At 33.1% G+C, this 72,089-nt stretch overlaps 8 protein-coding genes across 8 annotated transcripts; 2 read left to right on the top strand and 6 right to left on the bottom strand.

The window, feature by feature from the left end:
* Positions 1–319: 319 nt before the first annotated feature.
* Positions 320–5,494, bottom strand: HELRODRAFT_96495 (hypothetical protein). Its single transcript, XM_009033099.1, has 3 exons — positions 4,500–5,494; positions 2,274–2,657; positions 320–1,678 (listed from the first exon to the last, which is right to left on the bottom strand). The coding sequence occupies exons 1-3, from the start codon at positions 4,791–4,793 to the stop codon at positions 1,121–1,123; spliced, it is 1,236 nt and encodes a 411-aa protein (XP_009031347.1). The 5' UTR covers positions 4,794–5,494; the 3' UTR covers positions 320–1,120.
* Positions 5,495–17,766: 12,272 nt separating this feature from the next.
* Positions 17,767–18,210, top strand: HELRODRAFT_70990 (hypothetical protein; the record flags this gene model as incomplete). Its single annotated transcript, XM_009032953.1, has 1 exon — positions 17,767–18,210. The coding sequence occupies one exon, from the start codon at positions 17,767–17,769 to the stop codon at positions 18,208–18,210; it is 444 nt and encodes a 147-aa protein (XP_009031201.1).
* Positions 18,211–21,153: 2,943 nt separating this feature from the next.
* On the bottom strand, positions 21,154–26,194 carry HELRODRAFT_186608 (hypothetical protein). Its single transcript, XM_009033098.1, has 12 exons — positions 26,155–26,194; positions 25,935–26,054; positions 25,678–25,832; positions 25,254–25,377; positions 24,068–24,229; positions 23,718–23,811; positions 23,396–23,472; positions 23,071–23,205; positions 22,450–22,575; positions 22,190–22,344; positions 21,952–22,087; positions 21,154–21,656 (listed from the first exon to the last, which is right to left on the bottom strand). The coding sequence occupies exons 1-12, from the start codon at positions 26,182–26,184 to the stop codon at positions 21,588–21,590; spliced, it is 1,383 nt and encodes a 460-aa protein (XP_009031346.1). The 5' UTR covers positions 26,185–26,194; the 3' UTR covers positions 21,154–21,587.
* A 7,294-nt stretch (positions 26,195–33,488) lies between these two features.
* HELRODRAFT_166066 (hypothetical protein) lies at positions 33,489–37,401 on the bottom strand (the record flags this gene model as incomplete). Its single annotated transcript, XM_009033097.1, has 4 exons — positions 33,489–33,619; positions 34,836–34,886; positions 35,437–36,528; positions 37,044–37,401. 4 exons carry the CDS (start codon positions 37,399–37,401, stop codon positions 33,489–33,491), a joined length of 1,632 nt encoding a protein of 543 aa, XP_009031345.1.
* A 3,822-nt stretch (positions 37,402–41,223) lies between these two features.
* Positions 41,224–44,278, bottom strand: HELRODRAFT_166065 (hypothetical protein; the record flags this gene model as incomplete). Its single annotated transcript, XM_009033096.1, has 3 exons — positions 41,224–41,439; positions 41,784–41,881; positions 44,149–44,278. The coding sequence occupies 3 exons, from the start codon at positions 44,276–44,278 to the stop codon at positions 41,224–41,226; spliced, it is 444 nt and encodes a 147-aa protein (XP_009031344.1).
* Positions 44,279–46,560: 2,282 nt separating this feature from the next.
* HELRODRAFT_166064 (hypothetical protein) lies at positions 46,561–49,609 on the bottom strand (the record flags this gene model as incomplete). The annotated part of the gene is made up of 8 exons (XM_009033095.1): positions 46,561–46,625; positions 46,925–47,100; positions 47,247–47,355; positions 47,583–47,852; positions 48,201–48,311; positions 48,457–48,630; positions 48,937–49,085; positions 49,431–49,609. The coding sequence occupies 8 exons, from the start codon at positions 49,607–49,609 to the stop codon at positions 46,561–46,563; spliced, it is 1,233 nt and encodes a 410-aa protein (XP_009031343.1).
* A 10,335-nt stretch (positions 49,610–59,944) lies between these two features.
* HELRODRAFT_166063 (hypothetical protein) lies at positions 59,945–61,839 on the bottom strand (the record flags this gene model as incomplete). Its single annotated transcript, XM_009033094.1, has 4 exons — positions 59,945–60,063; positions 60,144–60,310; positions 61,525–61,639; positions 61,770–61,839. The coding sequence occupies 4 exons, from the start codon at positions 61,837–61,839 to the stop codon at positions 59,945–59,947; spliced, it is 471 nt and encodes a 156-aa protein (XP_009031342.1).
* Positions 61,840–63,960: 2,121 nt separating this feature from the next.
* On the top strand, positions 63,961–67,345 carry HELRODRAFT_166062 (hypothetical protein; the record flags this gene model as incomplete). Its single annotated transcript, XM_009033093.1, has 4 exons — positions 63,961–64,064; positions 64,799–64,852; positions 65,725–65,919; positions 67,234–67,345. 4 exons carry the CDS (start codon positions 63,961–63,963, stop codon positions 67,343–67,345), a joined length of 465 nt encoding a protein of 154 aa, XP_009031341.1.
* Positions 67,346–72,089: the final 4,744 nt, after the last annotated feature.

Genomic DNA, 72,089 nt, shown 5'->3' with positions numbered 1-72,089 from the left:
AAAATGTTATTAAATATTTTTTGTGTTATAAAATGTTTTATGAATGTTTGTGAGTGAAGCAAGTATTTTTCACAAAGGTCTCTATAGCCCAAAACATCAAAAGTGTCTGAGATACGTTTTTCAATCATATTGTTATTAAAATGTAACAACGGTTCAAATAAAATAATTTTATAGGAAGTTCAAAACTCGTTCTAACAACACGATAGCAGATCATTTACGTATCTTTAACATTATTATTGCTTGCTTTTGAAAGTGAATTCATGATAAAAAAAAATCGGCCATCTAATTTATATTCTGCATGCAAAAATTATGCGAGAAGAAGATTTTGTAAACTTTATTGACAAGTCAATATCACAAAAAATGAACGTTCTAAATTAAATTAGAAATTAACTGGAAAATTCGTTGAACACTACAATCTAAACCTATTCATTCACATCTCACGAAAGAAGTTACAGAAAGAAATATTAATATCGGTCTTTTAAAAAGGCTCTTCAATTTATGCATCTTCATTTTATTGATAATTGAAATAATCTCTATGACGTAAATGAAAATTTTAATTTCAATAAATGATTTACAAGTAGTGGAATAGATTTGTAATACTTCTACATGAACAACGGTTGAAATTCTATGGAAGGCATGTTAAGACAATGAAATAAAATTGAAATATGATTTCTGGAGTGAAATGATAATTCGATGAATGAATTATGTATCTACTGCATGAAACAAAAGTCTGTGAATAAAAATAATTGTCACGAGTTTGAGAAATTAACAACATTACATTTGACTAACTAGCTGGAGAATGTGATGAAAAGAAAAAATTGAAAAGTTGCATGCAATTGAGAAATTACACTTCTTGTTCAACTATACAGCACAATTAAGGGAAATGTTGAAAAGATTCAAATTTGAAAAATTAAACTGAAAACTGAAAATTAGCAGGAATGCATTGCGTTAAAAAATCAATAATTTAGAAGAATTTGAAACAAACGTTTTTTTCTTTCACTCCGAGAGAAGATTAACTGCCTTCTCTTGTGAACACACACAATCATTCTCTCGTCTGGCTAAATTTTACGTTCAAGGAACCAAATACAAAGACAACGAACTAAAATTATTTCAGATTATTTCAGATGTCTATTTTCTTTCCTCCGGTTCCTCGACTTTTGTCCATGTGGCGTCGACCAGGTTTTTCAGCAAGGATGCGTTTTTCAGGGTTGTAGTTGTTCCAGAGGCCGCACAAAGCCTCCCCTGACACCACCTCTCCCATGTTCTGGCTGATGAGTCGCAGGATGAACATCCCGTCTCTACGCAAATAATTTTCCGTAAATTTCGCCAAGACGTTAGAATCTCGATGGGCGATATCGAAGGCTCTCAACCTCTGCCGAACATACTGCACCTGGCCGGGCCAGTACAACGATCGGAAAAGCCATTTTAACAAATTGATCGATGTTACAATAATGACAAAAACAAACCAGAACCAAACAAATACAAATATTTTCTCGTTGAAGAGATTGATGGTTAGGGCACACTGAACAACGTAATTGATGATTCGTGACTGGTAGCGAAGGTCAAATTCACACAAGGTCACACGTGGAAAACGTTCGGATGGCTCCCATTCTTGTCCTTTTATTAGCTTATCGATGACGTACGTGCCGTACCAATGGTACTCAATGCCCAGGAACACCTGTCGTTGGGTTGGTTGGCAATTTCTTAATAATTGTTAAATGGAAGGAAGACTTTTACAAAAGTGAGCAATTAAATCTCAAACATCATTCGTGAAATGCTCAATTTGAGTGAAGGGCCGTTTCGAAAATAGATGGAGTTTAAATTTCTTCAAAAATTTGGATCGTTAGGTGTTCAGTTTTTAATATTTTTCTTAATTTTTACAATTTTACATTTTTAAAACACTTTTTTAAAATATGCCAATAAATTAAAAAGAAATTTTTTTTGCCATGTTAGGGTCAAGTTAGGTTAAATCGAAAATCCGTCTTGGTTGTACAAATTAATTAAAATACGACTCTCATTAAAATGATATGAAAAATGTTGGGCCATGATCCAAACAAGTGCATCTAACCACCAAGATTAGCCTCTGATTTTGCCGCCAAGCCGTGTTAGTTACAGAAATGTTATGGAAAGGGTGCCAAAAAAATTGTTTTTTCGTGTTGCGTATTATCTGAACGGCCCTTATGGTTTTATTTCTACAACTTATATCATTAAAATTTTGCAATGCAATATAAAAATATAAACAAGAAGTTTCGTAATATCATTTAACAACTCACTTCCATGAGCATGAGTTGCACAATAGCAACAACGATGTAGAGCATCTTAATGCAGAGATATGCTGTTATGAGATAATTGCCATAGAGTCTGCCCCCTATCAAACAGCAGACCTTCGCTACGAAATGTTTGATTCGCACCAAGCAACCCGTCCTGAACTCTCGCTGGCTGAGGAGGTAGCGATCCATGTGGTTGACGATGTAGCGGACAGCTTTCTCCCTCACTTCGAGGTACGATGCTTCCGAACAAACGTGCGCTGCGTCCATGATCGTGCAGAGGTTCACTCCAGACCTCTGGTTGAGGAAACGCCAGAGTTGGCAGGGGATGAAGGATAAAACGGCTTGAAATATAAGAATCAGTGGTACCCATTGGTAGTAACAGATCACCTGGAATGAGTGTTAACAAATTTTTAATTGATTAATGTGTGATAGAACTGTGCCAAAGTACAAATTTTTTTAAAAATAATGTAGCCATGCATCAATTTTATCATTAAGATTTGCTTGCATGGAGAGTATAATTTTTTAGCTTGTGAAAATTTTGTTTAAAAATATAAATAATTGTTAATTTGAATTTAAAAGTGTTCTAAACAATAAATAAACTTTATCATTAATTCAAATTTAAAGACAATTTTGTTCATTTCAAAAAGAAATACATAAGTGGTCTATAAATTGACTGTTTATATTAATCCGTATTTTTGTAGCGAAAACTCTCGCTTATTGCACCAGTTGATCATGGGCGCCCTGACGACCACGATTAACACGATCAAACATACTTTTTCACTGGAAATGGCGTGGAAATGAAATTGAATACAATGAAAGTCCTGAAGAACGAGATCCTAAAAGGCGGACAGTCCAGAGTAACGGATAGGCTCGGTACGGAACTCTTTTGCATATTAAATCATACGTGCCAAATATTTGGATTCTTAAAAGCGGGGCAAATGTGTGTGTGTGTGTATATATATATGCATGTGTATATAAATATACAATTATTTATAAATTCTAACGAATGCCAACAATTCATAGAATTCATACCAACAGTATCAAAAAATGGTCTCCTTCCAACATAATATATATATATATATATATAAATACAGTTGTCTCAGTGCTTTGATGTTTTTGTACAATCATAATCATCATCGATATTTCGATCAAATTACATTAAATAAACAGTCGGCGTTTTCCTTTGTTGTTTTATTAGAATCATAATCATTACCGAAATAGCAACTAAACTAAGAAATATTTCTTTGATGTAACTCGTTATTAACATAACAATCACTGACGTTGCATTGGAGTTAAAGAATTGTTTCATTGATGTATTTGTGCTAGAAACATAATAAAATGGCGGTTATGGCTATTTTAAATTTGTTAATAAATTGCATTGTTGATATGCAATTTATTAACTTTATTTATTTATTTGTTAATATAATTGTGAATTGTATTTATAAATTGTTAATAAATTAATTAGCTATTTGTTTTGATTTCGCAAAAAGCGAGACAAATATGCGTCCCGCGGGACATGGAGGGCAAAATTCGGGACTGTCCTGCTTAATTCGGGACGGTTGGCAATGATGGTTAAATTTCCTCTTAAGAGCGGACTTTTTGAAGTAACGACATACGGATAGGCTTTTTGGTACAACAAAATGACTTAAAGTCTTGAAGATTTTTTTAAAATTAAAAACTGATGTTTTTAAATAATAGTTTTTTTAACTGTTTTTGAAGCCAGCAAGTTTTTTCACCAGAAGATGTTTTACAAGTTTCTATAATCATAATCGTTTTCAATATGGAATGATCTGCTCTTGGTATTGTTGTTCAAAATAGCTGTTTCAAGTATATCAAAGATAGTTCTTGAGCACGTCACACGTTAGTGATGAGACTAAAAAAATTCTTTCTCATGAATCTTTTTTATTACGTCGGTAAGTAGAATACAGATTCGCAGAAGTTATAAAATGTAGATGTGACGATCCATATGAACACACACAGCGCTCACTTTTTTTAAGCCGCTTGAAATCTCTCGCACCCGAGAATTGTATTCTGGTATACGATGTTTTTGTGTTTTAGCACGAAGTATATAAAAAACTTTATAAAAAGCATAGAGCTTAGGCTTATACTATCGTAAACCCTTTACCACCAATAACATACATACACATTAAAACACAATATACTTTTAATGATGAGTCATATAATTTTTAACCAAAACGAAATCAATAAGCTTCAAACTTCAAACGACACCTGTTTTTTTGATTGCATAGAAAATTTGTCTCTGGGAATGATCTCATTGACAGGTAGGTAGTAAGTGTTGCTGACCCAACAGATGGTGTCCGTGTAGTCCCGATGACTGGGCTTGAACTCGGGTGGGCACCAGCAGCTCATGGGAACGCCAACAAACTGCTTGGTGCTTGCGATGAAAGCAAATCCAACGAGAATGATGACCGTAACTCGGTGACTCAACCTGTCCACGTAGTCATCGTCCACGTGGAGTTTGAACTCGCGAACGCTGAGGACCGACTTGAAGAGTCTTTCCATCCTTCAAGGTCCTATGAAATGCTGGCTAATACGTGCAGAAATTAAGAAGAGATTTCATTTATTATTATAGAACATTTAGGACAGACTTATATTTTATATTACAGATTGAGATCTCTTAAGAACTGCTGCGTGCTGATATGATTGGTCTTGCTTTGGTTCTGAGTCAAAACTTTTGACGTTCATTCATGCAGGCGTGTGTATTGTTTCATTTGTTTATTTGTTGGCAAATTATAACTATTTTGTTCCAAAATAACATATCTCTATTAAGAATGGTTAATTAAATATTCGTTGACAAAAGATGAAATGTTCGTAACTAAACAGTCAGGCGTCAAAGTAATTGCTTGCTAGCAGAATATTTGTGATTTCGAGAAACGTCCAATATAAATGTGTAACTCGTCATTTGTTATGTTGATGCTACAAATTTATAAACGATGTTCATTTTTTTAATCCGTTAACTGATATAATTCAAAAATTATTTTGCTATAAAGTCTGAAATATATTTTAATGATATCTTTCATTGTTGTGACTTTCAACATGCAACTACTAACCACAAACTATAGTCCAAACAGTTTTTTTAATATCCATTCTGAAAATTCAAAAGCAAATTTAACAAAATTAATTTTCCTAGCCTGCAAATTGAAGCACCAACAACACAACAAGAAGCATTTGACGCTGGCATGACTAATTAAGTCCGAACGAATGTATGCGTCCCAGAAAAAAATAAAAGTACACAATTTATATACATGATATAAATGTATAGGTACATAACACACACGTACATACATTCCTACGGACCTACTTCATACATGTGCAGGCTTATCATATAACAACGTAAATATACTAAAGTATACGTACAAATATATACAGAACATTAGTCTGACGTTTGCAATTTGAAATAATATTTGTCATAATATAAGTTATAGGTTATATGGCACGCCTACCTCTTGGAGCGTATCTAAGCATTACAACACGAGCAACATGGGCTTACATTCTGCTGTACGTACAGTACGTAATACAGGAGGAATTTATTGACACTTATGATGCACATATCAGCAGCAGTACAAAGATTGTATGGCTTGCGTACCATTATACGTGTGTACGAGTGCATATATTTGTATGTACGTTACGTATGTACAATGCTTTTACTCGTTTGTTATGTACAACGCGTGAATGTGTGTTGCACAACTCGTGTATGTACGTGTTGTTTGTACAGTACAACGCATGTTGGTGTATGTGTGTACAACGCATGTACGTGTGTGTAGTTGTATAACGCGTGTGTGTGAGAATGTATATGCAAAACAAAGCATACACAGCACACAAGTGGCGTGAGTTAGATGTGTAAGCTAATTTAACGCTTCGATGTCATGTCCTTCCTAGCTCAGGGTTCATCAGTTGTAAATAATTCTACTATTATTATATTCCGATTATTTTTTATCTTTTTCTTAATTTTTAACAACAAATAAGTACGATTAAAAATAAATAAAACACTAAAACAGCGTTTAATTAAACTTAATGTGCGCTTACGTTCAAATATTTGCACCCATAGATTTATGAACTCAGATGCAAAAAGCATTTAACTAAAAAAATTTCCTAAACTTGTCATTATCAGTTTCATATGCACTTGGGTGGTTTGTGTACAAGCACTATGTACAAGCACTAACACAGTGAAGTAACCATCAGCCAAGAAACTATACTTGGCTCGTTTCCAGAATGTACATGAACTGCATGAATGTGCAATTTGCCATGCTGTGATGACGATGTCACATGATATTGTTTGTAGTGATGATGTGGTGACGTTGAGATCATTATGTTCATATTCGCCAGTCATTGTTCACCTTCAATATAAACTATATTTACTAATGATACCTGTTCAATAATAGTTATCATTAGTAAATACCACCACCCGATATACAAGCAATGTACAGTACACACATATTTGGTATTGTTGACGAATAAGAAATATATCCAATACTCAATTAAAAAATACTCATTAGCAAAATATTAAAACTAGTATGAAAATCTCAATCCTAGTTTTGTATAAAATTGTATTTTAATGGTGGATCTGGATGTATCAAAAAGTACATTCTACGGTATTTATTGATATCACATGTGCAACAGACCTTCATTCATATGATACATTCATTCAATGCATACCTAACCCATGCACACAGAGGGAGATATTAATGCATGCATGCACAGAACATGGAGCATGGAAGGGTTGGGCCATCACGGATGTTTGTTTATCTGTCTCGTTTCTAAGGTACAAATCCCTGAGAGGTTAAAATGGAAATGTTGGAATATGGTGCAGGGCATGACAATGATGGGAATGAGGATGATGATGGGAATGAGAATGATGACGACAACGAGAATGATGAGGAGGATGTTGGTTACGAGATCTACAAACTGCAATGAAGATGGTGAAGGCGATGATAATGGTCAGTGTTGTAAGTTTTGATGATAATAATAATGATGATGATGTTGATGATAATAATAATGATGGTGATGGTTAATATTGTAACTAAAGATAACAATGATGATGATGGTGAGGATGACTACGACGATGATGATGATGACGACTGTGATGGCTGTGGTCAATGCAGCAGATGATGATGATGATGATAGGAAAAGTATTTATGGAGGTTTAATAATGATTAGGATAATGATGAAAATGATAATAATGATGATGGTGGTCATGATGATGATGGCCATGATGATGGTCATGATAATGGTCATGATGATGATGATGATGATGATGATGATGACGATGACGATGAAGACGATGATGATGATGATGACGATGACGATGAAGACGATGATGATGATGATGACGATGACGATGAAGACGATGATGATGATGATGATGATTATGATGACGACGATGATGATTATGATAATGTATGTATAACGTTTGACGCGCTAAGCCTTCGCAAAATTTGCTGATGGAAAAATTATCTACGAGGTTTTGTCGATGACGTCTGCGATGATGATGACGTCAGTGGAAGAAAATGTTGATGCTGATGAAAAAATAGTATTGACGATGACGATATCTTGAATGATGGCGATGATACGAAAGATGAAAACGATGAGGATGATGATGATGATGAATCAGATATCTCCCAAGACAAAACATTGATGATGACGACGACGACGACTATGACGAAGACGTTAGTGCCAATGATGATATTAATGATGATACAAATGATGATGGTGATGTTGTTAATGATGGTGGTGATGATATTAATGATGGTGGTAATGATATTAATGATGACGACAATTAACGATGTTTATGATGTCATTGAGGAAAATGTTGTTTTTGCTCCATCTTTCACGTCTGCTGATTTACGAAGTTTTAACATTAAGTCGGCGATGTCGTTGTCGACTGGTAATAAACTTGGTGGCGTGTTGCGATGGTGGCCGTAAATTTGGTGGCAACGGTAGCCGCTTCTTACGACTTTTCGAGAGAGGTGCTACAGAAAATTCAGATATAGATACAAATAGCGTTGAAGATGATGATGATAAGAATGTGAGTTATGATGATAATTAGGATGAAGACGCCACGGTAGAAACAATTTTTGTAGAAATATTGACGATAATTAAAAATTGATTAATTATAAAGAAAATGATGATGACAATGTCGAATGCCCTCTGCAACACTTTATGGCGATGATGTGATGAAGTCTTTACTATGATGTGGTTATCTATTATATGATTCACTATGATTTGATTCACTATAAAATGATGATATTTATAAAGATGATACAGGATGTTTTCTTGTTGCTATTGTTCTTTGCAATCGTGAATCTAATGACAATTCTCATGTGGGTGTGATGTTGCCGATGAAATGATGAATCTTTCGGAAAACTTGTTGATTGGGAGGACATTTATGCAACTGATGTTGATTAGATGGACGATAGCGATAATGATAACGATGCAATTGTAATCAATAATGATAATATGGTGATGATGTTTTTGCCTTCGAAGTCGACAATGATGACGACGATATTTTTAAGGTCAGTTTGTTCGTGATAATAATGTTGATGAAAATGTTGATTAATGTATTGTTTATGTTCGTTGTGTGAAGCTGCAGTTGAAGCTGCAGTGGCTTCTGGCTGCAGTGGTTTCTGCTTCATAGTCATCGTCATCAATTTCATCATCACCATCATTGTCATCATAATTATTCATCAATTTTGTTCTTGTCATCACCATCATTAAATACATCACTATCATCATCATCTTCATCATAATCATAATTACAATCATATTTTTACAAGTAAATTTGTTATCATTAATTTTCTACGTTTAATGTTATCCTTCCATAATCTTGTATCTAAATAACGCAATCAAGATTAAGCAGTCTCAATGAATAACCTTATTACTATAATTAGCACCATCAACATCACACACACACACAAACAAACACACACCTACACACACTTTTCACCGTCATGCATAATGTAATACGTCCACTGGATGGTTGGTTGGCTGGCTGGCTGGCTGGTTGGCTGCTTCTTTTTTTGTCTATGCACTTTAAAATGCTGGCAGAACAAAAGAGTTTTGCAAGCATGGAAAAATGTACATTAATTATTTAATGTTTTATTTAAAATGAGGGAAGCAAAAGGAAAGGAGAGAAAGAGAAAGAGAGAGAGAGAAAAAAAGAAAGAGAGAGAGAAATATAAAGAAAAAGAGAGAATGAGAGAAAGAGAAAAAGAGAAAGAAAGAGAAATCCACATTCATAATATTCTGTGAATTTTTTTTCATCAATTAATTCTATCAATTGACTTATAGTTGCAAGTTTTACTTTTTCATTTACAATCCTCTGCGGTACTAAAAAGATTGAATGTTACAATTATTCATGATTTGTTGCAATCTCTTTTCAACAGTTTCGTTTCAATCGACGACAAATTTGGTCAATTTTTTATTCCCTCTTGTCAACTTTTAAATTATTAGTTTTATTAATTTGGTGGAATCAATACTACAAAGTGGTGTACCTATTTTTTATAAGGTACGTTCAAGAAATGTGATTAGTCCCAATAGCGGTTGATAGCAATTTTAGTGGAGTAGTTTTTCAGATGAAACAACAACAACAACAACGACAATGAATCTCAGGACGCCGTCCATACCTTATGTGTTAGAAAACAACACCGCATATATTTGAACCTGGGTGATTATCATTATTGTATGTTTTGCTCAAAAAAAATTTCAAAATATTATTTACAGAAAATATATACATTTTTTTTATTCCATTGCAAACAGAAGCAGACAGATTGTAAACACGCAGAAGACATGTAGGGTCCCCCTCTGCATGCCAGCACGTTCCACGCAGAGTGAAACACCCCATCAAAAATTTAGATGCAGTTAACTTGTTGTTTAGTAATGCTCTTAGTCCATTAATTGATCGTTCAATGGAATATCATTTATTTGATATTAATGTTGTTGTCATAATTTTAGGCCAGGTTTTTGATAAATTGCAAAAATAACATCAAATTTTTATTGATTAAAATTTTAGTCGTTATAAAAAAACTACGTTCAATGCCTCTTTGTAAAAGATTGGTTTGACGTTTTGATCATGTCACAAGATTCGTTGTCTTTTAACGAAATACATTCAACTAAAACTACACAACACAACGTTGCACTTGTTACGGATGAAATTAACAGCCTGCTGGTGCGTTACATCCGCTCGTACGACATGCCACCAGGTACCATGCATGCGTTGTAACGGGTGTAAGGTGGGCGTTCCTCTTAACATGCACACGACTTGTTCGTGGAATTGTTGATTTCCTGCTTCACATCACAAGCCCACAATGCATTTTTTTCAAAAAATAGTTTGTACATTTTTGAGTGTTGGTCACAAACCCGAACTTTTTTTCGAAGAATATTGATAATATATAACATAATAAATAATCATTTACATACAATATTTTGTATTTATCTCCATAAACTTATAAAAAAAATGCCCTAAGACAACTTTGAGTGAATAAAAACGCAAATTAAGGCTTCATCTAAATGTGGAAAATCGGAGTAGATGCAGAGCGGAATAGTTTTTACTTCGAAATCGAAGAATTGCGTATTGTTTCAACGGTCATCATCACACATACACACACAAACACACACACACACCCATTTATATATATATACATCAATATGTAATATTTTTATATAAAGTAAATATTTTTTTTCTTGTATACATGGGCAAACACATCCTACGCAAATATTCCCAACTTCAACTAAACATGTTTTTATACGCCAGTATATAAATAGCAGGCCTCAATTGTAACGTTTTTGTTGGCAGTATACTTTAAAACTGTTTTTCAAATGCTCAAATTGCATTGTTAAGGTTTTATTGGTGGAATAAAATGCCACAAAGTTGAAAAAATTTTTATTTGAATTTTTTTTTATAAAATATTTTGTCTTAGAGTTTTATGCAATTCATTAATTGGTACATAAATTATATAGAAGTGTATGATTGACAGCTAATGTCATTTTAATATTCTAATATTTATAAGGTTACAAAGTTAAAATATGTTTTTCAAGCAACAAATTCACAACATAAAAATTTTTGTTTCCAATAAAACATTCAACATATTTTGAAGCTGAGCGAAATATTTTAACGAAGTTTTGTCTCAGACATCTTCATTGACAAGGCAAACATCGTCAGTTGTGTGCTGAATAATTAGTAAATAAAGCATTTGTCTCTCAACTCAGTTACTGCCCTCAACTTGAAATTTGCTCCAACATTTTTGAAGACATTTTTTTTTACAATAGTTAGAATAATTTTAAAATGGCTTTACAAATAACCCAGTGTGTTTCATGATTGCTTTTTTTATAATAAATGCTAAAGATGAGAAGACGTTTTGCATAGGCTTGCATTCTATTTTTTGAAGCATTCATAACTACTTTTAGCATCATTTTTTACTTCATCAAGGTTTAGAAATGTTTTCAAAAGGAAGTTCGTAAAAAAATCATTATTCACAATAAAATTGTTTTATTTATTTGTCTGGAACGATGAAAATTATAAAATAATAAATGTTAGCCGATTTTCATTTTTTGACTTGGTGGCTTCAGAATTTACAACAGCATTTTGTTTCATGGTTAAATAAGGAATGTGGATACTTTTTGTAAATCGCTTCAAACCAGACTTACAGAAAATAATCTAAACAAACTAAACATGTTCTTCTTCATTTCCAAAAAAAATTTGATATTTCCAATTTACAAGGGACGTTAATTTCCGTATCTAAGTGTCTCAGCCTGTCAAACTTTAAACACTCAACACTTGTATTTTGCTTTCAAAAAAATTTCAAAAATTTTTTTCTCTTTTTTATACTAGATAAAAATTTGGCTTTAGTAAATTTTTCCCAAAACAATGACTAGAAAGTTAATCAAAAAACGAGGACAACCATCTAGTTACATGGCTCGTAACGTACATTTTGAAACATTTTATTCATCATTTCACGATGTAACTTTGTAAAAACTAATAAAATATGAAATAAATAGACAAAAAAGATTAACGAATAATACACACTAACACATAACAGTTTCCATTACGATATAAGAGAAAGAAAACCAGTAAGCCGCTGTATGAAAGGTACAGGGGCTCGCACAATCGGACACAAAGACAGCGTAGAATACAAGAATTCGAACGTATCGCAGAATATAAAATTGACCAAGTGACATAAAAAACATAGTTACAAATGCAAAAAGATATATATATATATACATATCTATAAGATATACAAAAAGAGGCATGAAAAAATTTACAGACAGACATTCTAAAGATACATGCATACAGTTATATAAACATACGATGAAAATATCAAAATAATATCAAACAGACTTGTATAAACATACGAGCGAACTTGTAAACAAACATCACATGTGACTTATATACAAACACATATACATAATATACAAAAATACATATAAACAAGCAAACGAAATATACAAATTATATTATACAAACGCCATACAAAATATAAAAACAGACACAAAGGACACCAACACAGTCATAGATACACAGACTTCCAAAATATACAAACACAAACAGACATACAAGATATACACAAGATGTACAAACACAAACAGATATACAAGATATACAAACACAAAAAGACATACAATATACACAAACAGACATACAAGATACACAAGCAGACATGCGAGACATACAGACAGGCCTGCACGTACGTACATGCATGGACCAATCAATATAAACCAATTTGAATGAATCATACTCGTGTGGGATTGTCGTCATGGCAGTATGGATGGATGCCTGCAAATGTATACAATTTAATTATTTTTTTCATTTTCACAAAAATTGTTTTAACAACGTTATTTTATTAATGATCCATTGATCAATTCATTCTTTCAATAATTGAAAATATGCTTTGCTTAATCTATTGATACGTATGAACTGAATTCAAATGAAAATAGGCCGCATTTATTTATTTTATTTGAATATGGGTTTTTTAATACTTCAAAAAAATTATAACGGCTAAAAATCTAAATATAAAAAAAGATAATCTTTTAAAAATGCTTAAATCACAAAGGGTCTTCGTTTGTGTATCGTTTCTATGCACACACAAAACCAACGAATACAGTCAATTAACATAACTTCGGTATTTGGAACAAATCTCATAAATAAAATATTGAAAATATACCGGCACACGTTTTCCGTTCATCAAATATTAACATTGAGCATCAATGTTCGTTCGTTTGTTTGTTCGTTCATTTTTTTGTCTGGTATGTTGATATAATATAACAAACCATGTTACCATTTAAAACTATCACATTTTTATTTCCATTATCTTAAATGATCATTTACTTATCCATTTATTTAAATTCGTACCATTTTATCCTTTAAAATATAAAATTAGCAAATCAATCTTATATAAAAACATTTAATTTCTATACATTAACAAAACCAAATTTTACTAAAAATCATATTTACTCGTTCACTCCAATTCAATTCGCATTGTGCTATTTGTAATAGCAGGATGCATGTATATTAGAATGCTAGAGAAAGACAGAGACGCGTCGAACCTTTGGCATTAGCCGATAATAGCAACCATCACTGGTTTTAATTTTTCTGACCTTCATAGCTGGTTAAAACATTTGAATTTGAACAAAAGATTGAATATTAACTCGATAAAAACTTATTGAAGATACATGTTGTTTTCAATGGCTTTTTTCCATTTAAAAAAAAATTTAGATTTTTACAAAATGTAAATTAGAATTAGAATGCTAATTATAAGTTTTATATTAATCGGCCTTCGGCTCCGGCTGAATAGTGGATCAACTATTTGGCTACTCGATGCTGTCTTGATATAATGATGACGACAGTGTTTAACACATCGCGTTTGCTATGTGCACGTATCAATACGTATACATCGGACAACCAACGCGCCCTTTTAGTTCATTTAATTAATAAATTGTTTTACCAAAATAATGTGACCATTGACCAGCAAGAGAGGTGCTGCCGTACAAACATAGGAATGAAACGGACAAGAACGCATGTGCGCGCATGAATTATATATGTAAATTATTCATAAACGTGCGCAATTTATTAATACTCACGTTCGCGAGAACCTTGGCATGTTGGTCCGCAGTGGCAACACGGAAGATTTTACTTCTTATAAAGATGTTTTCAGATATTCATTCAAACATATTCATATAATACAACAAAAAACTAGAGACATTGCATAATTTCTTTTAAGCTCGCGATTTTGGATACATTTTATTGAAAAAGTGCAAATTTGAAGCTCAGATCCCTAATTGTTGTTGTATGGTTAAAAACGGTTGTTAGTACATGCAACGTGCACATTTGTTAATAGGTTTATTTTATTTTATTTATTTATTTATTTAATCAATTTGCTCCTAACCAGTTCTTGGAGCATAACTAACGTAAAATACAAAATCCATCCAGTCCAAACAATTGCTACGTATCTTAATGACATCAAACAGCATACACACACGAAACAGTTGATAAAAGAAAAGAAAAGAAAACGTGTGCGTTCGTTGATATTCATACAAAACGTGCACATTTGATGTTCACGTTCATGCAAACGCGCACGCTGACATGGCTCACTGATGCTGCTGAAACTACCATTGCTGGATCAATGGATAACAAAAAACAATGCGGACATAACTTATACATATACATGTGCGTACGTTTGTACATATAAGCAAAAGTATCTGTCGTCAATAGTGATTCGGATTCCATGTTACGAAATGTAACAAAATTTTATGATAAAAACTCTGGAATGCAGGCATCTATTGCCCACAAAGCCACTGCAGGTATTACATGTACATACACGATGATGGTGTGATGTGGCAGCAATGTAACTTCTACACTCTCCCTTATCAGTTGATTGTGGTAGGCAGCGTTATGAATCTATAGAGGAATTCTTTTTTAGTCAATCAATTGCGTCCAACCGTGCTGAGGCGTGGAGATAAAAACTGATTAGTCATTCACGTCATTCGCTTATGTTGTTCTTATTTTTGTTCTATTTACTTCAATTGATTTCAAATTATTAAAAAATTATATTGTTATAATATAACTCAATGAAAAACTTTACGTTAGTAACAATATCATATCGTTATGTCACATCGTCCATTGTTTATATTATAATTAGATCAACCGCTGTGTCATGTGGTGAGTGAATGATTGAATATTTTGTCTGAATATTTAATTAAATATAACAGGAAATGGAATATAAATAACACATTAATTTATTTATTGGATAGATTGTAAATCTATCAAAACTGACAGTCGGGTTTTTCTACTTTTCATTCATTCAATCAATCATCCATTCATTTATTTATTCGTTTGTTCATTCGTTCGTTTTGTTTATTTATTAATTTCATTCATTCGTTCGTTCGTTCATTCAGTCAGTTTGCAATTTCATCATTCCATGCCTCCATGCGTTACACGACAGGCCATGAATAATGAAATTCCATCTGTCTCTCCGTAACACAAATCATGATATATATGTTTCTTCGGTATCCAGGGTCAGTAGTTTTTTGGGGCCCGGATTTGGCCTCCATTTTAGCCACATAATTTTATTTTATACTGATATTTGAAATCAAAATTAAACGGCCTTGAAATTTTTTTTCGGCCTCATTTGCGCAATGTAATGTAGCTTTCTTCACCATCATATAGGATACGTTGCTGAGGTTTTCTAACTTAAGCCATTAAAAAAGCATGCTTCAAAGCCAAATGAAGGCCAATGTTGGCGAGTAACAAGACCAGCCTTGGCCGTTGTCAAGTCCAACTCATCTTATTCCTGGAACTTGCCGCTTTTGTATTCACCTTCATAAAACGGGATGACAAAGCCTCTTAAGAAGAAAAACAAGAGCAAATGTTTCATGACCTATGACACTAAATTGTAGTAATTCGTCAACTATTAATTTGATAAATAGGTTTTAAAACAATTTTGTAAAAGCACGTGAAAAGCTAACAAAACAAGTTTTATGAAAAGTTGTCAGAAAAATATATTATGACGTAATTAAAAGGGAACAGCAAATGAAATTTAGCCGTATGCCACAACAAATTACGAAAGTGACATCGAAGATCAAGAGATGGAAAATGTTTCTGTTGAAATGTCTCTGGTTCAATCTCCTCCACAAAAAAAGGCCCCAAACCAAAATAAATACGTTTGAATTGTAAACTCGTTACAAAATGTAAAATATATCAGAACTGGAGGTTAATAAATTTCTCCAGGCATTTATTTCAAATTTCGAAATTTTAAAAGAATATAATTAGGACAAAACGTGGGAAAATCATTGTATCTTTTTGTTTGTTTTTATGTTGCTAAGGCAGTATGATTCTATCATACGCCAACACAGAACAAACAACTAGTCAAGATGAATTGTTCTGGTTTATTTAACGTTAATAGCTTTGTTAGCAAAAGTATTAAAATATATGGAAAATTGGTAGGAATTATATTTCATTTTTGACAAAATTTTCATTATTTTATTTTCAATCGTGATTGGAATTTACAACTGTTATAAACTTATTTCACATAAAATGTGTTCTGTCAACTTTTATAAATATATTTTTACAAATTTAATCAACTGATTTCATTTATGGACCTTGAATTGTCATCGAATGTTCTCTGTTTTACTACAGAATGCTTGAAACTTAGTAATCCTATGCATATTTTGATGGCTCAAATAATATTTTGTAGAACAAATTTGTTGCAATTTTTTTAATTCAGTTTTTATAATTTGTATTTTACAAATGTGAATTGCAAAGATATAAATGTGGCCATATGGGCATGAATTCAGATAATTTTGCTCCAGGGCCGCCTAGAGATGGCAAAGAGTCAGATTACCAGGGGGTACAAAGATTTGGGAACCACAAAGATCGTGGAGCCACAAAGATCGTGAGGCCACAAAGATCGTGGGGCCACAAAGATGGAGCGGCCGGCCCCGCCACTTAAAACAATAGCATAAGTTTAGAGTAAAATGTTCAAAAAAACAAATATTTTGGTATTGACTGTCACTCATTAACGCATAGCAAAGCAAGCACATAATAAACATAATAATATTCTTACTCTTGCATTTTAAGATAAAAAACATCAGTGAATCACATTGTTAAAACTCAATTCGTCTGTCATGAATGTACTATATATAATGATAAAACTTGTTTTGTTTTTTGTAGTTTTTTTATACTAATCCATAAATTAATCATTAACATAAATTTGTATGAATATTATTATTTCATTATAAAACTGGCAAGTAGAAGTGGATGTGAGATCGTCACAAGTGACATATAAAGGTGCCTGGTAATTAGTTGAGGCCTGTTATACTTTAAGTTCGTTTTTTGTATTTAAACAAACATTCGGAGCTGCCCACATAAATTAGTAAGGACGCCTTACAATCTTTATTTTCACCCTTTGTTATTCATATTACTAAATCTTGCTTTTGCTAATCTGGTCATTTTTTTGAAAAAGTCAGTTTATTTAGTTGGTGGAAAATGGCTAGCATAAATGAGGATGATTTTTGCTCAGAGATGCGTAACAATACACAAAAAATTCACGACGAAAGCGACAAACTCATCAATTTGAAAATTGTGGCCGCACTAACAGACGTGAAAGTTTGGAGTCAGGCCATCGCGGATTTTTACTTCGTTTTCCGTCAGATTGAAATTGCCCTGGAAAAGCTGAAAAGTGATGCGAGATTGAATGTTCTGCATTTCTGTGCTGAGCCAGAATTCAGAAGAACTGAGCTGTTTCAAAAAGATCTGCAGTACTACATGGGAGATGATTGGATGACCACAGCCAAGCCGTCTGAGGTTGCTGTCAATTATTGTGCTAGAATTGAAGAAGTGTCAAACACAAAGCCTGTACTTATTATCGCGTTTGTTAATTTTTCATTTATATTTTTAAGACTTTTTTTTAAGAGTTTCCTCAGGTATTAATTATTACATTTCAAATTTTGTCAAGTTATTTACATTTGTTTTGTCTTTTTATAAAATTTTTATCTCTAAAATAAAAACAAACGTTAATTTTCTATAAGCTAAAATAAAATAAAGTTACACAAATCTTATTGGCTTAAAATCAAAATGAACTTTAAACCTTCTGTTACTATGTTGATCAGCTAAAAATTTAGGAAGAAATCATATTTATTTATTACTAATTTATTACTTATTTATAACTAATTTATTACTACCAATATGATTGATTTGAATACAAATAATGATTTGGACATATTAAAACATGCAGTTACGTTCACTCCATGTATCTGGCCCTGTTAGCTGGTGGAGCAATGTTGAGGAGGATTGTAAAGAAAACACTTGGCCTTTCAGGACAAGAAGGACTGGCTCTGTTCAGTTTTGGCAGTGAGTCAGTCAACAAAGCAGAGTTGAGAAGTAGAATAAAAGATACAATAAATGCCATCAACCTCACAAGAGAAGAAAAAGATGAAATCTTAAAAGAGAAAACAATAATTTTTCAAATGAATAATTCCATAGCAAACAGTCTGCCTGTGTCATTCTCAAGTTACAGAAGATTCATGGCTTTTGCATCCAGTGCTGTTATTGTGTTGGCTTTAATGGCTGGTTTTATTGTATCTGGATTTGGGTTTTGGCAAGGTAATAAAGTCTGACACAAATTTTCCCTCAACTGTAAATTTATTTTTATTTCAATTTATTTTTTTCTCTTACTATTTTCAGCAACATTATTAATATCTATTCAAAAATTGATACATTCAAATTTTGGCCTCCTATGGCATTTTAGTGGTTTGTGATTAATCGCTAAAGTTCTGTTTTTAATTATATAAAATTTTACAAACAACTTCTTCATGAACAGTTTCAAAACCTTCTGCAAATTCTTTATATCAATTTGAACCTTGTTTATCTTTTGTAAATAGTTAATTGAAGGGAAGCACTAAATAGCGAATTTGGCTGAAAGCCAAATAGCTGAATAGTTGATCCACTTATTTGGATCAAAAAAACCCAAAATTTAGTAAAGCATTCATGTCTCCTTTACAATTTTTTGTCGAGATGATTTTAATCTCTTGTTAAAATTCACATGCTTTAAAATTTAACAGCCATGACGGCCAAAATAACATTTTTGCTAATAAACAATTATTAGAATCCAAAGGGTGATGCCTTAAACGAAAGCTAGCAAGGTAATGCATACTGCATCTTCACCAAAAACTACACAACACAACTACTTGTTGCTTAATGATCTTTAGTATTATCACTATTGTTTTTTCTTAATTAGTTTTTTCTAGTTCACGTACTGAAATTTATTTTAAAATACAAAAAAAAGGAAAATTATTTGCGTGGCCTAATCGAAAATTTAGATAACAAACATGTTTTACAGAAATATTGTTTTATTTCAACTTAAATATCTATCTACAGCGTGACCAGCAAGTGATCATAAATATTTTCAATAAAACAGTAAACATTAAAAAGATTATTATAAATTAAGTGAAAAAATAATATTAAATCCAAATTTTGATAAGTTGTTTGAAGGAGCAAATTCAAAGAGCAAATTGCTTGAAATGAATAAATTCTTACGCTACAAACAAATGTACACACGCACACACAAACGTGATTATTGACAACAAAACATGACATGAGCATCTGCCGTTTATTTCTTTGTTCATCGATGTTGCATGAAATTGCCAAAATTTTAATAAATTAAAAATTATATTTGAAATAAGTTTACGTCGTTTGAAGCATTTTCTGAAAAATAAAACGTTGGATTTTCCACGTAACTCAGAGCAGCATGTTCAATTATCTATCTAACTAACAATAATTTTTGAATAAATGAATGAATATATTCATATATATATATATATATATATATATATACATATGTATATATATACATATATATATATAATAAATATATATATAATGAATATATATATGTATATATAACTAAAATTAACGCCGATAAATTAGCACGATAAATGATAACGAACTCAAACAAACCCGTTAAATGTGGCCGATATATCAGACAACGAACGTGTTGATCTGTCTCAGGCGACTGACATTAGTGAGCAGAATTTACGACGCCATTATCTTAATTAATTCTAAATTTCATTTTTAATTGAGGTTTAAGTTATCTAATTAAATATATCAAACGTAGTGACGCGGCATTCACTTATAGATGGATGATGAAATAGTTTAAAAGTTGAGCTTGAAATGAGAAATAAATTCAATCTTCGACATATTGTAAACATGATAAAATATTCTATTGAACAGAACTATGTTATTGTAAATAACTTGAGTACAAATAATATCGATGAAGTATCGGTAGTTAAATAAAACCAAAATGTACCTATGTCACTGACAAACGACTATGTTGTACAATTAACATTTGTCGGTATTTATTTAAGTATAATTGAATGATAATTTGAAAAAAAACTATAATAATAATTTTGGCAAAACATAACCGAAAGTAATAAATAAATAGTTAAATAAAAATAATTTAAACGCGCATGTCCGTGTCATTAATTTACAAATGCAAGCATTCATGTATTTTTAATTAATATAGGACTACATGATTTATACGGGTATGTAAGTTTAAATAATTGAAAAGAAAACACAAACATACATATAACACGTGCATACATGTATATATATATATATGAATATGTATATATGTTTGTGTATGTGTTCATGTGGTTCCTCTATATAGTGATCATAGTAGGTAATAATCAATAACAAAGCAACAGTCTTTTGGAGAGAACAACTAATTTACCTTAATCTCGCCATGGAAAGTTTTGATGATGAAATTGATTACAGTGGTACTATTGATGATGGAAATGAAAAAAATAACAAAAATGTCGACGGTGAGGACAATGATGATTGTATTAATAGCTAATAACAACTGAACGATCTAATTATAAGCTACGCATATTTATCAACTGAAAGCAAATTTAGTAAAATTTGGTTGACGAATGTGATAAACTGACAACATTTTAAACCTTCTAACTGCAAACATTAAAATCTTTCATCAAAATAATTTGAAATTATTTTTTACACAGATCTTAAGTAATGTTTATATAAATATTAATATATAAACATATAATTAATAAAATTCAATATTGACAGGGGCTAACATAGTATCAATTGATTAATTATAACTTAATGTTGGTATATAAGTTTTTAAAATAACTCTGAAAATAAATGGTGAACTAAATTGATTTTAAAAATTGAATCATTTTTAAAATTTCGTCTCGTGAGCTACAAAAATATCTCCTTGCTACTTCAATAGCATGACCTCAAGCACGCACTTTCCATCCTCAATTGGTCTATGTCAAGTTATGTGATGCGGAGGTTCAATTTGCGTAATGGTCAAAGGATCCTAAATATTCAAGAGCCGATCTGTAGCAGAATGCATATTGCTCCTGCGTAAAAGTAATTAATAGTTTTTTTGATCTTGTTGCTCACAATTGTCAGCTGCACTTTTACAGTTGATATAAAATAGCAAAAGTTTAAACTATAACAATTTAAGAGTTGAAATAAATATTATTCATCATAAAAAAATTGACGAAATATAAATTAACATTTAAAACTTGATTTAAAATACAAAAATGTTTAAAGTAATAAAAATTTCATTGGCCCAATGCTGGGAATTTTTTCAACATTAAATTCGCCATTAAAATTTGATGAACCAGTTATTTTCTTTTAAACAGAACTAACCACTGATTGAATGATGACAGGCCTCTGCATCCAGAGCATCTTGACTGTTTGAAACATGTCTACGATGCCTTCGTATCTCATCCTCTCCAGCAGAATGCTCAACGTCACAAACACACCTGACCTGCCAACACCGGAACTTTTGAAAAAAAAAAGAGTTTCAAATGTTTGCCTCCCAATAATGTATTTAAATAATAGTCAGTTATGCTGTTGCATATGAAGATGAAACAGTGGAACGAACCTGCAGTGAACAGTGATAGGACCATCCTGGCCAAACTGCTCTTTCGTTTTGTGTACCTGGCCAATGAAATCGATGAAACCTTCGCCAGACTTGGGCACCCCTTGCTCAGGCCATTCAGTGAAGTGGAACTGACGAATCGTTCTCGACTGCCCATCCTAATGTTCACCAAATTATTAGCCACAACGTTCTGCTACGTATAACTCTTAAATAAACTTATCAAACATTATTTTAAATTATAAACTATTGAAAAAAAAACTAACCCTGGCATCAGTGACTTTAAACTCTCTCAATATGTACTGTGGCATGTTGTACTCGGCCATGGGATCCACCACAAAGTACTGGTACCTGGCTGATCTCTCACTCGGCCAGTACTGATGACACTTGTCCTGTTGGTGTGCGTGGTGGTGCTAGTGCGCGAGCTCATTTTAAACAAATTATAATTATTTTTCAAAACTATTTTTTAATATTTACCAAAAATCATAAAAATTCTTGTTAGTGTTGACATTTTTTAATGCATACATGATCATCTAGCTAGAACACCACGTACTAACAATAACAAAAGAACGTACTTACATTTATTTTGCTCAGCTTGAATATGAAATACAAAAATTTGCTCATGCTAATGATGGAAATTGGTCATTAAGTCACTTACTTGTGTAATTTGCATAAGGAAGTTGCAAAATTTTAATATGCAGTCAACACTTTTAAAACAAAATTTAATCAACGGACAATCAGCATTATGAATAAGTTCAAAATATTCGCCTAACTCAACAAAGTCAAGAAAATCACAAAAAACCACGGATATAACCAAAAAAGAATTACGGAAATGAAGCTACTATTTGAAAACACGTGCACTCTGCATGCACACGTGAGTTACATACTCTGCCGGATTCTCTCAGCTTCGTCAGCATGACGACGATCGTTGAGTTGTGTTCCCACAACATTCGCCAGAAATCTTCCGTGGTTTCAGGCAGTGGACCTTGGGTCACTATGTAGGCTCTCCTGTAACGGTAACCCTACGTTGAAAAGAAATTTTGATTTCATCTTCGAGCTTAAAATTTATATTTTAAAATTTTCAATTTTTACAAATGCCGTTTGAATAAATTTAAAATTAAAACATTGAACCAGCGAATTTATACGGAAATTTTAATGCTGAGAGATTGCGGATGTGACTTTAAAGCTGAATCAGAACGTGCTGAAACTCACGTCAACAAAGCTTGCATTGATGTAATCAGACCCCTCCACTCCGCGTATGGGCTGCAGGCACACCCTCGTCGACTCGTCTGCCGTTCGTTCATTCAATTTTTTTGTAAACATTATAAAGCTTTGACTTTTTCGTAATTTTTCAATTTTTTCAATATTTTGTTAATACCAATTTTTGTTTAATTGTATAATTTTTTGTGTAATTTTTAAATATTTTGAAATTTGTAAGTTGCTGGTTTTTTAATTAAAATTGCAATTTTTATTTAAATCATTTTTTTTATTAAAGTTTATACTTTATAAATAAAAAGAACAAATCAAAACAAACATGGTAGAATGTTGACCAATCTGTTCTTCAGTTTGTTAACTGGCAGGCTGGCACTGGCGAACCGTGAAGGGTTTATCTTAATGCTTGAAAGTTTCTGTGTGATTTATTATTTATATAACTTTTGAATCAAGTGTTGTTTTTAGCAGTTTATTGGTTTCGACATTTTCTACGAGCATCAAAATATAAGACTTTAGAGTAAAAATATTCCGTCATTTTTCAATAACTGTAATAATTTTCAAATACATTCTAAGTTAATGTTGATAGATTTGCATTTGTCCAATGGTCGTCATACGTCATACCAGCAGCTTGATGGCGACCAACGTACCAATCAATCACCAGACAAAACAAACTTTAAACTCCAACTCCATTCCAGTCTCCGTATCTCCTGGATCAACTTGGTTAAGTTTCTGAATGTGAGCTAGCAGATTCCTGGCCGACACCTCCGTGTTTCCTGACTGGATGGCTTCTAATAATGCATCGTGGATGAAAACGTACTGATCTTCTGTTTGAACCTGCATGCAAGAAGCGTTGAAAAGAATGTAAAGGAACAAAGATTATGGTTGATAGTGGCACAATCAGTGTTATTCAACCGAGTAAGTCAAAGTTAAGTAAAGTTGAAAGATTTGGTTCAAGTATTAATGTTTGGTAAAAACATTTTTATCAATAAAATTAAAGTAAAATGAATTTTCTATGTAAAGGCAAAGAAGAAGAGTTTTGTTTAAAAATTGTTTTTCATTTGAAAATGTACAGCCAGTGGTAAATCGATGGGTGGATCGAGGGGTGGATGCGAAATGCACCCCAACAGACCATGAAAGATGGAATTATTGAGATTCTCTGTAATTAAAAAAGGTTATCAACTTAACATTATGAAAGTTATCGAATGGGGATTAGCGCCATAACTGCAAAATTCTGTATACAGCGCTATAAAAATGAATTTCAGCATAAAATGAATTTATTTATTGAGAAAATTAATCAAATCGGATTTGATAGTGATCAGATGTTTTTGAATATTAAAAAACGAAAAGAGTCGGATTGAATGGCTGACACTAGCTGCCTTAAAATTTGTTAGGAATTTGTCAGTGCTGTCAAAATGGGGAAAAGTTAGTTACAATAGTTAGCATACAGGTGACAACAACTCTTGGTTATATTTGACAGTTTTTTGATGTTATCAAAACTGTAATTAATTGATTTTTAGGATTAATTTGTTTGGATGAATTGCTGAAAACCAGAAAAGCTGTTTATATGCATATTATGTTAAAATTGATCTGAATAGCATTTGTGTTTAGTGATTGTTGATATGAAAAAATAATATTGAGAGTAAATTAAAAGTAAAATTTACAAAAATTTCTATATGAAAAAGAAAAAAGGTAAGTTAAAAAAGTATGAAACTCCTAAGTAAAGTAAAATAATTCTACTTAAGAGAAAGCAGAAAATTTTGAATTTAAAACATCACTGGATGCGATTCAAAGCAAGTTCAAATGAAATAATTGATACAAGTGTGATAAGAAACAATGAATAGTTTTCAACTCCACAGACCATGTAATTGCGTTGGGCCCTCAAGCAAGTGACATGCCCGTAAATGTCAACAGTTTTCTCGTGTTTGATTCGTTCCAGCATGGAGTCGATGACGATGAACGCTCCAGTTCTGCCAACTCCCGCGCTGATGCAACCAAATACGTGTTTGTAATTTGAGCAAGTCTCAATTTCCGTAATTCATTTTATTTGAAACATTTGTTCATAAAAGAGGAATGAATAGATTTCAATGAAAGATCAATCACAAAATAAGAATTACAGTAGCACTATGATCTATTAACTATGCAAAATCATTTTAAAATTATTTAAAAAATATGTTAACAAAAGAAGAACAATCAATTAAACAAATTATTGCATGTCGTTTATCATTTACTAAATAAAAGATGTAAAAAATCATGCTATAAAAAACAATCTTTGTCTTTGGAACCTGCAGTGCACAACGATCGGCCCAGAATCAGAGGGTATGGAGGATTTGACTCTGCGCATGTAGATGAGTAGGGGTGAAGGTTGGTCTGGTACTCCGTGGTCAGGCCAGCCTGTAAATTGAAATTGTCGCACCTCGCGCTTCTCTGGTAAGGAGTTCTGCGAAAAATATTTTCGTCATTTTAATAAAATAAATTTGTCGAATGATTACAGTTGAAAAAGTTGATTTGTAATTTTGATGAATTGTAACAAATAAGTTACTCTTGATAGTTGGAATGTCCTAATGGTGTAAGTTGAAAGTTCAAGGACATCTTGCAATGTCACGTGCATGATGCCGTATGCCTCGGAACCTCTGGTCGGCCAGTATTGATCGCACTTTATCTTTTTACGGTTAAAATAATTTTTAGATTTATTTAGTGTTTTCATGTTGAGATCGTTTTCATTGTTACGATAAAATAATGAAAGGTCATCGTCATCCTACTCTGTTTCGTTCTTCAAGTTTTGTCATCATGACAATGGTGGTGCACCTGTGCTCCCATATCATCCTCCAAAAATCTCCAAATGTTTCGGGTAGCGGACCCTGTTCACGAAATAAAAAATTACTTCAAATATAAATTTATTACAAATAATATTTACAACCGATTTTAATTTCAATTATTTTTTGACTTCATTTAAAAACTATTTTGTCGACTGAACCAAATCCGAACTTTACTCATAGTCAAACACGTCAAAACAAATTCGACTATAGATCTTACAGAACCAAAACTAAAATTTGCAACAACAAAATTTTGTTCTCATCTTATCTAGTAATAATGCATAAAGTCAAATAGACACTCACAATCAATCTAAGCCCTCGCATTATAGAAAGCGTCTCCGAGAGATGTAAGAATTTATTTGCGTATTTTAACGGAGCGAGCATTATAATTCAAATGTTAACAGCGAGAAAATGAGCTAGAACCGGAGAAATAAAACATTTTCACGATATTAATTCAACAAATCGTCCAAAGTTTTCAAAAAAACTTTTAATTTTGTTTAATTAGAATAAGAAAATTTTGAAAAAAAATCAAGAATACTTCTAAAATATAAAAGCATAATAATTTCTTTGTTATTATGTAGTAGGTGATGTGTGTTATATTAAATAATTGATATACTCCGTTGGTACACCACCTCTGGAGTTCCCAAACGTTAATTTATTCATAAAACAATATCTCTAGCCAGAATTGCCAGCCAAACCTGAGTTGCAATGTACGCGTTGTGTTTGCGATATCCATCCATGAAGTTTGCGTTGATGTAGTTGCTGTCCGGCAGACCTTCCAGCAACTGCAGGGGCACACGTGAGTGGTCGTATGCAATGACGTTGGCGTATCTGTTCTTTGTCTTGTTTGCCTCCCTGCGTCATGCGGAAGGATTTAAAAAATGTATCCATGCTTGTTGATGGGAAAATGTTAAATTATAATTCTGGTGGTAAGTAAAAAGCATGAACTAATTTTTAAAAAACACTGATGTCACACAGCTGAGCATATTCTTGATTATTTTTGTTAGTTAAGTTGTAGTTCATTATGATAAAGGAGAAAAAGTGTAAGAAACTTTGACGATGTGATTTTCTGTAATGGAGATGCAAATTTAAAGAAGCAACCTGTTGGAACCCTCCCAAGTGAATTGCTGGCCGGGATCGATAGACTCGTACTCCAGTGAATATCTCGAACCTTCGTTACTTCTCAACCTTTCCACGTGGTCTTCAAAGTTCACAACTGGAATCGGAGGATGACTTAACATTCCTGTGTTGGTTGTCAATCGCCGATCACCATTTTTACTCATAACAATTTCACACAATTTGTTTGCATATAAAGTTTATCGAAGATTATTATTATTAATATTATCGTGATTATATTATTATATCAGTTTACTAGTAGTTGAACTAAAGATTATTATCCATCATATTTTGACGCCAAACGCTGATAGTAAATTTTTTAACACACTAGCAACTAACCAGGTGTTTGGAACGTCTGCCTTCTGATTTCTACAGGATCATTTGAATGGTGTGGAATGTCTCCTGTTGGGATGATCATCTTTGTGGGGTGGTGTGCCTTGCCTTTGTGACCTGAGTTACGTCTGCATACAAATTTAATTTTTTTTTTGTAATTCATTCACTTTGAGCAATAAAAATGTGTCTCTCTTAAATTTAACAAAAATATTTTTTTAATCATAGGTTTTTGCAAAATAATAAATTTAGGTTTTTGTTCCAGAGAATGCAAAAAAAAATATTCATAGAAGCAGCAGACTGGTTGATAACCTGATGAAGATAATGATGAGGATGAGAAGGAGAAGGATGACGATGGCTCCACAGACCGGTGCGACCACCCACAACAACTTCATGCTGGCGTTGTCCAAGAAGTTGCTGCTTCGATCGTGTTTCGCCATTGTTGACATTGGATGTGAAAATCGTGAAGAAGAAGATTTCTGAAGAAATGTTTTTTGAAATTTTTATCTACAATTTAAATTGAAAAACCATTTAAGACTTTTGCTAAAATTAAAACATAGAATCACATTAAAACTAACTCCATCTAAAGTGTAAGCTCTAACGAATACTCTGTAGAACTGCCCGCTCTTCAGGGGTCTGTTGTAAACGTGTCCCATGCCTGACAGTTTTCCATCTCCCAGCACAAACTCCCCTGGTACGTTTCCTGTATCGAAACGAGCTGCTACGTACACCTCCAACTGGTCCGGATGAATCTCGTCTCGACCACTCCGAAGCAGGTCCTGACGTGAATGAAAATGGCACAATGTTGGTTACTGATGGTATTAATGATATTGCGGAGTGTTGATTGATAAAATTTGTTACACCTTTTGAAATATTCAAGATTGCAAAGTTTGATGAAAATGTGATAATGATAATAATCAGTACTTGTTCAATGAGTAGTTGTTCAGGCTTAAGTTCTTCACTGATTTCATTAGGGACCACAATGATGTCATACTGGCTGATTTGCCCGTGTTCCTCTGGTGGCAGGTAGAGATGAATTTGAATGGTGTGGTCGCTGAGAACTCTGATGAATCTTGGTGGCTCCAGTCGTGGAGGAGCTGCAAACGTTGAGACCAAACGTTATTTGAACGATTTCATACATTCAATAAACATCCAGAATGAACAACAAACAAATTTTCAACCTTCCATTTTGCTTTCTAATTTTAATTGATTAGGTGGTCCTGGTATGTCGTTGGGATAATATGCGCTGATGTTGAAGTGGTACTGAGCTTTTGGAGCTAGGTTTTCGATGAATGCAGTTGTCTCATCCTTCGGAATGATTGTTGTCTTCTCACTGTCAATCAGTGTGTGCTCAACATTATCGGACATGAACTTCTTTCTACCGACATATGTCAGCTAGGGACAAATAGATTTTTTTGAAATATTGTTATAGTACATCGATTTTTAAAATTTTAAATAAAAAAAGTTGAACTTGTTTTCAAAAATATTTATAGGTTAATTCCTTTAAATTTTTAATTCAATTAAAAGCATGAAATATTGAAAATTAATGTTCAAGATTGGTTGTTCTAATGACAATTTTTATTTTGCTTTATTTTCACAAAATTTTAATTAAAAAATATTCAAAAATAAATGGCATCAGAAGAGTAGCTTTTAATAATTTCAAGGCAGAACACATCACGGCAGTTTATTGGCGCGTGAAATTAAATTACTTTTCCAACAAAAATTGAATTGATTGACCGCCTAGCATGAAAGGACTAGCAACAATCAGTCAGTCAAGCGCCTACCTTGTACTTGGTCACTCCTTTCTTCACTGGCGGCCTCCATTCCAGCACCACTGAGGATGACGTCAGATCCCTGTATCTGAACTCGGTGACCATGTCGTTGAAATCTGCTGAATATTAATTTATATCATTTTTTTAATTCTTAATCTGCTGAATATTAATTTATATCATTTTATAATTCTTAATCTGCTGAATATTAATTTATATCATTTTTTTAATTCTTAAAAGGCAATACTAGATTATTTTAAGCAAAACATTAACAAAAACAATTTCTGCTTTAGAAAGGTCTTAGTTATTTTTTTCAAATCAACATTTTAATCAAATACTAACCAAATCAACATTTTAACTTAATCAACATATGAACCAAATCAACATAACAACTAAATAAATTATTGTTTGCAGATAGTTAAGCAATTGTGTTTGGATTTGGTCAAAATGTGTTGATTGTATTAAATTTAAATCATTCCATTTTCAAAATTTTCATTAAAAAGTAGTAAAAATAAGTCAGAATATACTTTCAGGAATGAGATCGTTCGTGAAAGCAATGTCCGAATAATTGCTGAGTCTGTCGTTTGGCAACTTGGCTTGCACTCTCACGGCGTACGCCGTTCTTGGCTCTAAGCCTTCTATGATAGCCACTGTTGACGGACCTTATATATATATATATATATATATATATATATATATATATATATATATATATATATATATATATATATATATATATATATATACATATATATATATATATACATATTTTAAGCAAAACAAAAATTCTTAGGCCAAATCTTCTCCGACAGCGTTTGTCTGAAGATGTTGATATAAGTTAGATCAGCGGATCAGCATTTTAAGAAGGACTGCTGTTTTATACCTCGTAAAAAATCATCGGTTAACAATTACAAATTCTTACCAATCTTTGCAAAAATAATTAAACTACTGAAAGCTGAGCTACTAACCAGTTTCAATCATTTGCCACTTTGACATGTCAGGATATGCACTGGGACTGAAGTAGAGGAGGTAGCCAATGATGTGGGGGTGAGGTGGCGGGTCCCAGGCTGTTTCCAGCGAGGTTGGTGTCATCCTGCGAATGTGAAGATTGGTCGGAGTCAGAGCATTCTCGTCATTGGAACCTTTCATGAATGCTGTGCCAACGATGTGAAATAATTTTTAAGGTTGTTTAAGGTAATCAAATTCAGTAGTTTTGATGCAACTATTGCTTGTATATTAATTATTTGTTCTGTCTCTTATCTATTCGTATTAATTAAATAAATATTTTATTTAAAAGTTAAATTGTAAATTATATAACCCGCATAAAGCTAAACGATCCTAACAAACCCCAAGCACGTGATATTTTGTTGATAAACTTAGGTTTTTTCAAGTTTTCAATGAGAGTTTTAAAAATAATTTAAAAATTTATTTAAATAATTGCAATTTTTTAATAAATGTTTATCGCGGTTACTTTTTGGAAAAGTTCTGAAAGGCAATTTGTTGGTCCACGGTCCAGAACCCCTGGCAGTGTAGGCTCTCACGAGGAAAATGTAGTCAGTGTTCTGCTCCAGGTCAACAACCTCGAGACTCTGTTGGGTCACGTTCCTAAAACTAGAGTTGTTCTCGTTGTATCTTTTGTAGTAGTTCACCTTCATTTCAGGATTATTGTTTCAAAGTTTCATTTTGGGATCAATTGTTCCAAAATCATGTTTACCCAAAAATTTACTTAAATTATTATATTATTATTTTAAATTTTTAATAGATATCAACAGGCAGGCGACGATAAACACACACTGAGCACACGGAAATACGCACGAATGCGTTCAAGCAACACACAGAAATTCCATGTGACAAGCAAGATTTTCCTTGCGTTCTAACCGAGTTACTAGGAGGTTGTTGCTACTCACACGTAAATATTTTTGCCAATAATGCCATTAACGTAGCATATCATGTTGTACAATAAATGGCAGCAGCCTAAAGTACAGACACCTCGTAAATGACAATTTCTCCGTTTCTGTCTCTCTTCGCCGGAGGGTCCCACAGCAGCCTGACACTGGACGACGACACACCCACTGCAGTGAAGTTCTGTGGAGAACCTTCTGGGCCTGATTGGTTAGTTGGTCGGTTGATTGTGTAGTGATTAATTGGTTGATAGAATTGTTGATTGATTGGTGAGTTGATTGTTTAGCGATTGATTGGTTAATAGAAATGATGATTGATTAGTTGGCTGGATGGTTTTTATTGATTGCTAGTTAGTTAATTGCTTGGTTGGTCTGTTTATTGATTGCTTGGACTAATAGAAAAAATGGAAGTATATCTGGTGTTAATGCTCACAGTTGTTTAAGTTTTGTTTCATTCAGAAATTGCAAAAATAATATTTAAACAGAAGTATAGCCGTGATTTGAGAAGTGTTTAAAAATCTTCAACTCAGTTGTTATTTCCATTTCATAATACGTTCATTGAGTTTAAATAATTATATATAATTTTAATGATTTGATTTTACCTACTTATTGATAATTCAATAGATGATTGTCAAGTTTATTCGGATAAACGACCGGCTTGTTCCAACCATCCTTATTCATTGCTAGCTCAATTATTTCTTTAGCAACTAACTTGACTTTTTTGTCTAAAGTTACAGCTTTGAAATTTGTTACAGGTAAGAGTAACACGGTCTGCCCGTGCGGTTTCATGTTTGTTTTGATTTAAAATTTATAGAGCGCATATATGTTCGCGGGTATATGTCCTTCTATGATAATTGTTGCTGCCTTCTGAACGCGTAGAGATCTCTGCTCGTCAGGTGTACCTCCGATTGTTGGATACTTGATTCTATAGATTTCTCTATCAAAAACGTCCACTTCAGTTTTATATATCGCATAAAAACATTTAAAAAAGAAAAATTATAGCCGCAAAGTTTTCCTCTGCATACTTGCATCATCATTGTCAGTTAGACTCATTTAGAAAACTCAGTAGCCATCCAAATGGTTATTCGCTTACAACTATTCAACATCAGCAAACTGCTATGTTTAAATACTGTTACATTGCACAACGTTATGTTAATGAAATAAAATATGTATCTTTATGTATCGCTGCTCGCATTGGTCTACGTGCGATTGGTTGAGCGATTTATAGAGTATGCCTTATCTAACGATTCTTATACTTTTTCTCAATGAAATAAGTAGTTAGCACCCATCGTTAAATAGACAGACTGAAACTTTACAAGACAGAAAATTGTATTAGAAGGTTATCAAGCATTACAAACAACATTGAAAGATCGTGTCGGCTGTAAATCGGCGGTGAGTGTCCAATAAAAATTTTATGGGGTCATTAGCCAGGTCAACTGTTTGTGAATATGGAAGGATGAAATGTTTATTGAGTATCCATTTCGTTTTGGGAAAATTTTATTGCCAGCCTGGTGCTATAAAGCGGGCCGTTAGATTAATAACAGCGCCGGACTCGCCATTATTATTACTAATAACCTGCAATAATAACAAAAAATAATAATAAAGTAACAATTTTTATTTTCAATCATTTTTTCATACAGAAGATAACGATATATAGTCTAACAATTTATTTTTTAACTCGTCCATCTATTGTCATTCGAAACAAGAGAAGTTGAAGACAACAGGTTCAGCGTGCAGACTCAAGAAAACAATCAAAGGTTTTCCAAGCTGGATGGTTTTTAATAGGACACAAACAGAAAAAAAACAAGCAAACTGGTAAACATAAATATAAAAATTGAGAAAATACTATAAAATGCTTACCAGTTGAAAACAAGTTACACATACAAAGACTTGTTTTCATTAATAGATTCTATCTGTTTAGATAATAATCGTATAATAAAATATTTTGATAGAGATGTAAGTGTATTGATTTTGCTCATTGTGATGTAAGTACATGGGATCATTAGGTAGGCTATTTCTAGTAACAAACTCCATACACGAAAACCCAATTAGACTAATTAACTGTATGTAAGTAGTAGTTGGTCGTTGCAAGCGACAGAGCTGAGTGATGTTGTGTGTATATTGGAGCCAACAGTGCCGTACACTTGCTGAAATGATGAATGGTTCACTTGGCATTGACACGGAAAATTGCCATCATGAAGGTGTCATCGTAAAAATAAAGTTCTTCATCTTCGACAGGTTGTTGCCGTCGTTGTTGTCGCTCCTGTCCTTTAGCGGTAGTTCTTTTTATGATTGCTGACGTTGTGGTTGAACTTTGGTTGTTGTTATTTTTGGATTTTGTTGTTGTTTTGTTTGTCGTTGTTTGGCATGATGATGTTGATTCAATGCTACAGATTTATAATTTGTAGGTAGATAAATTTGGCTTACAAAAGTTTCAGCTTGTATTTGCTATTATTTCCTCATTGATTCAAAAATTTCCTGATATGAAACTCTAAAAAAACCAGTATGACGGTGGAAAATGCATCTCGTAAATTTATAAACGTAAATATGAATCATATATGGACAAAAACAACAGTAACATTAAAAGCAGCGATAAACTTAAAACTCAAAATTTTTCGTTCGCAAAAATTAGGAAATAAAAAATTTAAAAAATGAAATAAAATAAAACTGATGGAATAAATTCATGCTAGTAAAATTTAAATAATTTATATTAGAAATAAAATAGAATTTTATATGATTTAATAAAATTAAATTTTCATTTATACGATGTGAACAATGAAATACAAACTACACCGTTCCATGTTAGCTTGCAAATGAATGGATTAAATTTTTCAAAATTCATGAAAAAAATATATAAAATTGGATCATCATGCAGTATTTTTAAACTATTTAATTTTTGGAAAATAACGTGACTGATTTATTGTATAAAAATTTTAAAATTATTAAATGAATTATTTATATTGTTGATGAACAAAATTTTATAGATTAATCTAATTAGATTACGTTTTAAAGGAACATCAAGAAACCATACAGATTTCAAAAACGTATTAAATTTTTAATGGCCAACAGCACAACATCAACAAGACTAATAACAACACTAACAACAAAACATCAAAGACAGCAACAACAACACAACCAGCTACAACAACAACAACTGTAACAATTGCTATTAACCAACCAGTCTCGATGTTGTTGTCTCCACATTGAAACATTAAGGCGGTGCAAGCAATCAACAACAAGCAGTAAAACACAACCACAATTAACTTTTAATACCCGGCTAGATAAAACATTAATAAAAATATAACAGCAGCTATGACAACACTTTCCATTGAGGAACGAAAAATGGTAAAGTTATTAAACCAACAATAAAAAACATTGCAACAACAAATGAAAACACATTATTGCAACAAAACACAAAAAAAACAGAAGCAAAACAATAAAAAACCACAGCAAAAAAAACAACAAAACACAAAAAACAATAAAAATACAAAAATGAAATACAATACAAAACCTCTGCCAGGCTGCATTCCTAGCATTAACTCCGTACTATCGGTCGTCATCGCTGAAAAACGAAATGCAATTAATTTAATTCAATAATAATTTTTTCAACATTGATATAAAATTTAAAAATTATTTAGAAAATCTTTTATCGTTGCCATAATTAATTATCTTGTTCCTAGCATATAAACCCACAATAATAATAACAATAATATTATTAATAATTATTATCATTAGTAATATTTTACTTTACCTAACCATAATTTCTATTTCTTCATCATTGTTATTCGTTTTTGGAGCTTATTTAACACCAACATCATCTTCATTGCTATCATCATCGTCATCACTATTAACACCAACATCGTCATCACCATCAACATTTTTGCTATCAACATCTTCATCACCAACATCATCAACATTGCCATCATTAACGCCAATATCGCCGTCAACATTGTCACCATCATCATCACCACCACCATCATCATCATCATCAACAACAACAACACCAAAGACATCATCATCATCATCATCATCATCATCACCATCATCATCATCATCACCATCATCATCATCATCATCATCAACAACAACAACACCAAAGACATCATCAACACCATCATTCTCATCACTAACATCGTCATCCTCATCAACACTGTCATCATCAACGAAACTGACAAAAATGAAAGACATCAGATTAACCAGCGCACATTTATCGGTAAGTGTCTTGAATGTTTTAGGCTTGGTATCAGCACCGTCACCCTTAATGGTATAGGCCAGCATTCTGACGGAGTACTTGCTGCTCGGGCTGAGTTCATGTATGACGACTGAAGTTGTGGTGTCGTTCCGTACATCTACCTTGGTTATGTGGTCATCTTCTTTTGTGACGAATATGTTGTACTTCATGTTCTTCACGTTGCTGTCGATGTTGTTGTGGTTTTTGTTACGGTTGTTGTGCAATTTGTTGATCCTGTTGTTGTTATTATTGATGTTGTTGTTGTTGTTGTTGTTGACGTTTTCCATTAAGCGTCTGAAGCGTCCGTTAGACTTGTGAGTAGTGCCGTCATTGTTGATGTCGTAGGTGAGGATGTTGAAGTTGTCGTTGTTGTGATTTTTGTGATCAATGTGGTTGTAGTAGTAGTTGTTGTTGTTGTGGCTGTTGTGGTGGTGGTTGTTGTGGTTGATGTTGTAGATGTTGTTGATGTTGTTGGACATTTGATGGATGGGGTTCGTGTCTATAAAAACGTTGTCGTTGAAAACAATATTGCCACCAAAATGGCGACTCCAGTTTCCCCGCTGATGCAACTTTTCATGCAATGAACTGTGCCTTCGATTTCGTCCGCGAATGTTTTTGTTGTTTCTGTTGGTGTTGCTCTTGTTGTTGTTGTTGTTGTTGTTGTTGTTGTCTCCAATTTTGTGACCATTAGATGATTTCCGTTGACTATCACGTGATGACAAACGCGCTTCGTAATCAACATCTTCTTCATCTTCTTCATCATCGTACTCATCATTATCGTCATCATTGTACTCGTCGCCTTTGTTGCGTCCACCACCACCACCATCGTTACCATCATCATCGTCATCAATCCTGACGATGTAGACGTAGTAACCTCTGATGACGCCGTTTGCATTCCTTGGCGGCAACCAGCTGATCCTGACTGACGTGTCTGTTACGTCATCAATTTTCATGCTGCGTGGTTCGCTGGGCACTGCAAGGATCATGATGATGATGATGATGATGATGGTGGTGGTGGTGATGATGACGATGATGGTGACGATGATGATGATGATGATGATGACGATGATGATGACGACGACGATGATGATGACGATGATGATGATGATGATTACAATGATGATGATGAGTACATGATGATGATTGTAATGTAATCATCATCATCATGTACTCATCATCATCATTGTAATCATCATCATCATCATGTACTCATCATCATCATGGTATTCATCATCATCATCATGTACTCATCATCATCATTGTAATCATCATCATCATCATGTACTCATCATCATCATTGTAATCATCATCATCATCATGTACTCATCATCATCATTGTAATCATCATCATCATCATGTACTCATCATCATCATTGTAATCATCATCATCATCATGTACTCATCATCATCATTGTAATCATCATCATCATCATGTACTCATCATCATCATTGTAATCATCATCATCATCATCATCACCATTTACCCACCATCTTCATCAGTCCTGACATCGATGTGATTTGACCGTTCGGCGACAGACGAATCGTCACTGAGGACCGATTCAACGAATACTCGGTACATCGCCCACTTTTGTAAACCCGACAAAACGAAAGATGTTGTCTTCAACGGTAATCTGATCGTTTTGAATGTTGTTGTTTGCAAGTTGTTGTTGTTAATGGATTTTGTGCCATCTCTGACGGCGTTAACGTTTTTGTTTCTGTGGCCCCTGTGGCTGTCGTCAGCGAGCAGTTGATAAATAAGGTGGTAGTGGCGAACGTGTGGCAGGAGTGTCGGTGTCCAGGAGAGGATGACGCTGGTCGAGTTCAGTGGCTTGCCCTTCAGTTCCATCGCCTGCTTGACCGCTTCTGATTAGTCGGTCGTCGTTTTAAACATTTTTTAAAAAAATTTAAATGAATATTTATCGAAATTTGTTGCATTTGAATTAATAAAGAATGTTTAAAAAAAGGCAATGAACACTACGCAAGTAAAACGCATATGACTGGTAAAAATACAATGCTTTCGTAAAACAAAGATGACAGTTCAACCAGTGTTTACACAGACGAACCGTGCAGATCATTCTAGTAATCTTATGATCAAAAGTTCTAGCTCAACGCGTAAAATAATATTGAAGGTCTAAAACATATATTTTGCATGAACATCAACATTATTGATTAACTTGTGTACACTCCCACAAACTCATTTGAAACAAATGTAGGTAACAATTACAATGCAATAAAATGCAATAACGTGTGAATGTACATGATACGCATATACAAACACACTTTTGCACACACACCGTTACACACACACACACACACACACACACACACACACACACACACACACACACACACACACATTTATATCACGCATTTACACATTGATAAAACGAGCGCTTTTACTCACGTTCCCAAAGACGTACGTGGAGTATATGTGAACCACCTTACACCTAACAGCGCAAAACATTTTGAAAAAAAAAATCTTATTTATAGTCCATCGCATGAGTTCAACAAAAGGAAATTAAGGAAATGGAAATGATATGCATCCCATTTACTGCGTTAAATTGGAGTTGGTACATGCTATCTTCTATAATTGTTTGTACGTATGTAAGGGTGTACGTATGCAATATGTATGTGTACATGCGTGTGTATGTGTGTGTATACATACATGTTTGTTTGTAGTTTGTATATATTTTTTATTATTATTAATAAAAATTATAGAACGCCAATTAGAATTAAAAATTTTCATCAGCACTGTCTTTTAAGTCAATTCATTTTAATTCTTAATTTTTAATTTCATGAGCGTTAATCTCGATTGATGAAGTTCATCTGGCAGTCTATTCTAAATGTCGGTCCTTACACGACCGTATATGTGTGTATGTGTGTGTATATTTGTGTACATGTATTATGTATATATGTTTGTTTGCATGTTTGTTTATATGCAGATTCGTATTTATGTACTTTTGTATGATTGTAAACATTGGAGACCTCAGGTCAGCATCATATCCATTCATAACTTTTCATTTGGTCAAATTAATTTTAGTGATTGCCAGTTAAGTTCAGTAATTTCATCGACAGCAATTTGAACTATCGCATTTTTATATTCTTATTTTTTGTGAAGCGTTTTAATTTATTCAAAAATTCTTCAAAATATATGAAGTGAAATATGAGCGTAAAACAGTTACAAAAACTCTTGCTCATAGAACAATGATGCAGAACTCTATTGTAAAATTTTCTAATTTGAATTTCTGTTTACGATTCTGAACGATAAGCTTCTCCTCTCTACATAAACTGCTATAAACAAAGACATACATTTTTTTTAAATATTTCAAAAACAAAAATATTTTTAAACATAAACTCACAGACATGAAAAAAAAACAAAACACACACCCACAGCAGCATGCATACCTGCAATTAGCACTTGAGTTAAGGTTCAAAAATGTTGGATAACTTAAATAACCACATTCAGAGCAACATCAAATAAACAAAAAACACTAAGGCACACACACACGTACACGTACACACGTACACACACACACACACACACACGTACACACATACACGTACACCCACTCGTACTTGGTTTTTTATAGTACCACCAACAAAACCAACATTACGCACACACAAATCAGTATACACCAAGTGGCTCTACAATTGCATCTGCAAAAATCAAATTGCGTTTGTTAGGACTTGAATGTTAAAAAATATTACAAGTATTCAGTAAATAATTTAAAGAATGACATCATATCTAATATACATATGAGCAAATATAATGAGCCAGTAAAACTATTTGATCATGAGGAGTATGTACCAGAGCAAGAACCCACCACTGAAAAATAAATGTCCTGTTTTAATTGAATCTTTCTTTCTCTATGATTTCACAGCACTGTGTATAAGTTTCATACTTATATACAAACATAAACACAAACACACACACACACACACACACACATGCACACGTACAAAAATAATAAAATAAATATAAACCTAGCTATTAATATAATTTTATTATATACAATTCACAATGCCTGCTGCTGATTACACACACGCCCCAATTGACCACGCCCCAACTGACCACGCCCCAACTGACCACGCCCCAACTGACCACGTCCCAACTGACCACGCTCTTCTCGGCTAATTCAATTCAACTCACATGCAACACCATGCCTCGCAAATTGCTGCTAAAATTTGGGCAATCATCGAAACGTGCATGATGCTGAAAGTTTTGTTTGGAAAATATTTCAATGCTGGTGCGATGCATGCAAATTTATTTCAAAATAAATTAATTAAAATTCGTTCAAGCAGAGGTTCAGAATATTCACCAAGGAGGTATTCACGATATTAAGATGGAAATATAAAAACAAACAATGAAGAGACATTTGTACAAACACCGACAATTTGTACACACGTCAACAAACGAGCAAAAGTGGTATACACGCATACACGCATATTTACAGGCATGCGTATATTTATATTTATGTATGTATATATATATATATATATATATATATATATATATGTATATACATACCGCAAAATTGCGTACACACGTACGTACGCATATGCAGAGAGAGAGAGAGAGAGAGAAAGAGAGGGGGAGAGACGCGTGAACATTTTATTGTACAGCAGAAGCAAAGCATGAGCAAGAACGAACGATGGAGAAATAATTAAGATTGAGAAGAAACTGCAAGGAAAATCAATAGCCGTATATGCGAGTATGTATGTGCTTCCATGCGTGCTTCCGTGTATGCGTGTGCGTGTGCACGCGAACGTTTCGGCGTTTTATAAATTGCACTTTGTTGTGTAGCTACTTGTGTCAATTTCTACCTTATTGTTTTTTATTAATCTGTCAGCTGAACACATTCATATGCTAATTAATTATTATACGATTAACTAACTCATATGAAGCAAATTTCTAAGTAGATTAGTCCATGTGTGTTTATGATTGTGCATCTGTTATGCTCATAAGTGTAGATTATTTATTTATACGTGTGATCAGTTCTGAAAATATATTAAATTGAATTTGATGATATCTAAACAGTATAATAAGAATGATAAATGATCGATTATACTTCCAATCTATGCATTCATATGTAACAATCGAGATGGTGAATATTTTCAGTGCGATTTTTTGGCAGTTTTGCAGCTAGATGAGACATTTCTATGCAATATTCCGGAGCGCTTAAGTGATTTATGTTAATGTTTGTTAATGGCTCGTCCCACGATTTTTATTCATGTGGTTATATTTTATAAATAAATTTGTATCTGCTTGCGTCAACCCAACGTATACATTTTTTCTAATAAATATTTTTTCTAATTAATTATATAAATAAATAATAAATAATTATTTTTTATTTGCATTACTCAAGCTTTGTTATTTTGGCAATAATGTATGCATTTGACTGATCATATGTTCGCTTTAATAGGTATAAGATCATAAACTATTAACGTTAAGATTTTTGTTAGTAAAACTTCCACCCATACAACCAGAGTACTCTCAATTAGGAGTATGAAATAAAGGGCAATTTACATTGAAGCAGAATGTTCATAATGGAACAAACGCTGGAAACAACATTCAGTGCATGCAACGGCCACATTTTTCCTCACATACAAACAAAAACAATATACTTTTTCATGAAAAGCGAAAAAATTAATTTGATTGCTAAACAAATCAACCTGTTTTACTGCCGACAAAAATCTTGACGCTATCTGATAACAGACCATCCCCCAGACTGTTAGAGGCCAGGATTTTGATGATGTAGGTGGAGTTGGCGAGGAGGTGGTGGAGAACTGTTGAGTGGGTGCTGGCGCTGGTGCTGACGAACTTCCAGTTGAATGATTTGTGGAAGGTTGAGTTGTTCCAGAGGTCGTAATATACTTTGTAATTCTGCGTTTGTGATTGTCGGGTTTTCTTGTTTAGATTAATTAGGCTTCTTTGGTAATGTTTTTGTTTTTTGATAAATTTGACGTTTTTAAAAGTTTCAGAAAAATATTCTCAATTAAAAGTGCGTACGTTGTGCCTTTAATTTCAATACATAAAATTTGAAATCTCAAGCACATCAAATAATTAAGTCCTTGCTGTTTTTGTCTCATCAAGATCATACTTTTCTAAAATATTTATCCCAAAAATTATTGTTATTGTTATTAATAACACTAATAAAAATAATAAAAACAAGATTATTATTATTATTAAAATTATTATTTTTACGTCTCAAAGTCATCCTTACAGACCTTAATGATGCCGTTGGGTTTTTCTGGAGGTTCCCAGGTGACGAGGACACTGGTTTCGTTATGTAGGTTCACTTTTAGTTTTTTTGGAGGGCTTGAAGCTGTTTGACGAACATTTTATCGTGTAAAGTTTTGTCCTTGTTGTTGATGCTGTTTGTGTGTGTGTTGTTTGAAAAAGTTGTGTTGTTGCAGTTGTTACTGTTGTTGTTGTTGTTGATTCGCTAGTTTTTGTTGATGTCATGATGCTGTTATTGCTTTAAAAACCATATCATTGTTGTAAAGATTGTTTCATTTGTGGTTAAAAAAAATCATGTTTGTATAAAAATAAATTCGTCATAAAAAAATTAGCGATTGTTGAAAACAAATAATAATAAGATAAACGTGATTGTGTTGCTGCTCTGTTAACATTGAAGACGTTATTATTACAACGTTTGCAATGCATCGTTATTTACATCGCAATAACAACTGCTATAACGCGCTTATTAACTACTATTAAAGTATGTTACGATAGTAAGTTACACAATTTTGAACTAAGAACATGCACTCACCTCGTATTCTCGACATCAGTATGCATGAAAACAATTCTAACAACTGCAACAGCAGCAACAACAACAACAATAACAACAACGCAACAACACTAAAACTACTGTTAAGGGTAAAACTAACACAACATTAATAAAAAATCATATAGGAAACTATAAGAAATAAATTCTAAATATTTAAAAGCCTATCATAGCAAAGTTTTATTCGAAGCAATTAAACTAAACATTTGAACTGAAATTTTAAAATTAATAGACGTGAAACCATAATTTGCATAATTGAAAAAGCTTAAAAGAAACTGGTAAATTTTGAAGACACAAAATAAAGTAACATAAAAAGTTATTTGAAAACATAAAATGCTTTTCTAAATAATGTAATAAAAATATACAAAAAAAATTTAACACATATTTACGTTTTAACCAGTTTTCTCAATTAGAAAATTGGTTATTTAGATTTGTAATCATGGGCTAAACATTAAAATTTAAAATTAATTTTTGAAATAGGACGAAGGCGTTTTAATCCCAGTTACTGGCTGGTTAATTAATTACATTTCCATTCATTCAAAAATATAAGTTTTTTGTTTTTCAAGAAATTTGATTGTAAAATAATAAAATAAAAATGAATCCATCATCCCCCCCCAAAGAAGTTCAGTACGCAAAGAGATCAGTACAATAGTTCGAAATAGCACGAAATGGAGAAGGTGTAAGCAAGGTGCAGGAGGGTGCATGCATCCATTGTTGTCCTTTCATCTCTGACTCATTCCTACTGCTTCAGTCTGTCTCACAGCTCCGCTAATTACCAGCGATGACGAGAAAACAATTTTGTCCTTTTTTCATCATCTTTTTTTAACCGTCAACCTTTTATTATCACTGTAATCATCGTAATCATTGTAAATATGACCAGAATTTTAACAATTGTCATCCGTTTTTTCTGTGCTACCATTTATATTTTCGTCATCATCATATAACTCTGTACAACTCTATATAACTCTATACAATTCCATACAACTATATACTGCTCTGTATAACTCTATAAAACTCTAAATAATTCTATATAACTTTATAAAACTCTATATAACTCTATACAACTCATTAAAACTTTATCATGTCCTGTAGCGAGTCTAAGGGGCAGAAGGGGTCTTAAGGTTGACTGGATCCGCCACTGGTCACGCCATGTTAACGACGTCATCCATGTAGTCGTTTGTCGTCATCATTGTTTTTGTCGTCTTAATTAATATCATCGTCATAATTGTCATCATCGTCATCGTCATAATTGGCGTCACGCAACTATTGTCGTCATTCCTATTGTACTACTTATAACGGCTTATATAATCATCCACAGGAGGTGATTGTGGTGATTGTGACGATTATGGTGGTTGTGGCGATAGTGGTGGTGGTGGTGATTGTGGTGGTGATGGCTGTAGGAGTGTGTCGGATTTCGAGGATGTGATTAATTGAGAGTAAATAAGCGTAGAAAGGAAAAGGTCCAAATGGGATGAAAACATCATTGTTTGAAAGAATTAATAAGTTAGTGAATTAATTAGATTAAAGAACTAAACTAAGAAGTTAGGAAATGTTGCTGGGTCTTGAGTGAGTGAAGAAAAGAGTGAGTGAGTGAAGGAAAGAGTGAGTGAGTGAGTGAGTGAGTGAGTGAGTGAGTGAGTGAATGAGTGAGTGAGTGAGTGAGTGAGCGAGTGAGTGATCCCAAATTAAATATTTTAAAATTCCAATACTTGTTCGTAAATAGTTTGTTAAATGGAGTTTTAATTGTTCTTATAAACATTTTTATTCCACTCACAAACAAGTATATTATTTCTCTTCGTACAAACAATTTAACGTGCCTTTATGTGCGTTCAATGACATTGGAACTAAAATGATTGGATATAAATCAGTAATCTTCAAACGGTCATCTTCCAATACACCAGCTGATAATTCAGTCGGTGTATTGGCTGATTCCATCTTGTCTGTCACACGATTCCACGCACTATATAGGCGCTCCAATGTGGAAGTTTCCCTTCGTTCCTATCACATAATTCTTAAACTGTTCACTAAACAATATACTAAAAAGCATAAATCGTGATTTATATATAATTTTCTATGAAGTTGTTTTACAAAGAAAAAAGCCCAAATATACTTTCCGTAAAAGTTTTTGGTGTTTTTTCAATGAGCGCATATGGGATGGAATGTTTTATGTAAGTGCTCAAGTAAGATATAACAACAACGACAACAACAACGACTGCATCAACAACGATAAAAATAATCACCACAACAACATTAACCATACCAATAATAACAATAAGTTTTCACATAAGAGCAATTATTTGGTTACGAACGGATATGCACAGGCAAGTAAAATTGTTATCCTTATCATTTAAATGGCTACACAGGCATCATTTTTCTCTTGCATACACAAAACATTTACATAAATGCAACTGTTTGAGTTTGCTTCGCTCTTTCCCTCCCTCTCTCTCTCTCTCTCTCTCTCTCTTTCTCTTTCTCTCTGTTTTTTCTTGTAGCTAATTCTTTTCTTTCTTCTCCCTCCTCATTATAATCAATCGGTGGGAGGAAGCACGCATGGATGGCTGGCTGGGACCTCAATATGTTTGCGTCTGTACGCCTATAATATATATATATATATATATATACATAGAGAGAGAGAGAGAAAGAAAGAGAAAGAGAAAAAAAAAGTTGGGTCGCCCGCATTGTTCAGTGCGGAGTGCAGCACGTCGTTCATTATCATCGCCATTTCCGGTTCATTCATCACTCAACGATGCATCAAAATTCGGTGCAATTAATCACTTTCTCTTATTGATTGATTTAATTATCTATTAACTTTCTCGTTATTTAAAATCAGAATTGTAGTCTATATAATTTACAGTTGCAAAACTGAACCACAGAACACCAACAACGTAAGGAACAAGTCCGAGCAGCAATAATGATAGCAATGTTTAAGATGCTTACAGCTACACGCACGCTTCTGTTCCATGACAACAACGTCCGTCGATGAAATACCAACATCAACAGCCCAATGCCTAATACATGCCAAACATTCTCATTGTTACTTTTTGACATTTTTTTTAGTTTTGTGACTTTTTCAAATTTCTTAATTGTTAAACCAGTTTTTTTAATTACATGACCATCTGAATCTCAATCATAAAACGAACAACATTGCATTCAATCTGAAACTTTTGAAAATTCAACCACAGATTTATTTGAATTCTGGTCAAACTAGACAAACTGTTTTGCAGTAAAAAAAATCAGAAATTTGTTAGAGGCGCGTTTAAATTGAAATTGCAGAGATTGATGCAACAATCAGATAGGTCGTTTGGAGTGATCTGTATTCTAACGCGTGTTGGCAAATGGATGCAAATGTTGGAATATACTTGATCGAACACCATTTTTGAATTTTTCAAAATAAAATCAAAGAATATCAGCTAAAAAACAACTTCTTCAGTTTGAAATTGTGATACAATGGCACATAGACACACACACACACACACAACACCACACAAACACAGACAGACACATGCAGACACAAAGATACACGAACACCAGACCAATGTGCTCGATATTGATAAAGTTGAGTGAGATTGATGTTAGAATTATTAAATGGAATGATTAGCAGAACCTTCATCCGTATGTTATAAGCAGCTGGAACGTATGTGGTCACGTTTTAAATGATGAATGTACTCAACAATGTTTATCGCTGAACTCAATCAAAAATTTATTACAATGGCTAATTTTTTATCTATCACATTTCTTTCAACATTGCACGAAATAGTTGCACACATTTCATTCCAATTATATTAAAAAAAAAAATACACATTACAATGTTTTTTATTAAATTTTATTAGTTCTAAGTTGATTTGATATTTATTCTTTATTGATCTTTCCACTGTTTAGCAGTTTGTTTGTTAATTTAATTGACCGACTGCCTATTTTTTAATTCATTTGACCACCCATCGATCTATCCGGTTGCCATGCATGCATCATGCTAACACCAAACAATGTTTAACCAGACGGCACCTTTATAAATCTTGTGCTAGCTCTCACATTAACTCAACAAATGACATTTACAGGTCAACAACAAATCAACAACCAAAATTACAACAATAAAAACAACAACAAAAAAGCAATAAAATCAACCACAAAATTAAAAAACAACAATCCCAACAACAAAATCATAACATTAACAACGACAACAAATGTTGGAACAAAAGACTAAAAGGGAAGAAGGTAGTTTAATTAGAGAAGAAGGTCAGAGACCAGTTTGAATGAGGTTTAGTAGTAATTTTGGAAGTTTGATCTTTTTGCGTTGAATTATTCACGTCGCGAACACTTTTTAAGTCATTCAGCATGAATTGTGTGAATTGTGTTTGTTTAAAAATAAATGAATAGAGTAACAAATTAAGCAGTGCAGAAGTCATTTAAAACTCAAAAATAATGGGACATCCACTTTAAACATACAGAAATAACGAGAAAATTAACAAATTGGAACTCTATTCACTCGTCACTCACATTTCATTCATTCATCACATACTACTCGTTTATCTATCCATTCATTCATTCATCCATATTTTTATCAATCTATACATCCACACGTACTTGTTTCGCCTGTCCTGACGTCATAAGGAGCGGAAGGAGGTCCCTTGCCCACGTTGTTCTCGGCTGACACTCTGAATTCGTATTGAGCGTAGGGGTGCAGTTTGGTGACTGTACATTCTGTCTGCTTGCATACGTATTCATTCATGTTACGACCTTGAGCCTGTGCGTTCTTTTGTCTAAAAAACGAAAATTTCACATGATTGTACATCGCGATCCATTAAAAACATTATGCCAGCGGGAAAGTATTTATAACAAATCCGTCATTAAAAATGCAAAAAAGTTGCAATTGATAAAACGTGATGCAGAAACATTTGTGGTTGACCTATATACGAGATGGTAGAGGATTGCGTTCGGCACACTGTTCCACATCAGTTTTACCGAGTTGGCCATGATTTCTGAGGCGTGCAGGTTCTCCGGCGGAGGTGGAAGGGCTGAGACAAAAAAATAAATTGTGTGCGATTCATGCTTGTTCGTTGGAAATGATTTGTTTTAAATTGGATAAATAAATTTATACATGTCTACGTGATAGGTTTTTCAATTCTGTGACTGGCTAGCAGAGTGTTTTTAATGAATCATCAGTTTACTTTATAAAAGTTGAAATAAAATTAAGTAGCACTAGATAAATGAATACAAATAAAAGAATAAGCTTGAAAATAACCCTTGATTCGAATTTCCGCAACATGTTCAACATTTCCAAGATCGCTGGAGAGGACGCAAGTGATGTTCTCCGACTTATACACTTTCTCGACCGTCAAGTAGTTGAGATTGTTGTTGTCAACTTTTCCCAAGAGTGTTTGATCTTCATCCCTGATCCATCTGACCGTGGGTGTGGGAGTCCCTGAGCCGGCACACGTCAGGTTCACCGAATCTCCCGGAGACACAAGCACATTTTTTGGCGGGTGGGTAAAGGCTGGCGGAACTCTTCGGGCTGCAGTGGGGAGTTTACCGTCATCAACGTTTCAGTTCGGTTTTATTATTCAAACTAATATTTGCTGAAATGTATATGTAGGTTTAAATTAAATATTCAACTAAAATAATTTTTAAACAGCTAAAAATATTAGAATGACTTTAATTTAATAAATGGTTAAATCAATTTAATGATTCAGACATCTTAATAAGAAATAAAAATAATTTTTGATCCATAATAAAATCGCATTGTAAATTATGAACTATGAACAGCACTATACCGACACAACATACCAAAGGAAAAATTAGGAAACATTTAAAAAAAAGTGAATGATTTTTATACGGTCAGATATTTATGCATGACGCAAACCTTTAACGTATATGATGGCCGGGAAGGAGTTGACAGTTCCATATTTATTCTCGACGCTGCACATGTATTTGCCTTCGTCCGATTCTTGAGACTTCAAAATTTTGAGTGCTCCTTCAGTTGGTTAGAAGGTTTGCATAGAGATATTATAAAAATTATGCATTCTGCGGTGAAATATTGTGACTACCGTTATGAAACTATTTTAGCTTCAAACGTAAGAGAGAGAAGAACGGAAGAAGAAAAGAAAGGAGATGCCCACCTGATCCCTTTTCAATCCTGTACCGACCACTTTCTTCAATGGGAATGTTGTCCTTGTACCAGGAGGTGTGCAGTGGTGGAGCACCAAAGGAGACACACTTCAGTTCGGCATCTTTGTCCTTTTCCACTGATTGGAGATGAGGGTGCTCGCTGATGGTGGGGTAGTCGGTGGTCCCTGCATATAAGTTGCCGTTTTAATTCATGCTTCAGTGCAAAATTGACATTTCGGTTTTGTTTTTTTATGAAGTTAAATTGTTTGAAAAGGTTATTTTTTTGAAACTACAAAATAAAATGTAGAAATACACAAACTATCTCACTATATTTATAAATATTATCCTAGTTTTTTTTCAAATGAACATAATGTAATATTTCTACCATTAAATTTGATCATGTGATGGTTTTTAACCGATCGAATTTTTGAAATATTTTCTGAAATGTGAAACAGCAAAAAATCAACAGCAGTTCCTTATAACGAACGTACACTTTTTATCACTGATGACGCGAAGTCTGGCTTTCCGGCGGGCAGAGGAGTTGTTCTGGGCCATGCATTCGAATTCCACGTCGTTCATCTTCAAGTCAGTCTGCTCGATTCGCAGGACTGATCCTTGCGGGAAGGTTGTTATAGTGTACCTGTGGTTCGTGTCGGTAGGGATGTTTAAGTTCAGTTTTCTATTTAGATGCAAATGAGGTATTCAAATAAACAAAACTACTACAACACACATCGACACGTGCACACCAACACACATACACGTTAACACACGTACACATCAACACACGTACACATACACATCATCACACATACACATCAACACACGTACACATCAACACACGTACACATCAACACACATACACATCAACACACGTACACATCAACACACATACACATCAACACACGCACACGTTAACACACGTACACGTTAGAACACGTAAAACAACTTCACAAATACATGGAACGAAAGTTGAACTTGCACCCACTTGCTGCTGTTGTCCATGAGCTTGTTGTTCTTAAACCAGAGGACGGTGGGAGTGGGAGAGCCGCTAACTTTGCAAACGAACATGGCGGACTTCGTAACCTCAACCGTTTGGTTACGAGGGGCAGTGATGATGGTTGGAGGACCTGGGTGGGTGGAATATGTTTCTTGTGTTATCAGCATGTTCAGTCATTTTTATTTTGGAAAATTTTTTATATTTGTTATGAATGCTTCAAAAAAATTTAATATCCACATTTGTGGAAGTAGTTAAATTGTGCAATATGTACGTGGTATGTGATTTCGTTGAGATGTTCAGCCAATCTAATAACCATTGAAAAAACAATTATTTCATTTAAATGATATTAGTAAGAAGTGTAAATATTATGATTCAATGTTTAATAAAAATTATTAAAATAATTTTCTGTCTAAAAGAATTGTAGCCAAAAATGATTCAAATTAAAATTTCAACTCTTCTTATCAAAATAATTATTTATATTTCTTTTATCCCTTCAATTACAAAAACCAAAATAATGAATTTATCATTTTTAAACGAACTGCACAATTGGAAGCGCTTGCTTCAAGTTGAAAATGGCAACATGCGAAATGAAGAAATTTGCAAGGAACTCAATGCAACTCGATGACAAACAGTAACAAAATGACTACAAATAATAATACGTGCACTGCTCGCAAAGAGATACAATTGTCATTTATATTAATTTGTTGTTACTGCAAGAAAGAAAGCGCCGAACATGATGACGTCGGAGTGACGTAACAAAGAGGCAGTTGACGTTTTATCCTATTTGGCTTTGACGTTTGGTTCTTCTGCTGGTTGTGTTAGATTTGAACGGAGCAGATTTAAAAGGATAATAAACAGAAACAAATTTTTAAACTGACCTAACTAATTAAAAGATCATTCCCAGTAATGCTGGTGCAAATGTTCAACTATTAAAAGGCTTCAAATGCATTGTATCAACTTTTCATTAATACTTCAGTTTCGACAGTTTTTACAGTTCCTTTTAAAAGCGTTTGAAATATTCAAAATACTTCGTAGTATCGCTATGAGGTAACAAATTTTTGAGTTTTACAAGTGGAACATGTTACAGCGATTACATTCTGCTTCTGCAACAACTTCAGCCACTAATGTTGCTATCACTTCAACACCTTCTATTGCTATTACAACATCACTAACTAATACTGCTGCTACAGCATCTTCAGCTACTATTGCGTCCTGTCGTATTATTGCTTCAACCTCTGTTGTTGCTGTTGCTGTTGCAGCAACTACTGCCGCCACACCACTACAACAACTACTATAATAATAACAGTAATAATAATAATAATAATATTATTATTATTATTATTATTAATATGCAGAAAAAAGTTAGAAAAAGTATTTAACCACTACTTCTACTACTGCCGGTACAATTTCAATCAATCGATTCAATCAGTTAGTTTGTAAAGTGCAATTTCTGCAATGTTCAACAGCACTGTTCAGTGACTTTTGTAAACAGATGGATCTTGAGATCCGCTGTGAACTTCGTAAGTGATGGAAAAGTAGTCAGAGAAGGAGGTAGATAGTTCCAGAGAGAAGGGCCAGAAAAAGAAGCAAAAGCAGATTTAGCAAAAGAACCACTATTTTTTTACACAGCATCACGACAATTACTATTTTACTTCTCTACTACTATGCATACAAACAGAAATATCGGCAGTAATAAATGCTAACCAGGCTGACAACAATACCCGATGCTACTAATATCAGCAGAGGAACGTTCATAAATAACAATATGTGAACGCATAAAGACGGATGTTATCTCTGAGGAGGAACATTGTTTATTGTTGAGAGAATGAGAGAGAAAAAGAGAGAGAGAGAGAGAAAGAGAGAGAACAAGAACGCAAGCGGACAAACATATATTATTATATAATAAAAATTCAATTGAAAAAAATAAACTGTTCGTTATAAATTTCATTATGAAATTATTTATTTTGTTTATTTCAGTACAACCTTATCAATAGTTGCTAGAGGAAATTGAAATAATTGATTGAATGATTGTTTAGCTTGATGGATGTTTGATTGATTGGTGGATTGGTAAGTTAGATAATTGATTGATTGATTGATTGATTGATTGATTGATTGATTGATTGATTGATTGATTGATTGATTGATTGATTGATTGATTGATTGATTGATTGATTGATTGATTGATTGATTGATTGATTGATTGATTGATTGATTGATTGATTGATTGATTGATTGATTGATTGATTGATTGATTGATTGATTGATTGATTGATTGATTGATTGATTGATTGATTGATTGATTGATTGATTGATTGATTGATTGATTGATTGATTGATTGATTGATTGATTGATTGATTGATTGATTGATTGATTGATTGATTGATTGATGTAAAACTTTATAACTTTTCATTCAGTGAGTAAAAAAATTCGTTGTACAATTTATGTCTAATAGAGCAAGCAGTTTTGAGGTACGAGTGCTTAAATATCATTTAACTCCAAAATAACATAGTTATGCAGTATTAAATAATTATAATAATAACTTTAAAAGGTAATAGATTATTGAAAAATAACAAAATCCACTAATTACCATCAAACAACGCTATCTTTCATCGTTCAAAATATGAGCTACTTTTTAATATAAATCTAAAATGAACGTTAAAGAATAATATTTGTTTAACTAAAAGTATTAAAAACTATTTGTGAATCAATTTTTCTCCATATACAATACACATACAACAACCTACATGTGTACACACATACATACACATATACGTACATACATACACATACATATACGAACACACACTAACACACATATGCATACATACACAAACACACATTCACACACAACATTAAAATATGAAAGAATGGTTATTTCCAGAAATTTATTCTGAACAGTTGTAACGAACTAAATATAAAACCAAACTAAGCCAACCCATTAACGTTATCTTCAATTTAATGAACAACAACAAAAGTCTTTCAGTGTTGCTACATAAATATCTTCAAAAAATTGTACTTCATAAAACTTTTCTAACAATATTTGCTCTGGTATTCAAAGGTCATTCACGTTCAAATTATTTAGTGGGACACGTTCAAACACGCGGTATTTCATTAGCAAGCAGAAACATTTCACACAACATTTTTTAGATGCAGCCGATATGATTTCATCGATGGTATTAATACAATATCCATGTTGCGTCGTATCTATTACCACAATTTGTTTGAAAGTTTCTATTATTTAGCCAAAAAATCAAAACTGTTTAAAAATAATTTGTTTATTTTTTGTACAATTAATTAGTTAATTATATAATTAATTATCCAAATAATTACATGTACACACTAGATTGCTTCCAAGTGAATATCCAATCAAGGCAGTTGATTTTGGTTATTGCTGAAGAAGTCTGAGAGCCACCAAAATAGCAAGAAAATGTTTGAAAGCAACATTGTTTAGGTTGTTGAAATTAAAAACAAAGCAAAAACAACTAAACGATAGTTGAGAAATTTTTAAACTACTATTTTCGAAAGAAAAAAATAGTAAAAATATGTATGGGCAGATCAGGCCGTGCAAAGGTAATGATATTTGAAAGTAGCGCGTTCTTAAAAATTAACTTCCCATTTGCTAATTATCTTAAGTTCAACAAATTCGTTTAATTGCACACATGGAAACAATATTTTTGCGTAACTTCTTATGATTTTAGCTAATTGCCATAAAAATTCATAAATTAGTTTTCCAAAGTTCACTTTTCATCACATACCAGCAAAGTTTCACACGAAAGCCTTACATTAAAACGTTTAGGTACTCAGTTTTGCACATGTGAGCGAGTTAATTAGGCTATTTACAAATTTTCAGTTAATGTAATTTACTTTATTTTAATCGCATCAATTTACAGTAAAAAAAACTTCAAACGAATTAAAATGTACATGGACGGTTTAAAATGAAAAGACAATAACCTAGGTAAAACCGGAGATTCGTCATCGTTGTTTGGCTGGTTGTTTGTAAATTTTTGGAAACTGACAACAATCGCAACTAAAATTTTTGACCGTTTTATTAAAAAACGGTGATATGAAATGATATAAAATTTTGGCTTAGTGTGAGGTAACTTGCATCTAGGAAGTTAGGTCGGATCTCCGGTTTCACTCAACTCATCACAAACAATGGCACAACGGCAGTAGACAAAACAACGCCACAGAACTAACTTGAAATATGATGAATTATTGTAAATAAACTAATTTTAAACGACAAATTTTCAAAACACATGACACCAAAGTAGTTGTCTACCGTTGAACATCCACACACCGAACAGACTTTCAGGGGGAAAAATAGACAAACAATGATAAAAATGATATAAATTGGAAGTACGAATGATGATAAAAATTATATAAAATGAAAATACGAATGATGATAAAAATGATAAAAATTGGAAGTACGAACACGTATTAATGAAGGTATGGAGAAGTAATAAAAGCGCATTAATAACGATAACTGTATGAAGAGGTTTTTAAAATAAATTACCTAAATACTAAACTACACATCCATAAAGTGTTTTCAAGACCAACACGTAAAAAATTCTGTACATATTCAGCAATGATCAATTATTAATATTTGTTTAATATTTTGTTTAACATTTATTTAAATAATTATTTTTCATTTCAACGATATTCACTCATCTGTATTTCAAGGTGAACTAGAAGAACATTTGAAACGCAGAAATAAAAATAGAAACACTGACATCGAGTAAAACGAAGGAAACAACAATCAAGTTGACGTCGGGTGAATGGGAAATATGATGGAGTGGATGATGACGTGATGGATGGATGGATGGATGGATGGATGGATGGATGGATGGATGGATGGATGGACGGATGGATGGATGGATGGATGTTGACTTGTTGTATTGTGTTGCTGTTGTACTCACTAGATCTAACGTCGTGGTGAATGTATCTGAATTTTGCTTCTTGCTCGTTTCCTGAAAAGTTTTTCATTTCTTTATTTATTTGTCGTGTGGTGTGTTTTTGGTGTGTGGCTGTGTTGTTTTTCGGGTGCGTGGGCGTGCGTGCGTGTGCGTGCGTGTGTGTGCGTGGATCCTGTTATGTTTGAGCGGTTTGTAAGGTTATCATTGTTAATATTGTCTGTGTTTACCTTATTCGGTATTATTTACTTTCGGGTTTGTAAATTTTACCGCTGTTTTGTTTTTCACTTGGGCGATTTATTTTTTATTTTATAGTTTTTTTTTGAAATGTCAGGTTTTGTTCGTGCATGTGCTCTCATGTTGTTCAACTTAATTACAATTGTATGTTCATGCAATTGTTTATGTGCCAGCCAGTGTTTGCAGTCACGTGAGTGTGTGTTTGTTTCTGTGTGTGTGCGTGTCTGTGTGTAGTTAATCTTGCAAATGTGTCATGTGTTTCAAAATTAATTCTAACGTAAGAAGAAAGCAAATTGAATTAATTAAAAAAAAAGAAAAATACATAAAAAGAGTAAAAATGAAGAGGAAAAACTAATAACAACTGATTAAATAACTGTTTGAACTGCTCCAAAATTTTCCAATTGCGTTTGATTATTGTCATTGTTTATTGAAAGCAACCGTACACAACAAACTACACGCATAACTTACGCCAGTTCTTACGCACGCATACGAATGCTGCACAGGAAATAACACATGGTTTTGTAATCCATTCCATCTCATGAGACCCAAAAACAAATGAGCTAGTTGACGTATAACTCCGTAACACGCCACTCTGTAGTGCACACGCATCTCAAATACACAAAATCATATACCCATGTTTGGGAATATAGGTGCGTGCGTGCGTGTGAACTTGCGGGCGTGTTGCGTGTTTAAAAGTTTATTCTACAAGAATGTCCAAAAAAAGATACAGTTGAAGCAATTTCTTTTCAAGGACTTTGTACTTTTTTCAGTTTAAATGCTAACAAAGTGTTTGGAGATTTCTCATTTAGTCGGACAAAGGTGGCGAGTCTGATCGGAGGTGATAAGTTGAGTTGTTGATTGACACCACAATCAGTCTTCCACAATGCCACATTCTCTCTCCAGCTGATTGGAAAACCTCGGCTTATAAAGAGTTATTGTTTTGGTAAACGATTCCTGTATATGTAAATACTTAGTTTGATAACATTGTTGTTCTTCATTAAATTTTATTAATGAAGATTTTCAATGTGAAAGGAAAAAGTTTTTTTTATTCATTAATTCAGAAATAGCTTTCAAATTTTTATAAACTTTTGAAATTTTCTTTCAATGTTTATTTTGCATCTGATTGTTTCCTATAGATGCATGTCCAAGCTTCAAAGATGTTATCTATCTTGAGAAGCGTTGCTAATGGAGCATGGATGCTCACATCAAACGTACCCTATCATCATCAACATCATCAACCAATTCATATTCGACAGAACTAACAAAAATAATCTAATGCTTCATTAGCCTCAAACATAAGTCTTTGTAAAATTTTAAAATTAAAGCCTTAGAAAATAACAGATACCTAAAATCATTAATTGTTGTAATAATAAAATTTAACAAGAGGCCACTCATTGGCAGATGCTGTTGATTTTTCTATAAAATTCCTGACTGATGAGTATGAGTAGTAACCATTCAGTCAGTTAGCATTCCAGTTGTAATTAACTAAATGGAAAAATTTAATAAGCACCATGAATGAATAAAGCGTGGCTGGCTGGGGGGCTTTTGTTGAGTACTGCAATGTTAAAATTTTTACAATTTGTTTCACTGGTTATTATTAGAATACAATAACTTCTCCGAACGCTGAAAATTGATATTGTTATTGATGATGGTGCAAAATAAATCTTCATTATTATTTTGTGTTTTTTTTTATAATTTTTATGTTAATATAATCGTTAGTTCGTAACTATAAAGTTAGCATGAAGGAAAGTGATATTTAAATTAATTAACAATCACTCGTTCGTGACTGGACGCTTGAATTTAAAACTATGCAAATCTCAAAAAACCAATTCAAAATTCATAAGAATGAATGTTGGCACGTTTCAGTAAGAATAACTGACTTGCATTTTACACATATCTAACCAACAGAAGTATTTAGAAAAAAACGACAACTCACATGTGTGAAGCATGAGTAACACTGCGAATGAATGTCAAAACCAACTCGGCTTAATATAAAATCTCGGGAAATCAAAAAAAAAGAAATTAACAGTTATTCAGCTTCTATTGTTAGGTTTATTGTCAACTGCGAGTTTATATCAGCTTATAAATTACGCTGTAAACGTTGATGCAGTGCTGTTAAAGTCTGCGAGCATTCAAATTCTTTTAATCAAGTTATTTCTGTGTTTGTTGTTTCTACTGAACTTTGCGACCAAACATTACACTTTAAAACCCATTAAATTATTTCAATGGTTTATAATGGTGATCTTAAAAAAGCAGTATTAGGAGCATTCAAATTCTTTTAATCAAGTTATTTCTGTGTTTGTTGTTTCTACTGAACTTTGCGACCAAACATTACACTTTAAAACCCATTAAATTATTTCAATGGTTTATAATGGTGATCTTAAAAAAGCAGTATTAGGTTTTAATATAAATTTTGCTTAAAATGAGTGAATGTTCGGTTGTTTATTCAGAAGCAAATGTTGTTGTTTCGTGTTGTTGTTGTCTGTTGTTGTTTGCTGTTGTTTGCCTTTGTTGTTGTTTGCTGTTTTTGTAATTTGCTGTTGTTGTTTGCCGTTGTTGTTGTTGTTATTTGCTGTTGTTGTTTTTTGCCATTGTTGTTGTTGTTATTTGCTGTTGTTGTTATTTGTTGTTGTTGTTGTTTGTTGTTGTTGTTGTTTGTTGTTGTTTGCTGTTGTTGTGGTTTGCTGTTGTTGTTGTTTGCTGTTGTTGTTGTTGTTTGCTGTTTTTGTAATTTGCTGTTGTTGTTGTTTGCCGTTGTTGTTGTTGTTATTTGCTGTTGTTGCTGTTTGTTGTTGTTGTTATTTGCTGTTGTTGTTATTTGCTGTTGTTGTTGTTGTTTGCTGTTGTTGTTGTTGTTTGTTGTTGTTGTTGTTGTTCTTGCATAACTGGTAGATAGCTGAGAACAGACAGATGCCAATGCAATCGTACGTCAGCTGTTACCAAGAGATTTTTTCTTCTTTCCTAATTAATGTTCCTAACATCATCATCATCACTATTGTTGTTGTTCTTCTTCTTCATCAAAACCCCGTCAACATCACAAAAAATGTTTGGACCAGAAACAAGACTAACAACATTCTTAATGCAGTTGCTTTTGTTGTTCGTGTTGCTTTGTTGTTGTTTTTTTTGATGCAACAATGTTTACAATATTTTGAGTTATTAAAATTTATAAACCTAAATGTTTTAAAAAGCAACGCTCGTGTTTCAAGCAAGCAAATAAGGAGTCGTTTTAATATTTTACCCAATTTTATATGTATGTTGATCCGCAGACTGATAATTATAAGCAAATTTGTCGTTTAATAAATTTTTTTGGTGTTGCAAAGTTCATCAGTTAATAAAACAATGTTTCAAAACGCCATGAAAAAACGACCACATGAAGTCATTCAATAAAATATGACAGAAGAAAACGAACCAAACTTTTATTATGAAAAAAATTTTTTTCCTGGTATGAGCTGAACCATAAGTTTCAATTTGTTGCATTATGAAAAAAACACAATTTAAAATTTAAATACGCTACTATACCCACAAAATTGTGGCAAAACTTTTGCCCATCCATAACGGTTATGCTTAGCTGAATCATATTTTTCGTGCATTGACTTACATTTAAAATCCTAACATAAACACGGCTGACACTGAAAACTAATAAAATTCTTTTGAAAATCTACAAAAGATCTGGGCCATAACAGTGAGATAATATTTCGTAGGGTTTTCAAACATACAAGCTTCAATTTGATATATGGAGATGCATAAAAGACAGAAAATGTGTCGACCATGGATGTCTTCAACTATCAGCTGACATCAAGCGAGATATCATTGATGTGTATGTACGTACATGCATGTACAGTACACGTGTGTATAATATAAACAATGCGATGTGTGGTTTTGTGTTTGTTTGCATTCAAACAGATCTACTTAATGCATATATGGCGCCATATTTTCGGCGCCAAACGAACTCATGAGAAGGATTTTATGATTCAGATTTTTTTTTCCTGAGCGAGGTATCAGTTTTGATGTTTGTACATGCGATGCTAAAGGTAGTGAAAAAGCTGTGGTGACCATCGACACCAAATTTTATATTACACAGGTGTTCCAAAAGCAGTTGATGCGCTGGACAACAGCTGGTTGACATGTTACAAATGCAGCCAATGCAAAAATTAATTTTCAAAATGCATTCTGAATGGGTGGTTGACCGATTGGCTAAAAGGAAATTTTATATACAATTTTCTCACCATTGGTGTTCCAACTAAGAAGAAGTACTTACACATTCATTTTTCGGATTGCAATTCACACTTCAATCAAGCGGTCATAGCATGGCAATTCAACAACAACAACAAAATATTGTAAAAAGATGATGAAATAGAAATTGGTGATGTGGATTATGATGATAGTGATGTAGATTATGATGATGGTGATGATGAGAATGATGAAGGTGATGAGTGATTATGGTGATGGCGATGATAAGGATGATGAAGGGGATAATGTGGACAAAGCATTAAAATTACTCTCTAGTTAATTTTCCCATCCTATGCAATGATAAAACATTAGTAAGTTAAAACAGTGCTACACAAATATGATTCTGCTTTGCGGTGTTTGAAAACGCAGTTGAAAACAGTAAAGAAGTGGTTAATTGATAGTATTCCCTATAAAACAAGCACAAAAGTTGAGATGCGGTTAATCATTTTTTATTTATTCCCAATTTTCTTCAACCTTTTCATAAAACAGTAGATTCGAAAGTAAATAACTTGAAATATAATAAAAAACAATTGGAATAAACTGAAACAGCATTTTTGTCCTTTAAAAAATAAAATAAAATGAAACAAAATATTTAAATTAGAAACCGTAAAACAAAAGAATTGTTGATGGTGTTGTTGGTCTTGGTGATTATGTTTGGTAGTGTTGTTGGTGGTGTTGTTGGTGGTGTTGTTGGTGGTGTTGTTGGTGGTGTTGTTGGTGGTGTTTTTGATGGCGTTGTGTTGCTTGCTGAACATAAAAACTTTTTTCTGGCTTTGTTTGTGTAGTCATATATCGGTTTGCTGAGTAATTGATTATGTGACAGTTTGTGTGTCTGGTTGTTTCAACTGAATACGAGGTGAGTTGTTTAATGGCCTGCGTGTTCGCTTGTTTATTCTGCCGTATGTTGTGCCACGTGATGATTAAACCGTAGCAACCTCATACTTACATCAGCTTTTATTACGGTTATATGACCGGGACAAGCAAGAATGCGGCCTTACGACGTGCTGGCGCAGTGCATCTTCTCGTTTATTAATGTCTTGTGTCTCGCATTTCTTATGCATATCACTCATGCATATGGGGTGAATTACATGAATTGTGCATGCCTACCTGCTTGCATTGCGAGTTCAACAATTTGTAGTTGAAATTTGGTGAATTGTTTGGTTCGTTCTGATTTTTTTAATTACTATTTTGTACTTCAGACGCGCGGTGTAATGAATTTTCACTGTTTTGTCACATGTGGCGTCTGTGTGGAGGTGAATGTTCTATTGGAGTGTTATTAATGATGTTTAATGACAATTGAAAAAAAAATGAAATGCGACTAACTTGATTTGGTGTTGTCCAGATGGAGCTGGAAATTGGCAGTGATGTGAGCCAGGATGTGTAGGAAGGTGAGCAGTAGGTAGTAACGACCATACATCATCATTGTGTGTTGGTTGGTGTGTGCTGGTGTGTACTGGTGTGTTGTTGGTGTGTTGTTGGTGTTAGTTGATCTGTGTCAATGTGTCTGGATGTGTGTGTGTGTGTGTAATTTATTGGAAAGTTTTGTAACAATTTATTCGTGGATTGTATCTGCTTATTTTGTGTATATATGCTTAATGCCTTAATTCGATAAATTTAAAAATTTTTCATTACATGCTTTTTCATCAAAGATATTTCATGTAATTTTTACAAAGATATATGGTTTAATATGATAGTTTCATGTATTTTTCTATAAAAAAAAATGATTTCTTTGTTGCGTAGGGTAATAAAATTTATTATGCCATGGTGATGTTAATTGATTTGTGTCAGCGGCAAAATTGGAGCTTGGTTGCGTGTGTATGCTGCTGATGTTTGGTTGGTTGGTTGGTTGGTTGGTTGGTTGGCTAGTTGGGTTGGTTGTTTGGTTGAGTTCTTGGTATATATCTTTCTTAAAATTATTTTTTAATTTTGCGTCAGCGTTATTTGATTATGTAACTTTAATTTAATTTCACTTTCATAAAAAGTTAATCATCTTGTATCGGGTTCATTATGATTGATGAATTACATCTTGTACAGTTACTGCTATTGTTGTCGTTGTTGCTGTCAACGTTAATGTAAGTGCTGTAGCGATTGCATGCTATTGATGTCTTTGTTGATGGGTTTAATTATGTTCTTATATTTCATGTACGTAACATGTTTTAACTTGGTGATATTGTGTTTGTTGATGATATTATTTGTAACTATGTCGATGTCCTATGCTGATGTTAATGTTGTTTATGTGTGTTGTTGTGTCTATGTGGATGCATGTGGTTGGATGATGCGGTTGTTGCAGATGTGTTTTGTTAGATGTTGTTTGCTGAAGGGATTTTGTATTCCAAATTTTCAACAGCTGCAAATGAAATTAATTTGTAAATTAATACAAAAACCTACTCACCTGTGATCAGCAAAATTTTCAGAAACAAAATTTAAAAATTAATTACAAATTTATTCCAAAATGAATAAAAAATTAATGAATTGAAATAAAATTTAAAATATAAGCATCTTTTATAGAAAATTCAAAATCATTATATCCAGTTCACGTCATATTTAATTTCAGCAAATTCATATAACAAACGTAGAACGCCTGCATATGACGATCGCCCCACACACACGCATGCAAGCAGGCACAATGGTATTGAATGCTTATCAATGCTATATACTGCAGAGGCAGGAATTTATAACTTAACGTTTAGTCATTTAGACTTACTTGTCAATGTAAACAAACACAACGTGTACAACCATACCACGTGTACAACCGTACAACTTGTACAACCTTGCAATGTGTAGTGTGTGTACACCAGATGAGTATGCAACGTTTCGCCCTGCTGTACAAAATTTTTTCACACAAAAAGTTAAAACGCCTTTTTTGTTATTACAGAAGTCAAATGTGTATTTGCTTATTTATTTGAGTACACGAATAGTTTCTATAACGCTAATAACATTATTAGAAACCGGTCAATAGGACCACTCGGAACGTAGTCAAATTGATCCGATTAGGCAGCTGGTTAACCGAACTTGACATTTGAAAGGAAAAATTAAATACAGTGCTGGTTATTGTTGGCCAGACGATCTGGTTGAACGTTTGTTTGGAGAAATACTTTATTAACTGATTTCAATTTTCTAAAAATATTTCTAAGCAAAAAGTTATAACACAGTAGTACCAAAAATGTATGTTCAAATTTTTGCTAAATCAAAGAATGTGTCAGTTTTCAATGTCTTCAACATCTGATTTACGATAGAGATTTTTCATTCAAAATAATAATTTGTTCTTATTTCTTCAATCAGATTAATTTTCCACAATTAAATGTCAACACCGCTTAACATTTTTCCATTTGGAGTTGAAGTTCATTCAACCAATAAAATTAAAATAACATAAAATAACCTATCATAGGTGAGCTTTTATATCAAATTGCGCTATATTATTTATTATCCTAATTATTGTTATCTTTGCTATATTTGTAATCTTTGAATTGCAAACCATAGAGGATTGTAAAGAGATATCGAATCTATGTTAAAAATCTACTTTAGTGGCCATATAAATGATTTGAAGAGAGCAAAGGTTTCCAACGTAGGTTTGATGCAAAGTTGTTATGGTGATTCATGTAGTTACTTGGATTAGTTTAGTTATTCTATTACTGTTGGCATTGAAATAAATGTTCATCAAAGTTTGCCTTTGAAGCAGTTGTGTTCATCTATGGAAAATCTTGAACCTAAGGAATAACGAACACTTGACGATCGTGGGAAGCTACAACACTGGTGCTGGAAATATAGAGATCGTTGAAGTTATAACATCGGTGTTAGTAGTAACGAGCGTTAAAGGATTACAACAATGTGATTTACTGCATGTACTGTATAGTGTATAGAATGAGAAACTGTTATAACAGATCCTATTAAGTCATTTGAATGTAGAGTTTAAGGACGTATGTCATTTGAAACAAGTAAATTTTTATGTTGTAGCTTGCATCATCCAAACTACGCCCATTATATTTTTACGCAACTAATTGCAGCTTAATTATTTAAACTTAATTTTTTATTAACACATGTTGGTGGGACTTAGAACACATTGAAATAAAAAATGGCAATGCAACAAACCTATTCACATTTGAATGGGCATTCGAACAAAAAAATAAATAAACAGATATACAAACAGACATATAAACAAAACAAACTAACTAACATGCAAACAAATGAACAAATGAACGAATAAACAAATAAACAAATGTACAAATAATTGAACAAATGTACAAACAAACAAGCAAACAGACGAATAAACAATTCTGAACAACTTTAAAAACTAAAAGAGAAGATTAATCATTTTATTCTACGAAACGCGCCTTCTTTCAACCTAACTAATCAAACTTTTAATTTGACAACGTTTTTATAATGGGTTGGTTTGTTACTTTAGAATTTGAACAAAAACTCAGTTCAATTTGTGTCCCTTAACACGTTTCAACGGTGAAAGTACTAAAAAATAAATTTAACCCCATCTGCTCTCTTTAAATCTGAACCAGCTAATAAACGACATCTGTCTTCATGCTGCTACCCTGTCATTTCATACTTTTTCAGTTTGTAGCACGAACACAGAAAAAAAACACAACATCAAAATAAAACGCCAACACAACAACCCTAGATACAACATTCTTCAACGCCGCAACACAACAATACAACAACCCAACACTAACGCTACAACCCAACAACACAACGAATAACACAACGTATTACATGAACACGAGCTTTAACAAAAAAATCAAATTTATGTCCTTGTACAAGTTTTATGAATTATTAAATATCCATAATCTCCTTTTTTGTTTTTTTTTTGTTCTCTTCGCTTTTTTGTCTGCAATCACACACACAAACACACACGCGCACACACACAAACATATAAATGCGCACGCGCTTGTACAACAACATAGCACACCGAAGAACACAATTTTGCAGGATAACATAAACTCCGACGCGTGAATACGGCAGACAAACAAAGCAATGCAGACCGACATGAAGAATAAATCAAGTGCACAAGCTTGAACATACATTTTGTGGAGAACAAATTAATAAATGTTGAAATTGAATACAAATGCACCAAAACATGGTTGAATAACCTCATTCGCACGTCTCAAAATACAATTTTTAAATGTTCAAGAAAATGTTCATGCAGAACATGGCATGGCAAACCACGCTAGCATGTGTAGGAAGTTACAAACAATCGCACAAAAGCATTCCCTACCATATTTCAACATGCGTGTTGAAGTTCACTGTTTTTTATGATAGATTTTTTCCTACCTCATTCCTTGTAAATTCAATTTTGCTATGAAATTAGACTTCATGTTTTTGAGAATTCGACGTTTTTAGTAATTTGTTTGATGCAAATTAAGTTATTTCAGTTTATTTTGTTCTAATTTTGGAAGAAAAATTGAAATTGCTCAAACATTTTTTTAGATATTTGAATTTTTAACATTGATGAAATGTAAGAATCCACTGAATATATTTAACTACAAAACGAATTTCAGGATAATTTTTGCCAACATATGACCTAGAACAACATAGTTAAGCATAATTCCAGATTGATCGATTCTTATTGATCACTGTTCAGTTTACGTGCATCGTAATGAAAGACACACACACACACACACACACACACACACACACACACACACACACACACACACACACACACATATATATATATATATATATATATATATATATATTCATTCACGTGTGTGTGTTTGCGCGTGTGTGTGTGAGTGTGTGTGTGAATGTGTGTGTAACTGTAACTTATTTAACTTGCTTCGATGTACCTGGGGATGATCCGGCTCTGACGACCATGACATTAAGAATAAAAATAATGTTAATTACAAAAAATAATAATGTTATAAGCTAATCGGTCATAATAACTATAAGAACATAGGCAAGTTACAACAACAAAAACAAGACATTAAGATTAACAACAACAACAACATCATAAACAACAACAACAACAGCAGCAGCAACAACAAAGACAACACAGCAAAGTATTCAGATTCAGACGTCGATGCGTTGGTGTTTTTATTGCAATAATGAATTGATCCCTAACAATTTTAATGCAATTACATGCACTGATATCATGACGTGTCATGCATATTGATGCATTGATGCATTAATGTGACGTGACGAAATCTTTGATGCGTTTTAAATTTTTAATAATATGAGATTATCTGATTTGCAGTTAGAGATTTAATTATATCTGAAGAAGATGTGAGAATTATTGCGACAAAATTTTTTTAGCTCTTAATTTATAAAATTAAACTGTTTGTGAATCTTTGTTGTCATTCTTTTATGATACTGCTTCATTATTTTACATCAACAAATTCATTACACATCTGTCACATATTATACTTCTGAAATATTGTTTCCAGCTCTTCGTCTTTTTGAATGGCGAATTTCTTAGTAGAGTTGTACGTGTAGTAATGGTAGTAGAAGTGCGAGTACGTTCATATCTGAGCAACTAAATAATTAATTCCTCACTTCGTCTCGTTTTTAAAAAGATTTTGAAATTATTTAAAGAAGTTTTTAATGTGCATCATGTGTGAGTGAGTTGCTCGTGTTCCTACATTACTAGATGTTGTATGCATGAGTGTATGCACGTATGTGTGCCGTCGCAAATCTAGGAGTTAGTGCCCCTCCGTTGTCACTTAAAGTCATTGTTTTAACGAAAAAAGTGCTGCTTTTTTGTAAAAAATTGATGTAACAAGCGAAACCACAAATGTTGGCCACCCGTCAAAATATTGGCCTTTCTTTGAAACATATTAAATAAATAAATATAAATAAATAATGGGCTTAAACGTAAGTTATATATGCCAATATCAAAATAGCACTAAAAGACAACAAAAAGCAATCAAACAACAATGTCAATTTTATGATCATCGAGAAAATCTTTGTTGGCGAAATACAAGTCAAAATTCCTCTTGAAGTTGGAAACAGTATCTGATTCAACAACGCATGTCGGTAAATTTTTCCAAATAGAGATCACTCTGGTAGAAAACGAATACTGTATGGAACTTTTGAACATGTATTCTATTGCGATGCCCACTGGTACGTGGATCCGCATCAAAACACAAAGCTGGTGAGGAATCTCTATCTACCATACCCTTCGAAATGTTAAAAATCATTAATATGTCTCCATTTGAAATATTTTCAGAAATTCCGCCCCCCGGTCAAAGTTTATAAATTTGTTACAATTTTGGCCCGCCCGCTTAAGTTGTATGTATGTATGTATGTGCGTATGTATGTATGTATGTATGTATGTATGTATGTATGTATGTATGTATGTATGTATGTATGTATTTATGTATGTATGTATGTATGTATGTATGTATGTATGTATGCATGCATGCGTACATACATACATATATTTGTATGTATGTTTGTATGCGTCGGTACATGTGCATATATTTATATGTTCATATACAATATCCACATGCATGTATGTATGTATGTGATGTGCACACTGGCATGTACGCAAATATGTTGTATGTCCGTGCGAGTATGCAGACAAACGCATGTTTGTTTTGCGTGTACAACCGTCTCATCATCACTGCAGGCTTGTATGCTGGAGCCGTCTACGCTCCAAGATATGATGTCATTGGTGATGACGATGATGAGGCAGAGGATGGCGTTGATGATGATGAGGATGATGATGATGACAGTGAGGATCATGATGGAGATGAAAGCATTAACGTTGCAGATGATGATATGATGGTGATGATGATGGTAATGATTACGATCTGTGTGAAAGTAATTGTAAAGAACAAAATAGAACAAGCGAAACATTAAAAATGTGCAAATAATTGAATTTTCTACTGAATTATGCAGCAAAAATTACATTTTTGTTAATGCGGACATTGCAGTAGTAGTAGTAGTAGTAGTAGTAGTAGTAGTAGTAGTAGTAGTAGTAGTGGTAGTAGCAGCAGTAGCAGTAGTAGTAGTAGTGGTAGTAGTAATATAGAAGTAGTTGTAGTAGCAGTAGTATTAGTATTATTAGTAGTAGTAGTAGTATAGAAGTAGTTGTATTATTATTATTTTTATTATTATTATTAGTAGTAGTATAGAAGTAGTTGTAGTAGCAACATTATTATTATTAGTAGTAGTTGTTGTTGTTGTTGTTGTAGCAGTAGTAGTAGTAGTAGATGTATCAGTTGCAATTGTTGCAACAGTAGTAATATCAGTAATGGACGTTGTTCTGGTGGTGGTTGTGGTTGCTGTTAAACTTGTATTAAAATTTTTGAAGTTACAAATATGTTTTTAAGTATTAAATGTTGTCTTAAAAGTTGTTGTGATTATTATTTTTGTTGTTTGTTGTTGTTGTATGCTACTCGGAGGAAATAATTTTCGATCAGTTATAATAATTACTTCAGTAATAAATTGTGACTATTCTGAGGCTTTACACTGATGAATATGATGAGTACGATGAATATGATGAGTACGATGAATATGATGAGTACGATGAATATGATGAGTACGATGAATATGACGAACATGAAAAATGTTAATCGCAGTTTCATTTTAATGAAATAAAATAATTGAACCTGCTACAAGTATGTGATACAGAATGATGAAGATCTACATGGTGTTAACATGATGATGAGAATGAACTGGACTCAGTGGCATCACTAGGGTTGGTGTCACCCGGTGCGGTAACTCATGGTGTCACCCCTCTCATGACACCCCATAGACATACAGCATTCTTAGCAAAATTTATAAACACGAACAAGTTAAATGTGCTCGGCCGCGGCGCTTAATAATTCGGACGTCGAATTTGAATGGTATGAATGTCGAATACAAAAATGATTTGAACGAAAAAAATTTTATTCATAATACATTTCTGGGCGCTGGGCGGGTTAGGCTGAATTAATGATAAGAATAATTTCATGGAGGGACATAAAAACATATACAGTGATATTTTGGTGTCACCCCCTGTGAGGGTGTCACCCGGTGCGGTCCGCACCCCCCGCACCCCCTAGTGACGCCACTGACTGGACTCACTGATAATATGTTGTTGATTATGATGATACTGCTGCTGATGATGATGGTGATGAAGAAGAAGATGAGGTGGAGGAAGAGTATGAGGAAGAGAAAGAAGATGATGATGATACGAAAATATTTCTTTAAACAAACTCAGGACTACAGTAGCAAATGTATCAACAGCTTAATGCTTTCATTTTGAATGCATGTCCCACTTATGCCCTATCAAACTTGGAAATAGTGCTGCACTTCACAGACGTGAGAACGCATACATTCCACATACAAATGCGCCTTGGTGTACAGTGAATTGTTCATGCGTGTACTCAAACACGTACACATAAATCAACCCATGTTCTCTGTTCAATAAATAATTTAGCGAGAACCTGAAATCGGTGTGCTTCTTCTGTTCCGTGTTAAATCATTTCATTCTCACGTTTTTTGTCGTCTATGTGCCTGATTGTGAAAATACGTTGGTAATGTGTTTCTAAAGATAGTGAGTGAAGTTTCAACTAATTTTTAACCAATATGAAACTAGAATTTATAAATAATTCGTTATTTTAACTCATTTAAATATAAATTTTGGTATTTATGAATCATGTTAGAATAAACTTCAATTTTTTTTTTAATTAATACTGCTTCGATCAATGCTTTAAATTAATTTCTAAACATAAATTTAATCAATCTTTTCTAGAAAAAAAAATTCTACAAAATGTTGAACTTGAGATAATTAGTTTTTACACAACAACATTCTTTCAGAATAACAAAATTCAAATTAAAAAGCCATGCTATATGGCTTCTTGAATGGCACTGACAACCTCTACAACGGACAGACACCATACACAAAGCCATAAAATCATCATCCAACCACCAACTAAAATATTAAAGTCATCGCCGGAAAAAGCTCACACGGGACATGGGAAGAAGCAGTTGGAATAAATAATATATTAACATTGCATATGCTACGATACGTGCGCTCCAGTTTTTTTTCAAAATATGGCATATTCCGGTGAAAATTGGTATACAAGTTTTATTAATTCTGATTGTAAAATTATATTGAATTGTAAAAGTTGCGTTTTTTATGAGCTTCTGATGACGACGACGATGACGATGATGACAAAGTTGATGGTGATTAGAATGATGAAGAGAAAATATTTTGAAGGAAATAAAAAGGATGAGAGAGGAACAATAATGACATCAAAAAAAGATGATGACGATGATGATAAAAGGGATGATAACGAAGAATATGAAAATGATGTTGAATGTTGAGAACGAAACTTGTCCTAAAGAATTTTTAATGGGTTTCTTTGAATGAAAGAAAATTGATATCGGTGCTGATAATGACGACAGTGACGAAGAAAAATGGTGATAGCGACAACAACGAGGACGATGATGATGACGATGATGACATATTATCAACTTTGTTATCAACTTCATCATCATCGTCGTCGTCATCATCATAATCACCGTAGCATCATCATCAATATAATTAACACTGTCAACATTATTAGTATTACCAGCAACACCATCATCATCATCATCACCATCAGCAGCAGCAGAAACATTATCAGCATGACGACGTTTATCATTATTGTCGTCATCATGAGAAACATGACGTCATAATCACCTGCCTTCAAAGAGCTTTTAACTGAAACACTTTTAGCAAAATTTCAAAAAAATATTCAATTTTGTTTGATGGAGGTCATTATAAGTAATGGATGGCGGTGACGATGACAATTGTGAGGATGATGAGGAGGAGGAGCAGGAGGAGGATGGTGATGATGATGATTGTGACGACGATGATGATAATAATAATTATAATAAAATAAAACATAAATATGAATATATATATATATATATATATATATATATATATATATATATATATATATATATTTATATTTATATAATTTAGTTTCTCAACAATATCTGAACTCCGTACAACCCCTAATTATAACCTGCAATCTTCAAAAGAATTCATAAGTTTAATAAACACAAACCATCCATGCAAGCATATTGCTTCCCTCAGTGTAGAATCACTGTTCAACAATGTTTCCATCATAGATACCATCGACATCATAATCAACACCGTTCACAACTCCATTCAAACTCCATCAAAAATACCTAAACACATGCTAAAGTCATTGTTGCAATTTTTTTTATTAGTCTCTATTATTGCAGCTCTGACATACGCAGAACCACTTACAATGTTACAGATTTATTATCTATATATATCTTATGTTCTTCATATCTTCATCCATTTATATTTGAAGCAGCCATCTTTGCCACAAAAGCTGTTTGTCCTTTTCACACGACGTACACATGTATTTATGTGCACGCGCAAGCACCGCATCATATACGCATCATATACAGTAAGATGTTTGATTCAGTGCGTATTTGAACCACTGAGCCATCTCGCCGGCCAACATGCGACAACTTACGTCGTCTACCCATTTACAAGCCTCGAAAGGAAGGACGGCTGGGTTGACCGGGAGTCGGCTACCCGGATGAATCTGTAGAAACTGCAGAATTCGAACCCGGGTCGTGGGAGTTGTAGACGGATACGCTAACCACTCGGCACGGAGACACCGTTCTACAGCCCCAAAGGAAAACTATACAAGCAGATAGACGGAATTGCCATGGGCTGACCTCTAGATGTTCTTTTCGCCAACTTCTATATTGGTCATCTAGAAAAATCAACTTTTCAAGATGACCCCCATCTCAAACCTCACATATATGCCAGATACGTTGATGAGATTTTCATATCATATGACGATCCTAATAAAGATAATGAACTACTTACTGTTCTCAACAAATCCAAAGTAAACTTCCCCCTCGAGCATGAAAATGATGAATCCCTACCTTTTCATGATGTCCTCGTCACCCGCAAGGAACATAGCTTTGAAACTACAGTCTACGTAAAAACTACAAATAAAAGCATTCGCCTCAGTGGAAAAAGTGAATGCACTGAGCAGTTTAAAATCAGTACAACAAGAGCATTCGTCAAACGCGCCTTCATCCACTCATCATCAACCGTTAAACGTGATGCAGAATTGAAGAGAATCACGAATTTCTTGGTGAACAATGGATACTGCACATTAATCATCGAAGATGTAATTAAAAATAAATTACAACAATTTAACAGCCCACAGCATAATAATCCAAACACTGACATTGTTTTTTATTATTTGGATTTGGGTGATAACAATGATGATCTAGAACCTAGATGATATGGACTGGACATGGATATGGTCAAATTTGTAATGACGTCATCCTGTTGATGAGCCAAAAACAGAAAAAAGTTGATGTTTTGCAGATAGTGATGCTACGGCAATGATGATGTTTATTGATGACGTTGCTTTCAATAAGATTAATATTATGACCATTTAATATTAATTAAAACTCACGATGGTTTTTTGTAAAATAAATTAAATAACAGAATGGATGAAGGTGAGGATGATGATTTAGATAATGATGATGACGAAAATGCTGATGCTGCTAATGATGATGACGGTAAAGATGATGACGACGATTGTGATGATGGCGAGATGATGACGGTGATGATATCACAGAGCTCTTTCTCTCTCTATCTCTGACTGCAATCAAATCATCGAGTCAATAACAATGCTAGATAAGCTATGCTAACAATGTCTTGACGCCTTTTTTGATGATAATATGAATTTGATGATGATGATGTTGATGATGATGTTGATGATGATGTTGATGTTGATGATGATGCTGGCGATGATGATGATAAATAGGATGATAGTGATCATGTGCTGGATGTTGTGAATAAATTGATTGATGAAAGAGATGAATGATATGATCATATTGTTAAAATGAGGATATGATTAAAATTAGAACGACGATGATGCTAAAATGATATGATGGTGTTGACGATGAAAACTATGATAGCATCGGTGCAAATAAGAAATAATAAGAAATTCGTTTGCGTTACAAGGTGCTGACATAAATGAGTAATAACGAAATTATGATCACATTTGTATAAATAAATACATCATAAATAGTTTAAATAAGTATATCAAACACTGTGAAATGATGACTACCAACATTCCAAAAATGATAAAATTATGATGATAAAATTGATGATATAAAGAATTGCAATGAAATTATTACAAAAACGAGAATACAAAATAATAATGGTGATAAGAATGATAATAAGAATGCTTGCGAACTTCTCTATTTAATGATGACCACTTAATACGTCGGAAGCTGACGTTAACGATCTTTCCCTCCAAAACAATCTGTCTGTCT

The sequence above is a fragment of the Helobdella robusta genome (genome assembly GCF_000326865.2).
Source record: "Helobdella robusta unplaced genomic scaffold HELROscaffold_9, whole genome shotgun sequence".
In the NCBI taxonomy this organism is placed as follows: Eukaryota; Metazoa; Annelida; class Clitellata; order Rhynchobdellida; family Glossiphoniidae; genus Helobdella; species Helobdella robusta.
Note: the sequence above shows the minus strand (reverse complement) of the source record. Positions and strands in the feature narration are given on the sequence as shown.

What these genes read in the sequence shown, in the direction of transcription:
- HELRODRAFT_96495 (XM_009033099.1), bottom strand. Translation starts at nt 4,793, where the DNA reads ATGGAAAGACTCTTCAAGTCGGTCCTCAGCGTTCGCGAGTTCAAACTC. An exon ending in CTATGCAATCAAAAAAACAG is followed by an intron (nt 2,658 to 4,499) that starts GTGTCGTTTGAA and finishes CACTCATTCCAG; the next exon opens with GTGATCTGTTACTACCAATG. An exon ending in TGCAACTCATGCTCATGGAA is followed by an intron (nt 1,679 to 2,273) that starts GTGAGTTGTTAA and finishes ACCCAACGACAG; the next exon opens with GTGTTCCTGGGCATTGAGTA.
- HELRODRAFT_186608 (XM_009033098.1), bottom strand. Translation starts at nt 26,184, where the DNA reads ATGATGACAAAACTTGAAGAACGAAACAGA. An exon ending in GAATGGAGTTGGAGTTTAAA is followed by an intron (nt 23,812 to 24,067) that starts GTTTGTTTTGTC and finishes TAAATCACACAG; the next exon opens with AAACTTTCAAGCATTAAGAT. An exon ending in CTGTCATCATTCAATCAGTG is followed by an intron (nt 21,657 to 21,951) that starts GTTAGTTCTGTT and finishes ACTTTTACGCAG; the next exon opens with GAGCAATATGCATTCTGCTA.